Source organism: Cibotium barometz, chromosome 4, assembly GCF_041138505.1.
Source record: "Cibotium barometz isolate CiBa-2024 chromosome 4, ASM4113850v1, whole genome shotgun sequence".
In the NCBI taxonomy this organism is placed as follows: Eukaryota; Viridiplantae; Streptophyta; class Polypodiopsida; order Cyatheales; family Cibotiaceae; genus Cibotium; species Cibotium barometz.
In genome coordinates this window covers 68,255,177-68,327,265 of record NC_141049.1, presented here as the reverse complement: position 1 = coordinate 68,327,265, position 72,089 = coordinate 68,255,177, and the positions used below count along the sequence as shown (strand labels likewise).

At 40.7% G+C, this 72,089-nt stretch overlaps 2 protein-coding genes across 2 annotated transcripts; both read right to left on the bottom strand.

The window, feature by feature from the left end:
- Positions 1-41,380: 41,380 nt before the first annotated feature.
- On the bottom strand, positions 41,381-42,279 carry LOC147639551 (putative pentatricopeptide repeat-containing protein At3g13770, mitochondrial). Its single transcript, XM_086794496.1, has 2 exons — positions 41,799-42,279; positions 41,381-41,634 (listed from the first exon to the last, which is right to left on the bottom strand). Exons 1-2 carry the CDS (start codon positions 42,277-42,279, stop codon positions 41,381-41,383), a joined length of 735 nt encoding a protein of 244 aa, XP_086650622.1.
- A 13-nt stretch (positions 42,280-42,292) lies between these two features.
- On the bottom strand, positions 42,293-43,702 carry LOC147639550 (pentatricopeptide repeat-containing protein At4g18520, chloroplastic-like). The gene has a single exon (XM_086794484.1). The coding sequence runs from the start codon at positions 43,700-43,702 to the stop codon at positions 42,293-42,295; it is 1,410 nt and encodes a 469-aa protein (XP_086650610.1).
- Positions 43,703-72,089: the final 28,387 nt, after the last annotated feature.

Below are 72,089 nucleotides of genomic sequence, written 5' to 3'. Positions count from 1 at the left end.
GAACTTGGACTAGGGCGTGTGATAGCTCGAAACGAGCGTATCGTTTAAAGGATCCTAGCGTGCTTTACAGCACCGTGTTTGCCTATCCAGAGCTCCTGTGGTCCTCAAAACAGTCCGTTTCTCTTGGGGGAAAAGGGCAAAAGCCTATTTACTTGTGGAGGAAAGGGTGAGGGCTTAATCCCACATGCTCACTTTACTCCTTGGGGAGTGGGCTACATATAGGGCACGACTTCCCATAAGCTCTCACTTGAAAGAAAGCTATGGAGGCTCACTCTCCTATATATATATATCAAAAGACCGAGACCGAGACCGGGGCCGGGGCCGGGGTCGGGGTCGTGGGTCGATTGGGGTTCTTTCTTTTCAAAATTTTTTTCTCCAATTAGAAAATCTTTCCTCTCCACATGTTTGGTTCTTTCTTTGAAAATAAAATTTAATTTTTTCTTTTTTCTTTTTATAATTTTTTTATTTTTTATTTTCTGTTTTTTTTTGTGAGATAAGTTTTCTAGGGTTTCCTTAGGGTTCAGCCTTGGCCGCGGTGCAGTTCGCACACACAGCGCAGATTTGGGGATTCAGAAATCCCTCACACGCAGAAACCAGATAACAGAACGCACGCCCACACGCGGAGCGAAAATATAACAAAAGAAACAGAAATGCAACACAGAAACACCTTAACAACAAACACACAGTCGCTTTCCTACAGTGTAGATTAAACTTCACGCAGCAGCCGAGCTGCAAACTGGAGCTTGGTGCAGGGCAACTCCCCGGCAGCGGCGCCAAAAATGTGCGCTTTTGTCGCACAGGTCGTAGCTGGGGACTTGCCAGACACCGTATGCGAGCCACGAATGGCTGCAAGCATACAACCAGGAAAGGAAGCTCAAACAGAATGCCAAAGGGTGTGTCACTCACCGCTCAACCGCCGCCTTGAAGGATTCCCGCGTCGCAGCCGTGAAGGAGGAGCCGCCGTCGCCGCTCTACCGCCTCTCCGCCCGCCGCGCCGTGCCGCTACACAGTGCTCGATCGCTCTCTCACTCTCTCTCTCTCTCTCTCACACACACACACACGCAGGAGAAGGAAACCAAGAGGATAAGGCAAGAGCACTCTTGTATTCACAACACATGAGAATGAGGATTTTAGGGTTACATTTGACTCATATAGGTGACTTGGCCGTTCACACTTGGGCGCCCATACATGGCCGGCCGATCCTAACCCTAACCCTACTGATATCCAAGGTGCGCCTCTCATCGGCGATCACCCAATCCCTTTATCCTTAACATATGGTGCCGACAAGCCCGGCCCATGACTCAGAATATTTAAATTAATGACGTAAAACATAGTGCGTCCGCCATGGGTTAACAGATAAGTTCGAGTATTTCCGTACTAGATTGGGAGTCCTAGAGATGGACATGTCGAGCTTGAGGGGGAGTGTTGAAATGTCAAGCTCGTATACAGCTGGAGGATAGCACATGGGTGCTGACAGAGTGACAGTATGGTAGATAGATATCGTGTGGTGTGTTTATGACCGCGTCCAGCTGGTCATGTGTGGTGTGGACATTACATTAGGTTTACTTTGTAGTGTGGATACAACACTATGTTGTGTTCTCCTTTGTGTGTGTGAGAGTGATGGTGACTATGGCTTCTCTCCTTCTTTATGATTGATGGTTATGGATTAGGGTTTGCTTCTCTTGTGTGTGCTGTCTCCTGCTTCTGTTTTTTATCAGGTTTTTTATCTTTAGCGATCCAGGCAATGGGCCATACCATGGACTAGGTTTCCACCCACCATGGCCCCCTCATCCCCTGAGATGTGTGTAGAAAAAAGCTAATGATAGGAGAACCACTTACGTGACTAGTATCTGCTTCCATGGGGACTCTCCTTTGTAGTTTTCTATTAATCTTATAGAAAAATATGTAAATAGAGTAAACACAAGGGAAAATATTTTGAGATGGGTACAAGTCCTTAAAAAATGTGTAAATGTGTAAACACATGGGAAAGTATTCTTAGATGGGTACAAGTACTTGAAATTTTAATATTTAGGTGGGAACATTGATTTTTACCCTAAATGCTAAGATTCACATGCCCTAAGAAATTATAAATGGAATGGGGAGCACTTGTGCCATTTAGGCCACCTTTGGGAGTGTGGCTATTTATGCCATTAACCATTCATGCCACCTTTGAGAGTGTGTGGGTACTGAAATCAAGGCTAGGAGGTGTCTAACATTAGGGGAATTTTGGACTCAACTTTGGGCCCTCTAAGAAGTGCCAACTAAGCTTAGAGAGAGAGAATCCAAAAAGCCTAAAAAACAAGGTGAAATTGATTTTGGCTCTTGGCATTTTTTTGAGATATAGAAGATATATTTCTATTCTTAAATGTACATAAAAATGATAGAATATTGCCAATTCTCGAAGTCTTCAATCTGTTCATGTACTATATGTACTATGTGAACAATGAATTGGACAATTCTCCAAGTTTAATGGATTATATCTCAAAATTTCTACGTACAAGCCGAAATAGAATATTTCTTGAAATTTGAACCAAGGATCATCCAAAAATAGTTCGAGTTCCCTCCTTGCAAGAAATTTCACCTCAAATTTTGAAGGCTTTTGACTTCCCTCCCTACAAGAAACTTTATCTCAAATTTAGAAGCTATTACATATCAAAGTTTGCAAGTATTGGTACCTTTAAAATCAAGGTTTTTCTTTCAAATTAGTTGGACTCTTTACTTCTTTTTACTGTTTTGGCACCTTTCTCTTTCCATTCAAAATTTTCTACTATTCAAGAGCAAGGAGGAACACATAGAGAATCAAGAGGATGGCAGAGGGATCAAGAGCAAGGCGGAATACAGAGAAAAGAGACATTTACAACCTGTACATCGAGCTTGAACATGAATATGAACCTCTAAGTAAGAGAAATAAATCTAATACTTTGTGTAATGCTTTTAAAGAAATGTTGAGGATGCAAGGGAAGAAAAACATAGATTTATGGATTGATGGGAGGTTATATCCAAAAGATCCTTTTAGAAACTCCACCCCCCCATTTAGGAATACGACATCTCTGCTTAACTTTGTTGGAGATGGCCATAATGGGCTCCTAGGATATACACATCATTTGGAAGCAACAAGCAATGTTCTTAAATTAGAAAGAGATTTGTTTGAGAAGGAGAACATTCATTTGAAGAAAACCATGGAGCATTGTGTGCAGAAGTTATTAAGCAATAAGGAAACCATTTCACGGCTTGAAAAACAAATGTCTGAATTAAGACATAAGCAGACCTCGTTAGGTCTCCGTAAACAACAAAAAAAACTAAGGGATATTGAGCAAATGAAGCTAGGAGGTGGTGGCATCAAGAAGAGAATACATGCAATCAAGTAAGCTCCTTTCTATTAATTGGTTACAAAACTGGGCACCCTAATCCTGCAACCACCCATATCTCTCCCTTCTATAATCATCTCTCTCCCTCCCTTTTGGCTTCCTTCCACAATCCAATATCTCTCTTGCTTCCTCCCACAATCCAATTTCTCTCCCTCCCTTCCAAGTTCCTTCCCATATATATTTATGTTCGTCTCTTCTTCCTATCTTCCACAATCCAATCTCCCTTCCTCCCTCCTCCTTTCCATATATATTTCTCTCCCTCTCTTCCACCTTTCTTTCATAATCTAATCTAATCTAATCTATATGTTTCCCTCTCTTCCACAATCCAATCCCTCTCCCCCTCCCTTCCACCTTCCTTTCCACAATCCAATATATATATCTGTCCAATCTCTCTCCCACCTCCCTCCCACAATATAAATATATATATATATATATATATATATATATATATATATATATATATATATATATATATATATATCCCGATTCCCTCACAATTCAATCTCTCTCAGCACTTCCCTCCCACAATACAATATCACATACCCTCTTCCCCTTCTACACCTTTCTTCCATAGTCCAATCCCTCTCTCCCTCCCTTTCACCTTCCTTTCCACAATCCAATCTATATCTCTCCCTCACAAGCCAATCTCTCTCCCTCCCACGATACAATAACACACACACACACACATCCCCCTGACAATCTAATCTCTCCACCACCTCCCTCCAACAATATAATAACGCATATAATCTCTTCCTTCTACTCCAATATATAAATAGCCCCCTCCCCCTCCCCCTCCCCCCCCTCCCCCTCTCCCAAATATATATCTCTACCTCTCCCAAGCTAATCTCTCCCTTAGTCCAGTACTCTCCGTTCGCAAGTAGACCATCTTGGCATCACCGCAATCTAAAGGACTTGATCATGTTGGTTGACGTGTGGGACTTGCTAGCCTTCTTTTTGTCATACCATTGTGTATATAAATGCATGTTGAGAATATAATTCAACCCATATGTATCAAGCAAACACAACTTGACAATTAATCGAATCAATGTGCGTACAATTCCTCCAATATGCAGGAATTTTCATTAATGTAACTACACAATATTTAAGCAGAAAGGACAAAGTTGATGTTCTACGTGCCATCAATTTTGATTGTCGCAATACAAGCTCATTGTGTATATAAATTTTGAGAATGTAAGTCAATCCACATGTATCAAGCATAAACACATTTAACCTCCATTGCCATTTACTTGGATTGAGATGCAAAAATGTATCCCAAGAGCTACCTGTGCATCCTAGTTCCTTTTTTGAGAACTTGGTTGGCACTAGACCTATTGTCAAGGTTTGGTCAAAGCATTGGGGTATGTTAGAAAAACAGTCTCCCTGTTGGGTTGCTCTACTGAGGCCTTGATAGAGGCTTGCTTATTGCTGGGGTATCATATTTAGTTAGGGAGCAGTTTTGTTTCTTGTGTGAGAAGAGGAAAGATGAGAAATTCTATATGTAAAATCTTGATTTAGGTTAAAAAAGAGTACAGAGTAGAGTCTGGGGAGGTGATGTATGCTTGGTTTTGAACAGTTAATATAAATAAATATTAATGGTCTTAAAAAAATTTGAAATATTGAGACAATTAGCTCAAGGGATAACCACCACGCACTAGTAGCTAATGAGTTCTAACCCATTTTATGTTGATGTGGGAAGGGTATCGGATTGTAGGGTTTGCGATAACCTATTAAAATGGCTTGAATCGGAGCCCGATTCTGTTCGTTGTAGAGTCGGTGATGAGGTTTGTGGCTCTGGCGAGTTGCGTTGTGGTTGTGGGGTCTCTGGATTTAACAGGAAGAATCTACCTTGCGTTGTCGCCGCATCTCTGTGAGCATAATGTTTCTCTCTGAGGCTCCCATTTTCTTACTTAGACAATTAGGACATGGTCGGTTTCACACATTGCACGTTTCGTGTGCTAATTTCATAACAGTACTTGGTCTAATCGGTTTTTCAATGGTTGCTAGCTTCCCTGCTCTTCTTAGGCTTGGAAGTGTGGCTTAAGGATGATTCAGAAATGTGACGGGTTTTCCCGCTTCATTTTATACTCTTATGGCTGCGTACATAAAAGAGTAGTATAAAAGAGGGCAAAATGAAGGAGCATTCTGAAGTTCGGTGTGCCTTTCAAGACGACACTTTTCTTGATTTCTTTTTGAAATTTTAAGCATCCCCCAGTCGGGGTTGCAAATCCTATCATCCATTGTCAATGATCTTCGAGCACAGAAAGTTGAGTAAGCAGGAGCCTCCACCAGCTAAGGCAAATGTAAAGAGAGGGATGGAGCCTCTAACAGCAAAGTGAAATGTGAGTGAGAAAGGGAGAGGTTGGATTGAGGGAGGGGGGATCGAGATATGTGTTGGATTGTGGGAAGATGTTGAGGGGGAGATTGGATTGTGCCCTATGAAATGGCATGAGTACTGAGGACAAAAAGGCAATGGACAGAGAGATAATGTTGGCATCCTCCCAAGATGCCAACGAGAGTGAGGGTTGGTGTGGTGGAGATTGGAAGGGTGTAGGAGGGGAGATTTTATAATACGAGGGAGGAGGGTGATCTATAAGCAAAATATTGATATAACACGGAGCCTCTAGTAGCGAAGTGAAACGTAAAGAGAAATTTGTTGAGAGAGAGAGATTGGATTGTTGGAGGGGGGGGGGAGGGAAGAAGATAGATATGTATGAGGTGGGGAGGGAACAAAAAGAGTGATTTCATGGAGTCTCTAGTAACAAATTGAAATGCAAAGAGAGATTTGGTTGAGGGGTGAGGAAAAGATGCGTATTTGTATCCTCTCTTGCAAGCTAATCTCGACTTTAAACACATTCCTCCTACAATTAGAACCTCTATACATATATATATATATATATATATATATATATATATATATATATGTATATATCCTCTCGCACAAGCTAATCTTTCTCCATTTAAACACTTTTCTCCTACAATCAGGTGTCTCTCTCCCTCTATCTAATAGTCCAATCTCTCCCTTTCTTGTCAATCAAATCTATCTTTACATATCAATTTGTTGTTGGAGACTCCATGTTATCACCTATTTGGTTGAGGATATATATATGTATATATATATATATATATATATATATATATATATATATATATGTCTTCCACAAGCTAATCTTTCTCCCTTTAAACACTTTTCTCCTACTATCAAGTGTTCTATATATGTATATATATATGGAGAGAGAGAGAGAGAGAGAGAGAGAGAGAGAGAGAGGGGAAGGAATAAGACAAATACTTATTGAAACGTGGGAGGGAGGACGTGTTTCACTCAAAAGTGATTACAAATTGATCTTGAAATGTAAAGAGAGGTATTTGATTGAGGGGTGAGGGAGAGAGATATTTGATTGTAGGAGAAAAGTGTTTAAAGGGAGAGGGATTAGCTTGTCAAATATATATATATATATTTATAGGCAAGGAGGAAGGAAGTGAGGAAAGGAAGAAGATAGATATTTATTGAAATGTGGGAGAGGAGGTATACTTTATGTAAAAAAGTGATTACATGTAGTCTCTAGCAACAAATTGACTTTTGTTCAAGACACTAGAGAAACAGTTAGCATTGCAAATCTTTGGGCAAGGTCTCTCTTACTAGTCTTAAGCAAGTATATACACGGAGTCCTTAGACTTCTTTTAATTGACATTAAGCACAAGGTAAGGTCACTTTATGTGTTCCAATGTTGTCTTGTAAAAATATGAGTGTGTTTGAGCATGTAATATGGCAAAGCATCTTATAGTATGTTGTGAGAGTGAAACCATGTTAGTCTATGAAGTGGTTAACATAACCTCCTCCTTAAGGTGTGAAGTTCTTCTTGTAAGGTCTCTTTTTGTTTTGAAAATAGTGAGGATGAAAAGAATAGGTGATGTAGAAGTTCTTCATGTGAGGTCTCCTCTTGTTTTGAAAATAGTGGGGATCCTTCAAAATTATGTAGTTAGTAGAAACAGCCCGTGCACCTTGTGATTGGACAAATAAATGCCATGTTCACATGTAATGATTTGCATAGAGAGATGATAGTTTCTAGTTCATCTTAGTGTAATATGAGAGGATGTCTTAATCTCACTGTGTGATGCTTAGATATTAGGGGTTTCATGGGCAGATATGTTGGCTAGGTTGAGGTTTTGTTGATGTGTTGAAGTGTAGTCAAGGGTACTCAAGGTGATGGGTTGTACCAAAGGCTAGGCTTACATCCACCATGGCTCCCTATCCATAGATGTACGTGCGATCAAAAGCGAGGTTACATGATGGTCCCACTAAATATTGAGGAGGACCAAGGGTGATGGGTCATGCCATGGACCAAGCTTGCACACTTGCCATGGTTTCCCTGTCTAGAAATATACTTAGACGACTGTTGACGATGAGGCTTAATGCAAGTTCTTGAAAGAGTGGTACTCATATGTATTAAATGCAGAGGCTGTGTATATATTGCAAGTGTCATGCATGGGCATGGGACTAAAGGCGTGTTGTATAGAAGCTCCTTCCAACAAAAACACTAATACATTTCTCTCTTCGACACTTTTACTCACTTTCTTTGACTCTTTTTACATGTAACTTGTGTATGGCACTCTTTTACAAGGATTTTGTATTGAATGTGGAAACATTAAGAATTTACAAAGTAGGGTATGGCATGGGGAGAGACTTACTAATCAAAAGATATCATCAATCTCATAGACAGATGTGATAAAGGGCTTGCAAGAAAGCTATCGACTAGATTGATGCATAAGTCGTTATTTGGCATGTCTTTGAAAGTGATCAATGTGGGGTTGTGGAAGTATTTGACCATGTCATTAAGTTCTATCTGCCAGCAAAAGTTGGGACCTTCATCGAGATCGAAGAACATCCGCTCTTTGCTTGTTCATTGGTTCTTGGTGGGCACCTTCTCAAGGATGAGGATGATGAGCTAGAAGAACCGGCAAGTGGCGACTATAGTAGTGGGGTCGAGGACCTTGGTGTAGTAGAGAATATTAAAGTTATTCATTCAGAGTCACATCTCCATGGTGGTGAGGGGTGTGGGACCATCGATATAAGAAACCTTATAGGTAAGAACTTTTTCTTTCATGCACAGAACTTGTCCTAAGATTACTTTATTTTAATTGGCGTGTACTTAGGAGATCAATGCGGACTTCTTTGGTGCGGTCATGTTTTCTGGCCACATTTTTTCTTTCATGCACAAGTACTTCTCCTAAGATCACTTTCTTTTAATTTTCGTATCCTAAGACTACTTTATTTTAATTTGCGTGTACTTAGGGTCAACGTGGACTTCTTTGGTGCAACCATGTATTTTGGCCACATTTGGTGATTATTGAGGAAATATGGGATGTGCCACCTCTGGTGTTCCATGGGTGGTCGGTCTTCCATTGGTGGGGGCAAATAGGTGATCCATGTGTTTGTTCACCACGTGAATTTGGGTCATGTCAAAAAGTGTAATGAAAGGTACCTTGGAATGTGAGATTTTGCATGGCTGGCAAGTATGTATGTTGTTGTTTATGAACATGCAATGATATCCTTTGGTCCTTTCCATCTTCACTAGCTTCTTTTTGAGTAGTTGGTGGTGGTACCTCATTGAGATTTGGCCCCTCTTGGAATGATTCAAGGATGAAGGGCTCATGGATGCATTTAATGAGGTGGTAGGGTTGGGGGAGAAGGTCTAGGCTTTAGGATTGAACGGTACATGAGGTAGGTATTCCCATGGAGGATGGTGCATTCCATATGGATGATGACAAGCAACATTGACCGTATGCGAAACCTCCACCAACTTATACTTTTCATTACCTATCAGTGATAGGGTTTGTACTAGATGGATCTGTTTATCCTTCTTTCCCCTGTCAAAGGCTTTATTTTTAGTTTTTTCTTTTCCATAGATTGATTGAGAGGGTTATGAGTGGGGGGTTGAGTTGGACTGATTGGGATGGTGAGTGGGTTGGCTCCTAGGGGGATTTACTGTGTTGCTCAAACAAAGGGGGGGCTTGATTGGCTAATGGGATGTCTTCTCTGGAAGACTGGTGTTTGTCCTAGTTGTCTAATTCTAATAATTCATCAAGGTTGTCCTCTTCATCATTAGGCTTATGGCTTTGGAAAAAAGCAAAGGCCTTTTTTCAGTCATCCACGGAGATGTTCTATGGGCAAGCCAGATGGATGATATTAATGGTGGCTTTGGTAAGTGTAGACAATATGATATAGTCAGAGGAGGATACTTCAAGGGTTGTATTGGTTATTGGGCATGTTACAAAGTTGACAAAAAGTAGACTTAACTACACAGAACAAGGGTATTCATGGCTATCATGGTCAAGTGAAGTGAATCGGCATGGATGGGGATGTTGAGGCCAGTATCGTGAGGTCGGGGAAATGATCTTCCTTGGTAAAGAGTGTAGAGTTCACAAACAAGTGGCACCAATTGGCAAGATTGGACATTGGTAGATGGGATCCAATGGAGTATAAGAGTGTGGTGTCCAACACTGAGATGGCTTAGTAGAATAGAAAAGGGTGGTAAGGGTGGGTTGCCACACTATATTGATGGGGGCTAAGATGGTGTGAAAGGTAGGGGTTGAAATGGGGTCCTATAAAAAGATATTGAATTAAGGTAAGTAAAGGGCCATGGTTCGATTGGTGAAGGTAAGGTTATCAACAAGAGATCAGTTCATGGTGGGAAAGGTGTCGAGGTCGATAGCCCAAGAGAGATGCATGTCTAGCTTCCTTTAGTTACGTCCTTCCAATGGGTTATCATCCACCAAGGTAAGGGTTTCCATCTTATAAATTTTTCCATGTGTCTAGGTGACGAGGGATTCTTTATGGCGGAGGAGGCCTTGGTAGGCTACTTCTCGAGTAATTACTTTGCTCATTGCATGATTGCACTACTTACTGAATTCATTGATGGAATTCAATGAAGGTGGTGTCACCCTTCTTTGCAAATTGATTAGCTACATCAGCGGCGTGCTCCTTTGCAAATAGATTAGCTGCATCATCATCATGCCCTTTTGCAAATAGATTAGCCGCATCAACATCATGATCCTTTGCAAATAGATTACCCGCATTAGCATCACACTCCTTTGCAAATCGAGTAGTTACATCAGTTGTTGTGGATGAGGGCAGCGTCACGCTCCTTTGTAAATTGATTAGCCACATCAATTGTGGGTGCGAGATTTGGTTGCCTCATCAGTTATGGTGAGGGCATCATTACACTCCTTTAAAAATTGATTTTTTTCACATATTGCTTGGTCTTCTTCGACTTTAGCTTGCTTGAGCTCATCTAGGAGTTGGTATCTTTAGGCTTCATGTGCCTAGGATGCCACAATCTTGGTGATCTCTAGGGCTTGGTATAGAAGTCGAAGGGCATCCATATCCTACTTGTGAGTGTGGGGTAGCTCCTCCTAGTAGGTAGCTTTGACTGCTAATTAACGAGCTCATTCTAAAGCCAATGGATTTCATGTGTTGCTTTCTTGAGCTTGGCTTCAAGCTTAGCATTATTCTCGTGGGTCGTTTGAAGTAATTTTTGGGAATGGCTAAGCCTTTGACATTTTTCTCGGATATATGCATCTTGGATCTTGAGCTCTTGTTGTTGTGAGAGGATATGGTGATTAGAAGTGTTACTACAGGGTTGATTAGTTCAACTCACTGGCGGGTGTGGATTTCTAAAGTATTGGGGAGAGTTGCAAAGTCATGGGTCGGTTCTGGTGGAATGAGATGGTCCATAAGAGACCAAGCTATGGCATCCTTAAGTGTGTCACACAGGTGGGTATGGGATGGTCCCAAGGACAAAATGCGGATCGACGAGGATGTGGTAGAGCTTGGGATGAAGTAGGAGCTGGTGACTGATTTGGGGAGGGTTTTTCATGGGTCACTTGGTGACTCTCCTAATGGGCATCTTCTTTTTCTTAGGCTCCACGCACCTCTCAGACATGAGTCAGGGGTGGGAAGAATTCCCGAGCCTCAAATGTATCACTTATGGAGTTGAGCGGAGCTTCCTGTTGAGTGGACCGAGGAATGGGGGTGGTGGCAGCAGGTAGGGGATGGGAGGTTGAGGTTGTGGTTGAGCTAGAGCCACACTAGCATTTAATGGTTCCTCCATGGATGGCCTTGGAGAAGAAACATATAGGTTGTGAGATGTCTCCCCTTTTTTTTGGTAGACGTAAGGGCTTGGGGTTATTGGTGAGATGCTATGAGAGACACATGGGGTGGAAGCTCTTTGCTATTGGCATGCTATAAGATCTTTGTGAGCATATAGTTTAAGTATATAATACCAACATTACATAGGTCGTAAGCTCAAATTTGACTATCTTTGAGCATTACACAAATTGTAATCGCAGAGATTTCCCATAATCAATTATATGAAGTGCTTTGTGTGTTGGTACAAAAAGTATGGCTCAAAAAGTGTTGTCACGTGTTTGGAGTAATGTTAGCCAATGTGGTTAAAATATTACCTCCCTATTCACAGTTTCGTCCTTGGAATCCACAGTGCGAGTGAGTGATGGTAGAAGCCACTGTAGTTCTAGTAGAAGCCATTACATAGTTCTTGTAGAAGTCAAAGTGGGACTTCGGGTACTGGGCGGTGCAGTGGAAGGCTTTGTAGGAGGTCCAGAAGGCTATCTCATATATATCTTCGAAGATGAGCAGCCACCAATCCTACATCCATTGTACTCGTTTTGGTAGTAGCCAAGTACCTATCAAAGTGTTGGGCCTTTGGTGATGTCAAAGGTGAGGCCTTGAGGACTTTCATAAAAAGTTTCCTAGTCAAGAAATTCCACCAAAAGGGTGATGAATGAGATGGAAGAAGTGAATGGCGATTATGGTGTCAGGCACTTGTTCATAATCTTGGATAAATTTCCACATGGTGCAAAGCATCCATGCCTCATTGATAAGGGTGGGTGTGCAAGATGGAGGTATTGAATTATAACTTTGGGTTCTTCTCTAGCTCTTCCCACACCCACAATTGTTGATGGTGGGGAAGAAAATGGGACTCACTCGGAGGTCCCGAGGAGCATAATAGTATTTCTTCCAAAATTTGGGCTTGAGAATGTATGGTCGACCATTACTAGATAGATTTCTCCCCCATGAGATCATGCATAATTGGATCAACTTTTTAGACGATGGCCTTCTTTATCCACCAATGGTCCCTTTTGTGATGTGCCCTTGACCCCATTGGTTAAATTTTTCCTCTAGATAACCCTCGATTAGGCGAGGTCTAGATGATCGATGATCTTGCTAAGATCTAGGTTGGGGTTCTACTTGTGCTCCAAGATCAAAATTTCTTGGTCAATGTCGAGGGTGTGTCCAGCAGGTCCTGCCAATTAAAAGCACTATTGGGATGGAACATCTGTTCACACTCCCCAATTGGGGGTGCTGGGATCTTGCCCTCTTCTAATCCTTTGAAGGATGAGGCTGCTCCTTGTGGGGTAAGAGGGTGATATTCAACTTATGAGGTGGAGGCCTTTGTGATGAGTCCATTTAGGAATTCCCCTAATAAGGCAATAGGTGGGGGTTATTGGGGAGACAAAGGTGGGGACGATGATGTTAGAGAGATAGGGGGTGTAACCATTGGCAAAGTGGAAGTTGGTGAGAGAAATTAATAGAGTATTGAAGGGGTCTATGAAGGTGTGGGTGATTTCTAGTAAAAAATGGCAAGAGTTTGGTTATTAGGAGAGTGAATAGTGAATAAATAAGAGGAGCCCAACTATATAATTTTTGAGTGGGAATGTACGTATGTAGGTCAGAACGTACATGCAAAGGCCATTCTTGGGAATGTGCCTATGTAAAGTGGTGCACATGCGTACGTAACTTTGAATGTGCATGCGCACATTTTGATGGACCTATGAATGTGTGTGCACACATTTTGATGGACCTATGAACGTGTGTGTGTGTGTGTGTGTATGTGGATATGTGCACATCTAGGAGCATGTGCATGCACAGCTTCACGTTAACATGGGAATATACGTGTAGCTAGGAACATGCATACACAAATTAGAACATGCATATGCAGCTTTAAATAGACATGGGAACGTGTATGCACAACCTAAGCATACAACTTTTTAAGATTTTTATGCACTCGGACATGGTGATTTAGGTGCCAGTGGGGCGATCAAGGTTGTGTGCTTGATCTTTTCATGTAAAAAGGACCTGATTGAATATGCAGGTGCGGTGTTGGGCCGCGCCTAGGAATGTGTTTAAGAGGTGTTTAATTCATGGGTTTTTTATCTTTAGCAATCCAAGCAATGGGTTGTACTATGGACTAGGTTTTCACCCACCATGGCCCCCTCATCCTGAGATGTATGTAGGAAAAAGCTAATGATTGGAGAACCACTTATGTGACTAGTATCTGCTTCCATGGGGACTCTCCTTCATAGTTCTCTATTACTCTTATGGAAAAATGTGTAAATAGAGTATACACAAGGGAAAATATGTAGAGCGGTTCTCTCTACCGTGCAATATAGTGCTCATAGAGTACTACCGATCAACAAATGTGTTAAGAAACACAATGTCAATCCGAGGACTCCACTCGATTAGTGCATGAAGGCTTATCCCTTGAGGGAGAGCTCACATACACGAACCACCACTTGACGATTCAACTATTCAACACCTCAATCAATCTCTCAATCCCTTAAATCCACTACACTAATCAAGAGAACAAGCAATGCATGGTAATCTCTTAATCCCATTCAAACATTGATTAAATCTTAGCTTTTCTTAATGTGCCAGCAAACCCATAAGAGTGTATCTACTAACCCACAAGCTTAAGCAAGCATAGAATGTAACATTCACAAACCCACAAGCTCATAGAGAGAGTCTATCCATGAATAACTCATTGCCACAATGAAGTGGGTAAGAGCTTGCATCAATGGAGACTACACACACACACACACTACAAGCATGCATACACAAGAGAAATAAAGAAGCATTCAACTAATCATAGATTAATCTACTTCAATGATGCTAAAACAGATTAAGAGAAAGAAGTGGAGCTATACTCATTGGAGCTTGATGCTCATTAGAGTACAATAGAGAGAGAGTTAGAGAGTTGCCATAGCTTGAGAGCTCAAGAGCTTCACTCAATAGCTTATGAATGAGAATGGCCAAAAACGTCCTCTTTCTTTAGCTAACATCTCTTTTATAGAGATGTCACTAATCCTAACCCTAGGCCTCTTTCACACATGGGCGGAAAACTCCATAAGTGAGCCTTGCTTAATACACTTAGAACTCTCATTTAGAACCCACATTGGCCTAAAACGATTTACATTGCACTTCGGCACAAAAATATGAAAAAATTATGTGAGTCTTTATGTTCCCATGGCTACAATCTTGCTCTCTTGCATTAATTGCTTCCGGCCTCCTTCCATAATCCGTGTTTCCGTGAGTGTTCTCGTGGAACATTCCCCCCTTCCTAAATCGCGCACGTCCTCGGGCGCGGTAGAAATAAAAGCTACAAAAAACAATGGAAGACAAGTAAAGTCTTTTATTGAAAAAAAAACCAGCAATGACAATCTCACACGTGAGGATGCAAGTGAAAGGCCGATTAGAGTTTTAAAGAGTGCTAAAAGAAGCGAGTAAAGACTAGTCAAAGTGAGACTAAGTGGTAGATAGTGATATGCAAAGACAAGTGTGTTTGTACACCGCAGGCTATGACCGCAGTCTCAATGTCCTATAAGTATTTAAGTTATTCCTAAGTGGCAACTCTACTCCTAAATATAAGCCATGGAGATTGGACCTTTCTTGCTTTTTTTTAAAATTAAATTTATTATGTAAAGAGAATTATTATTTTTAGCTTGATAAAGAGGAAGGTTCCATCCCAATGAGACCCAAGCAATGGCCAAGAGACCCCCGCTAAGAGAATCTAAAGGCCGCTAAGTATCTCAAGGGCGACAGATCCTTTTCTTTCTTTTTGACATAAGGAGTACCCCATGAAGATGAGGGCATCGGTCTCGAGGGTCCATAATGTACCCAAGAGTCCTACCAGTATCTATCAAGGCGATAGAGTCCTTGTAGGTCTTCTTCTTAATCTTTTAGATGTCAGTGTTCACCCCATGGAAACCAAGGCATCGACCCCAAGGTGCTAAAACAACCCAAGGTCCTACCAAGCATTCCACATGGCCGTAGACACGTCATGTCTCAAGTCACTTCTTCTATATATTTTTTAGGGCATGTGTTTCGTAAATTTTTGTTTATTATAGCACCTAGCCCATACCTAAGAGGTAGCTACGACTAGGGATAACTAATATACTTCTAGAGCATAAGAACTTGGCATACTCCATTGGTATATGTCTTACACCGTCTTCAAATAAAAATACCTTCTACTAAGTCCTCTAAGATTCTAGAAATCACTCGCCACATAGTAACAACTAATTTAAAACTTAAACCAGCCAACTGTGTGTGAACATGCAAACAATATATGCAAAAGTGAAAAGCACATAAAGAACAAAAGATTATGATTTGAATACATCTGTTGTAGTGCTCGTTGATTGTGGCGCGTTTGTCTTGATGCATTGCTGATGTGCAGATTGCTTCTCTTTGCTCTTTGTGACATTGCATGTCTCCCCCCTTCCTAATTTGTGTGCACGGTAGGTGGACTATTGGAGCGTGTTTCTGTAAAATGTCTTATTAACAAACAAGAAAAGAAAAGAATAAAATTTGTTATTGGTGCCAATCACCGAATATAGCTGAGGGAAAAAACCCAGTGGGAGAAAAGTGCCCTGGCTTGTTGATCTTATTGTGGAGTTGATGAGCTTATCCTTACACTGGCGGGTGGATCCGTGTCCACTTCTGTTGGAAAGATTGTATCAATCACTTCAGGATGCAAGGACAACCCTGTACAAAAGCCGGCCTCTGGAGAAGGTGGTAGAGGAAGGAGTGCTTCCTCGCTAAAATATGGCATTGGTTCTATGGGAAGGTTAAGCAGACAATGCCGATTTTGGAATTGCTCAATATAGGTGCTCATAGTGATCCAAAATTGACATGTTGAGGCTGGGGGAAGAAGGGCTTGCAAGATAGGTGGTTGCAAGTCATTTATGCATATATCCCTCCATTGTTGTGCTTGAACCTCCTCAGGTAATCTACGTTGATTTGGTCCTCGGTCTGGTACTCTCATATCAAGAAGGTTATGGTGTTGGGGTGTAATTCCCACAATTTGTTTCATTAAGCCCGTGCCATATCGTCAAAAGTAAGAGCAGCATAGCCAACAAATGTGTGAAGCTTCCCCTCTAATACGAGTCGTGCACACTCTTGACAATGTGGAAATGGATGATGCTGTTGATAGAATAAAGTGACAAAGTGATGTCCACAGTAAATTTCACCTAAGGAAGCATAAAAGTACCTAGAATGAGTTTGAAAAGGAGGAGCACTATAACCCTCGCGATGTTCAGGTTGAGTACTATCAGGGTCAATGCATGGTGGATATGTATCTCGCCAAGTATCCATTAGGAGGTATCTAGGCGTAGAACAATGAAGGTGATTCAATACATGTTTTGGGAAGGTCAACACAAGGAGATTTGTAGGTGCTATCACAACCACCTATCCTATCTTGAAGAGGTTGTGTTGATTTCCTTTGCACCCACTGATATGAAAAACCAAGAGTGGCTTTTGGAATCTTATTGATACACTCTTCTGGCTCTAGCAAACCATGGCATTTGGGAAGCCAAAGTGCTGTTGCACCCTCATAATAGCCTTGTGCTTTAAGAACATGCTTTGGGACCCAATGAGTAACAATCTGAGGCTTAGGCTTGGAAAAGATATACTTTTTAGGAGGTTTAGCAACTAGGCTAGATGGTACAAGTTTGTACGCATCTTTGGGTAGCCAAATTGTCGATTCCTTCTTGCCTGGCCTTCTTTGAGCAGTGACTAGAGTAGTTGAAACATGCCAGCCATGGCCCTCACTTGAGGACTCATCGATTATCCACATCATTTGTCTTGGAGCTTGAAGAGCAGATGTTGAAAGTGGGTTGTGTAAAGTAAAACTACCACCCTTTTGTTTTTTTGACATGATAAAACTCGTGGAGCAGCAGATCCCAAGATGCAATCAGAATCAATTTACAATTTGTATTGTCTATTCTTCCAATCTAATGAACAATTGATAGCACTTAATCATGATCGACCAAGAACAACCTCTACCATTGCCTTGGACTTACTAGCCACATAAAAGGGAACTGACATCTGGTGATCCTGAATGGATATCATAATGACACATTTTCCCTCTATAGGGTTATCTTTACCTGAGAAGCTTCGTAAGTCAATAGGAATGTGCACAAGTGTTGGTTGTCCCAAGGCTACCCATGTGTCAAATGAGAGAACATTATAATCTGCACCAGAGTCAATTAAGGCAGAGACAAAGTAGGTAGTCTCATGAAGATGAAGACACACGTGAATATTGAAAGGATCGACATATTGTTCATCATCAGTAGCCAATTGCTGTAAGGTCAACACAGAAGCCTTGCGACGCTCCTTGGCTTTTGCAACTCGAGCTTTAGCTTCTTCTTGAGCCTGACGTTTAAGTAGGTCATGTGCTTCTTTTCTTGTGTGGGCAGCATGCATTTGTTGAAGCATGGCTTCAGTTAATGGTTCATTGTATTTCTTGAGACGACTTCCATTAATGAAGTTAGGCATTTGCTCACCTTCTAGTGGCACTGTACCACTTGGATAAGCTCATTAATCACAAACGGTCCTAGGCCACGTTTATTAAGCTTTCGCTTATGATTCTTAAGTGTGTACATCCCCTTTTTTGAATCGGCCAGTTGTTACATTTCGATCATACCATTGCTTTTGTCTCCTCTTCTCGGTATACATCCCCATTACCGTCAATAAGCGGGTCTCATCAAGCTTTTCCAATTCATCAACGCATTGAGAAAGCTCATGACCAGTCCAGTCCAATTGTTTAGCAACTCGTAGAGTAGGTACAAGAAATTCAATGGGAAGAATTGCATCTAGCCCAAAAGCAAGCTCAAATGGGGTTTTGCCCACAGATGTTTTATAGGCTGTTCTATATGCCCAAAGAACTAAGTGCAACTTTTGCTCCCAATTAGTCCTATGTCCCTCAACAATCTTTGTGAGTGCTATGCAGAGAATCTTGTTAGTACTCTCAGCTTAACCATTGGTCTGGGGATGATAGGGTGCAGAACGCTTGTGAATTACCATAAATTCTTGAAGTAAAAACTCTATGACCTCATTCACAAAGTGCACACCTTGATCACTAACGATTTCAATAGGTAAGCCATAGCGTGTAAACACGTACTCATACAAGAACTTGGCTGTGGTTCTAGCATCATTTTTGACTGTAGCCTTTGCCTCTATCCATTTGGTCAAATAGTCAGTTTGCGACTATAATATATTCGGTATGCGTGTGAGGAGCTGGAGGTTTAATGGGACCGACAAAATCAATATCCCATTTCGCAAAAGCATGTGTGCTTAACATAGGCCACAATGGCATATTGTCCTTTGTGATGGGAGGTTTGGTCCTTTGACAATCATCACAACGTTTTACATATTCTTCGGCATCCATTTGTAAGGTTGGCCACCAAAGCCCAGACCACCTAATCAACTTAGTTGTGGTATTGCCCGAAAAGTGTCCACGCCCAACACCTGCATGTGCATGAGTCAAGATTTTCAAGTAGTCAGCTTCACATACACACATGCGCAAGTTACCATCCTTGCCCCTCTTGTAGAGTTGGCCCTCTATCAGCATATAGTTGGCCGCTTCAACTTCAATAGCATGCTTTCGAATGATGTAGATTAATGGGATGGATGTATAGATGATGTGGTTTGATGTGTGAATGATATGGGTTGAAGGAAATGGATGTATAGATGTAGATGTGGATGTGGATGTATAGATGTGGATGTGGATGTGGATGTGGATGTGGATATATGGATGTGGATGTATGGATGTAGATGTGGATGTGGATGTATGAATGTGGATGTGAAAATAGATGTGTGGATGTATGAACGTAGATGTGGATGTAGATGTATAAATGTGAATGTGGATGTGGATGTATGAATGTGGATGTGAAAATGGATGTATGGATGTGGATGTGGATGTGGATGTATGAATGTGGATGTGGATGTATGGATATGGATATGGATGTGTATGTATGAATTAATGTAACATTATGAATTGGTTGTTGAATTTGACATGAAGCACAATTACGAACAAATTTTTTAGCATCCGCATGCATGGTAGGCCACCATTGCCCATCCTGAGTTATACGTCGCACACAAGTAGGCTGATGCATGGATTCCACCAATACCCTCATGTGCCCATTCCAAGATCTCCTCATATTGGTCAGGGTTAGGTATAAGAAGCCGCAACACTCCATCATTACCCTGACGATATAATCTTCCTGAGATTAACTTGAATGGTCGCCATAGGTCCACATTAGGACCCGCTAGTTGTATCTGTCCACTTGTCAAAATTTCTAAGATGGGTTCAGACCATTTAGGAGCTGTCTCTACAAGGAAAAGTGTTGAATCTAACATATCATCATCCACACCCACATGAGCTTCTCCAGAGGTGATTCGAGACAAATGATCTGCCCTAAGATGAGTTGTTCCTTTTCGGACTGCCACTTCAAAATCAAACTCAAGAAGGATGACAAACCACCTCACAATCCTTCCAGCTGCACAAGGCATATTCACCAAATATAGCAGTGCTTGATGGTCCATAAAAAATATAAATTTGTTTGGCAAAAGGTAATGTCGAAACTTTTTCACTGCATATATCATGGACAAACCTTCTCTTTCTGTTGTGGTATAATTCTTCTCAGCATTGTTCAACTGTCGACTAGCATATGAGATTGGGAAATCCTTATTATGTTCTCTCGATTGAGCCAAAATACATCCAATTGCAAAGTTTGTAGCATCAATATGGACATGAAAGATTTGGTTCCAATCTGGTGCCCGTAAGATGGGTGCAGACACTAATGCTTGCTTCAACTTTTCAAAGGATTCCTCACACTCGTCAGTCCAATTAAACTTTACAAGAAGAGCATATAATGGTCTGGCTAGGACAGCGTACATGTAGATGAATCGACGATAATAGCCACAATGTCCCATGAATATTTGTACCCCTTTAGGGGGGTTGATAGGCCGAGGTAATGAGACAATGACATCAATTTTATCCATATCTATTGAAATACCATTGCGAGAAACAATATGGCCCAAAATCTTCCCTTGTCTTACCATGAATTTGCACTTGTCAGGATTCAAGCATATACGATAAACTTGACACTTTTGAAAGACAAGTCTCAGGTGTTTTATATGATCATCATGCTCTTGTGAGTGAACACATAAATCATCCATGATCTCAAGAAATAGCCTAAGGTACTCCTTGAATACATGAATACATGACTCATTAACCGCTGAAAGGTTGCAGGTGCATTTGTTAGACCAAATGGCATAACACGATAGGCAAAGATGCCATCTTCAGTAGCAAAGGCTGTCTTGTGTTGATCCTTCGGATCAATTGACACTTGATTGTAACCAGAGAATCCATCCAAGAAACTATATGCCTTTTTCCTTGCAACATGTTCCAAAACATGATCCGTGATTGGAAGTGGGTAATGATCACGTATAGTAGCTGCATTTACCTTCTTGAGGTTTACACATACTCGAAGTTTTCCATTTTTCTTGGGCACCACTACAATAGGGGAGACCCATTCAGTGTGTTCAATCTCATAGATAAATTTTGCCTCTAAGAGCTTATCTATTTCTTCTTTTATCTTTCGTATAAAATTCTCATTGTTGTAAGTATAAGGACGTTGCTTGGAAGGCTTCGCATCCTCTCGCAATGGAATTTTATGTTGACATATGCTTGGATCAACTCCTTTGAGGTCTTTATAACTCCAAGCAAAAACATCGCGATACTCCTTTATTGTTTGAATTAATAACTTCTTCTCTTCTAAGGACAGGTCTGTGGCAATCCACACATAGCGAGGCTCTTCTCCTGGCTTAGCGATATCAATTTTTTTTGCATCTTCTGGACCATCATATGAAACCCCTGGCATGCTTGGCTTTTGTCGCATGGGCTGTTGAAGAACAATCTTCCGATCTTGAAGAGTGTACTGTGTGAAGTTGGGGGGAACATTGAGACCTTGTTCTTGTCCACTTGAGTCATCACTAATTGAAGACCATGCGGTTTTGAGCTCTCTTTTGCAATCTTGCATCAGAGTTTTTCGTTCAACCTTTATCTTTGCACTTCCGACACTCTCTTTTGAATCTGTTTGAGACTTGAGTTTTTGTTTTGGTCTCTTTGTTTTTCTGCGATTTTTGCTAACAGTTTTTAGCTTTTCTCCTAGTTGGAATGCATCTGATCGTTTTACTTAGTCTTTGATACTATCTTGTGCTTGGACATAGTATAGATATCCATTCTTTCCTGAGAAGTGAGGTGGTGGTCGAGAGTGTTTTGTAGCAATACCTGCTCTGTCAAACATGTGGCAATATCATTCCACAACTCTGGTCGAAGCTTTATCAAATCAAGCAAAGGTAAGGTACAAGCCACTGGTGCTGCAAAATAGCTTGCACGATACTTATATCCATCTCCTTTGTCAACCTTCTATGCATGGAGGGTATCCTCAAGGGTTTGAGAACAGTTCTCATATTCTCCCAAATAAGATGGTAAGGTTTTGATTGTATGCTTACTTCTAGGAGAAACAATTGTTTAAACTTCCTCCTGGCGTCTAAAGTTGTTTTCTGTGCCCCTGGTAAAATCCACTTTAGAGAATGGAGGCGAAATAATAGAGGACATATTCTCATTAACTTTCTCATGAACTGCTGCCCACATCTCATTTGCCATGTCCTCGTTAGCATCAATAACTTCATCATTGCATGGGAAGGCAATGAGTAGGTGGTGGTAGAATGCCTTCTTTCAATGGGGTGTCAATTGGTGCAGACTTCTCGCTATGAGCTTGTGAGATCAACTCACTTTTCATTTCCCAACTTGATGACACTTCTGGTATAGTTTTAATGTTGGCTTAAGAGAGGTGGTGCCCCAAGAGGGATAGGTGGAGGTGGGCCCTCAAGTATTGATTGAGCTTCCCTAATGAGTTGCTGATGTACAGCTAGATTAATCTTCTCCTCAAGGGTTTGGGTATTCTTGAAGCTTCTTGGGTAGCTCAGATAAAGCTGCAATGCGACTTCTATGAGCATCAATGATGGCATCTAGAGTCTCGTTCACCTTATCCACAAACACAGAAACCCCCCCTGAACTATCCTTGGTTGTACTAGCCTCATCTTATTTAGCACTAGGCCCAGGTTGAGGTTGATGCTCCTCATGCACTTCTTGGGATGTAAAAGCATCCTTCATGTTTTGTTTAGAGACTTCTTGAGAACTAGTGGATGCACTCTTAGTTTGCTTGTTGCGGTTCTTTTTCCTCCTAGTGGTCCTTTTTCTATTGGAATGTAGGGTCTTGTCCACTAGATTTGCCTTTGCATCCCTAGTTCGAGGTGTCTCATCAATCTGCATTTCGGCATTTCGTGTCTGTGATCCAGTCTCATGACTCTAAGTGGCACGACATCCTCATTCTCTGATGAAGGTGGCGATGGAACTGCCCCTACAAAGTTGAGTGAGACCTTTGGTTGAGAGGTGCCTTCCTCATGTGGTTTCAGCAAAACAATCCTTTGGAAAGTGTTCTACACAACACCCTAGACACTATCTTTCAATTGGTGGAACTGTGGTACTGTTGTATTGGATCGAGCTGCTTGCCTTGGGCGATGTGGACAATCACGAGCCCAATGGGGTTCTCCAAACTCACATATAATAGGGGCCCATTAGTTTGGCTTCTACTTTCCTTTGCTGCCATTGACCTAAGGGGACTGGAGTCCTAGGTTGGTAGCCGCCTAGCAACATCAAAGAATTTTGTTCCCCCGGTTGAGGCTCCCAGTGCTTGGCTTGGATATGCGGGGCTTTCAAAGAGATTTTCCTTGGATGAATATGATGCATATTCCTCCTCCACATAGCTTGGGTTTACCGTCTCTACACATATTTGAATTGTCGTAGTCAACAAACCTCACAGGAGCAGTCCTAGGAGCAGGAGGGTGAGCTCCAAGTACAGGTCATGCTTGCTCTTGTGCCATCGGTGGCTTACGTTCAAAATTAGTATACTGTTGATGCATTTGTGGAGCCACTGCACCCCTTTGCTGCTCACGCTCTTGTCTCATTCTTGTAATGCGAGTACATTCCTGTGTGGTGTGGGTATAATTCCAAGCACAGGCCTGGCATCACTTCTTTGTGGGTTGGTTTGTGACTAGAGGAGAAAAGGAATTACATTCTTTGGTTTTATGGTTACCGCCACATGCTCCACAAAGATGAGGACCTGTAGGTAGTACACTCCTCATTCGCTAGCTGCTCTTGTTGTGGCTGCATGGGTGGGCGATAGGTTTGTCCCAATCTCCTTAGTACTAGGTTAGCTATCTGGTGTGGATTTACTAGTGTGCTAGACCCTGAACTTTGGTCATTGCCCCACTAATCTCTAGGTTGCACCTCAGGGCCAGTACCATCTTGGAATTTGAAGTTATCTGTGAAATCCATAGCATCATGGCAACACTCATTGAAATTTGTATGCTTCTTTGCATAGAGATGTGTGTGCAGTATTGAATTTTTGAGTCCTTTTAAGAAGAGAGAAGTTAATCAACTCTGGGTGGGCTTCTCATCTTCTGGGCAATGATTAATGTATTGCTTCATCCTATTTACACAGTCTCTAACACTCTCAGTTTCGCCTTACTTGAAAGAGTAGATGTTTGCTACTGTGTCATGTTGAATCCCCATCAAGGAAAAAGCAGCAATGAATCGCTCTTCCAAAACTCGTATAAAGAAGATTTGTCTGAAGCCTCTAGTGCCTGAAACCAAGCAAGGGCCTTTTCCTCAAGAGTGAGCCCAAATCCTTCAATTTGCGTATGCTTGTCAGTCACTTGCTCAGCTCGAACTGCTTGCCTAAATGCTGCTACATGGTCATATGGATCTCCCGACCCTTCATACTTCTTTACCAGTTTCTGAAGAGTTGATGGCCTTACTCGTCTCTTGAATACTCATCATCAGGCCTATGGCCTCTCACTCTTAGTGGTTTCTCTCTTTGGTAAGGTGGTCCATATGCATCCCGAATTGGTGTGGGTCCCCTATTACCTGCCTCACCAACCCTCCCCAAAGATCCTGTTACCCGCATTTCAGGAGGTGCATTTATGGGAGGCCGAGTTGGCTCCCCTACCCTCCGATTGTCATAGTGAGAGAAACGTTGTTGTGGTGTGATCTGTGGTCGCACTTTTGGTGTCGGATAATATCTTGGTGCTAGAGTTGGGCTACTTGCAGTGGTCCACTTTGATGTTGAGGGTCCCTCTCTAGTGAACTCTCGTAGGGGAGGAGCAACAGTTTCTCCAAGAAAGGCTGTCTCTCCTGGTTTAGCTGTATTAGTTTTGAGAACACTTCCATGAATAATGGTTGTCCTCTCCACGTGAGCTCACGAATCTCCTTCCAATCTAAGGTTCGGTATTCATTGGCCCATTTATCAATGATTCAGTTCTTGTATGCAAGCTTCTCGACTTCCACCACAAGTGCTAGAGGAAGATCTAGCTCTGGCAATCTAGTTGTGGCATAATATCCTTCTAAAGAGTCCTTATAGACCTCTTGAAGTGGGTCATCATGAAAGACCTTTGTCAGTGGAATTTGTCGTACAAACTCCCATTGGTTCTCAGCCCCCTGATCCATTTTGCTCTTGCCTTTCCTGTCCCTTTCCAAATTTAGATCTACAAAAAGTAAATCATCTATGGATGGCTTTGAGGACTGGGATTGGATGGTCCAGGCATGTCCGGCTCAATGAGCCAGTCATCTCTAGATTCCCTTGCTCCGGAAGGCTTTGATAAATCTAGGAACTCACTCTTAGAGAGCTCTCCTAATTTGTCTACATTCTCTGGATGATAGGTGACTTCGTAGAGTGAACACCATCTCCGCCCATGTACATGTTACCCTGGTCATTGACTAGAGGTGCTCTATCAAGCTCTGAGAAAAAGTCTGCAATCTTAACGAGATACCATTGTTGTGGATCCCTAAAGATCTCAGCTCCTTGAGCATTCGTGTAGACATATTGAAGTCTCACATTGAGTGGTAACCCCATGATGTCGGCTTCAAATGGATTAAAAGATCTTGTGGGTGTCCTATTTGGGGCTAAGGGATAACTATTTGACGGCCCTAGATTGTCCATAGACAATGAGCTAGTTGTCCTGGAAAGGGTATCAGATTGGGATTCGAAAAAGGTTTCAACAATATCTGCCAAATTTTCTACCGATTGGGTCCCACTTTCCTGCGTAGGTACTCTAGAAGGTGCCCTAGACCCTACGGCAGTGTCTATATGACGTCCCGACTGCAAGTGCATAAGGTCAAATTTTAAGGATTTTTTTTTTCAAAAAAATCCAAAAATTTTCAAGTTGGCTCAAACTTTGCCAGAACAACCAGACCTGAAGTCACATAGTCAGATCAAGAAGATCCAAACAACGTGACTGTGAATTCATAATGCCCATAGCGAGTATTGAATATTGTCTTTGCGATGTTCTGCTCCTTGATTCTCATCTGGTAGAACCCAGATTTGAGATCTATCTTTATGAACATTTGGGTCGTCCCACTTAATCGATCCAGAAGTTCATCAATCCTGGGAATATGATACTTATTCTTAATTGTTAATTGATTCAGTCATTTGTAGTCAATACAGAGTCTTAACGTTCCATCTTTCTTCTTTTGAAAGAGAACGTGCGCACCCCAAGGTGAGACACTGGGTCTGACGAATCCCTGTTCTAACAGTTGTCTTAACTGTTCCTTAAGTTCTATGGCTTCAGGGACTGGCATTTTGTATGCACGCTGGGCTACTGGGTTGAGCTTCGGGGGTTAATTCGATCTCATGATCTACTTCACGACGAGATGGAGGCATCTCAGTCAGCTCTTCAGGAAACACATCTACATACTCACTTAACCACTCTGGTACTTTAGCCTTGAATTTTATGTCTACTGGATTCATTTTAACGACGTACACAGCTTGCTTCTTTCTGAACCCTTTTAATATATGCATGCAAATATTGATACCCTATGGTTTTTCCCATATGCGTAAACACTCCAAGGCCACATGTTATGCATTCTGAGGAGTAGAAGTGTACACATGAAATGAATTAAAATGTTTCACGGCATAAAAAGCATACCCCTTTACTTGGTACCTAGTTGCTTGGAGTTGGGTACTCCTCATCATCCTCCTTCCTTTTATTGCCACCACGGGAACCAATGTGGTAATTTTGAGCCTGAGGGTATGTGTTGTTGCATCCGCTTTAGTTCTAAGTTAGAACTTTTGATTTTTCTTCCATCCAGTGGAAGAGTACATCCACCGAATCCTGATGAGCCTATTTTGCGTCCTGTGCATGTGAGTGCATGTCTTCTTTACCTTGGTCCACGGCTTGGTTCATCTTTTCCTCATTGGAAGATGACATTGGCGATGTCACACTCCCTTGTTTACTTGGTTGAACTTTTTTCTTTCTCTAGACCAACTTTGGTGCTTCCTTATTAGCACTTGATTTAGCTGGGACTTGGTTGTGTCCGTGCTTATGGCTCTCTTTTGTTCTTCTGTAGGTACATGCAGAATTGGCTTTTGGATTGGGTTTTGGTACCTGTACCGTTTCATTTCCTTGATAAAAGCCCTATGCCACCACGAGTAAGTCTTCTCGGACGACCCACCATTGTTGAATGTTGAGTTATGTGCGGGCTTGCTTGGAATACAGCTTCTTGTCTTTGGTTGGATTTCCTTGTCTCTTGCTTGTAGCATGGCTTTTTTGCCCTGAGATGGAGTATGAAAGAGAGAGAGAGAGAGAGAGAGAGAGAGAGAGAGAGAGAGAGAGAGAGAGTTGCGGTGTCCATTAGTGCGTCCACCTTCCGCTCTAATGTACTAGAGGAGGGAGCCGAAGGAGTGGATGGAGGCTGGGCTGGTTGGGCCTCAGCATCGCCGAGCTGCTCCTGCAAATGTACGGATGGTAGACTCAGTGAGTGCTCGTCGATGCTTTGCAAAGTCCAATCATGTGCGGGCAAGAGCATCCTCCGTAGCCTGTGCCCGATTCTTTGCATCCTTGTGCAGGCCTTCAATGACTCTGAGCACATGATGTGCTCTTTCAGCCACCCTGTATGGGATTGGGTGCTTGTTCCTAGAGCTCGATGATGTGTGCAATGGCAGTGGTCAACTGCTCTGTTTGCTGATCAAACTTCTTTTGCAGGCAGGTCCATAAACTGAAGATTTGTCTAGTATAAGTCCTCAGACACAGCATGCTCCTAGGTCTTAGCTAACAGCATCTCATGCTGGGACATATGTGCCACCTCTTGCTGTTTGTAAATGCAGTTGATCATCTCGGTGATGAGCTCACGTGGCATATGCAAAAAGCCAAGGGAGAAATTTGGAACATCACCATGGGCCGCATGTATACTTTCGGCATTACCTGGCTAGAACTAAAATTGCCCAAGCATGCCCATCGGAGAGTATTGACAGTGTTTTGAGCAGCGCTGGGGGAGGAAGGATTGGCCTATGCATATGATGGCATCTCACTAAAGCGTTTTAGAGTGTCTCAAACAGGCTCCTATTGAAAAAATCATATTTCCTCTTCTCTTCCTCTTTCTCTGTGACCTTCTTACTGGCTTTTGTAACTATTGCAAGTTCTTCTTGTGTTGGTCCTATGTTGGGGTGTGAGGTCCCTGCCCCCTCCGCGGTGCCCTGTCGTGCGGCGGAAGTGGCATCGGCCTCCCGTGTGGGGCGGGATCCACACTTGGGGCCTCGCCCGCGGATGTCCGAGACGAGAGGCTAGCCCGGGTGGTCCCTCCGAGACCGCGGGCCCAACCCTCCGAGATGAGAGGCTAGCCCGAGTGGTCCCTCCAAGACCGCGGGCCCAACCCTCCCCTTGCCTAGAAGGCACGGGCGATTCCGCCATGGAAAAAATCTTCTAACGGCCTGGGGAATTACTCTAACGAGTGAAAGTCTTAACAAGTTAAACTGATTTGACCAAACCTGAAGTCACATAGTCAGATCAAGAAGATCCAAACAGCGTGACTGTGAATTCATAATGCCCATAGCGAGTATTGAATATTGTCTTTGGGATGTCTTTCTCGTGCGGCCAGCTTAATAAGCTAACGCAGCTTATCTTTGTTCAAAGGTCAATCTTGTTGGAACCCATGAGCTAGATAGTTGGATATTTCCTCACTCCACTCAAGCACCATGTCAAGTTTGAACAGACAAGCATCTAGGAGGTCATTGTCAATGCTGGTTGTTGCAGGTTCTCCATTTGGAATTCTAGACATATGGTCCACCAAAACATGTTGTGTTCCTTTTCTCACTGTGACCGTAAAGTCGAATTCCAGGAGCAACCAGCGTGTGATTCTTCACGTGGTGCAAGGCTTGCTCATCACTAGATATAATAGGGCCTAATGGTCCACATAGAATACAAATTTATTGGCTAGCAAGTAATGTTGGTATTTCTTTACAGCATAAACCATGGCCAACCCTTCATGCTCAGTGGTGGTGTAGTTTGTCTCTGCATCACTCAGTGATGATGACTGGCAAAGAAAACTGGGTAATCCAACTTGAAGTCCCCAGGTTGCACCAATATGCATCCTATAACGAAGTTTAATGCATCGATGTGTACATGGAATACAAGATCCTAGTTGGGTGGTGTCAGAATTGGTGCACTAGCCAGTGCATTCTTTAGCTTATCATATGCCTCTTGGCATTCCTTAGTCCATTCAAAGACAATGAGTAGTCTATACAATGGCTTGGAAATTTCAACATAGAATATAATGAAGCATTGATAATACCCAACATGTCCCATAAACCAATGTACACCTTTCTAGTTTGTTGGTGGAGGTAATTCCAAAATCAATTTTACTTTGCTCTGATCAGTGGAAATACCATTCTTAGACACAATGTGCCCTAAGATTACACCATGCTTAACCTAGAATTGACAGTTTAAAGGGTTTAAAGATATACGATATAATCGACATCTCTCAAACACCTTCCTCAAGCAAGCCAAGTAATCGGTCCAGCATGAGTGTGCACACAAATCATCAATGAATACCTCTAGCCACTTTTGCAAGTAGCCGTGCACATTAGTCATTGGAAAGTCGCTAGGGCATTAGTGAGGCCAAAAGGCATAACCTTATAAGCATATGTCCCCCACATCATATTGAAGGCCATCTTGTGCTGGTCTTCTAGTGCTATGGACACCTAATTATAGCCTGAAAACCCATCTAAGAAGCTATAAGCTTCTTCACCTACTACCCATTCTAATACAAGTTCTGTATATGACAATGGGGGTAGTGGTCTTTCCTGGTGGCTGCATTTACCTTTTTGAGATCAAGACAAATTCTCAATTTTCCATTCTTCTTTGGCACAATCACGATTGGTGAAATCCAATTTGTGTGCACAATAAGTTTATCAATTTCCTCCTTTACAATCGCTGCACATTTTGGATTCATCTAGTATGGTTTTTGCCTGAGGATGATCTCGATCCTTCCATGATTGCAATAGTGTGTTGAACCACCTTGGGTGGTACACCCTTCATTTTCGTGTATTTCCAAGCAAAAAAGTCTTTGAATTCTTTTTAAAAGAGAAATGATCTCTTCTTCTTCAACCGCAATTAAGTTTTTAGCAATGTAGACAGGTTTAGTATCCTCCCTTGGCCCTACAATGCCTACCTCCTTAACTTTCGCTGGTTTGTCGTCGTCGTAAGACATGGATTGGCCATTTTCCTTCTCTTTTGGCTATCAATTGGACCACCTTTCATTCATCAATGGTGTATGTTTTGAAATGGTCTGGCACTGAGAGTATGTCTGGCTTGTCATCCTCCTCATCTTTTGTCCGAGAGCCATCGCCTTATTTGCCTCATGCTTGGCTTTATCTAGATCCTTATTTCGTTTTCTACGTCTTGCCTTAGTGAATTTAGGCATATCTCTCTCTTGTGGCATAGACTTCTCCTCTCTCTTTCCTTCCAGGTTTATCTTACTCAACTCCTCACCCCAGTTCTTAGAAATCTCCTTGTGCACCTTAGTGACCTCGAGATATCTTAGCCATTGGGCATCCATGGGTTTACTTCGTAATAGGGAGTTTTATCGAGCAATATACCTCTTTTATTTATGCCATCTCTTGAGGAATTGGATGCTATTGCGGCCTTGCGATCCAGAACCTTATGTGCTAGAGGCTTCATCCTATGTTTCCTCTTCTCTGGGTTGCACATCTACCATGCACACTAAGGTGGTAGGACCCCAATTCAATGTACTCGGTTCCTCTGGGAGGTAACACATCTGTAGTAGTGGCAAGCACGTGCATCCAATTTTCACTAAAATCCAAAGGTGGAAGCAATGCATACATTGTGGCCTCTTCCTCTTCCCATGATTTCTCAACTGGTTGGCAAACTTGTAAGGATGTGGTTCGCTCTGTGTCGTGACCGAATCATTTCCAAACAATTGTCCTTCCATGGGGGGTGTGCTTTCCACGTAGATAGATTGATTTTTATAATCTGCAAATCCTTTCAAACATACACTTGATCTAATGCCCAATCATGCACCAATTTGGCTTCCCTCATGAAGGATCTGCCCAAGATAATGTCATATGAATCCGACTAGAGCAGAAAGTCCATTACAACAAATGTATGATAGTAGCAAAACAAAAAGACCTTAAGCCTAACATTTTCCAACAGCCCCATTAGTCTTGAGGATGTTCCATCTACCATCTTGATGATTGGATCTACTCTTTCCATCTCTAGGTTTCCCCAGTTGTCCCAACATTGTTTGGTAATAATGCTCACACCCGCACCACCATCCAGAATAGCCAGTGCTTGATACCTGTTATGGTGGATTAGAATTGTGGCATTCGTATCATCACTATCATAATACCAGCCCAATTTGTTGACAAATATTTTGACAAATCTGGGTGTTCTTTCTTCCTCACGCACTAGGTTTTGCTCTGTCAGAGGTGACTGGCTCTCCTCCTAGTGGACGTTGGGTTCAATCTTCCTTCTACCCACACATGCTGGGGGCAAGGATAAGGTGGTTGGCTCAATAACTATGGACAACCCGTTTACGCCACACATATGCAGCGACACGGGCAAGTGAAGCTGAATCTATAATGGGCAACGATGCGGTCGATCAGTTAGCAGAGGACGCATGTGAGCCGGAGAGAAGAAGAAGCCCGAAGTCAGCGAAGCCTACCCCAAAGTAGCAATTGTTAACCCCAAAGCCCCTAGGTGGCGATGGACTTGATGTCCCTCTTATCAACTATCTAAAGAAAAAAAAGCCCTCTGCAAAGAAGAAGTTGTATTCTAATGACATGTCAGATGAGGCTCCTTAGCCATTTGACATCCATTCATTTGTCTTCTTGTAGCCCAAAGGCATTGCCATAATTTGAATGAGTTTGTTTGATTTGGTATTCCATTTTTTGGCGCAAGTGTATATTCCTTTGATGTTTTTTTCTCCTCCTTGCAACTTGCAATTTAAGTATTTGAGTAGAATGCAGTGATGCGTGTGTGTATGCTTACCTCCTGTGCATGTTGTAGGTGTTCCCCCTATTCCTAAATATCCACTAAGATCCCGTTTCAAGTGGCTCCAATGTCGTGGCTACTCCTGTAAAAGCCACCGACAAGAAGGCTACTTTGAAAGATGCCCCCAAGAAGGCCATACCTATAGGTCCTAAGGTTCCAAGTAGTAAAGTTAATGTTCCCATGCAGGCAAACGCATCCAAGGAGGCTATACTAGCTGATGACAGAGGTGACAGTGTAGGATGTCAAAATGCACAAAATGCAGGCAGCAAATCTATTGATGACATCAAGTTTGATGCATATGTGTGTGATGGTGTTGATATGGCAGCAAATGTATTTGATGATGACATCAAGTTTGATGCTTTTTTGTATGTTGATGCACTTGTGGATGCTCTTATAGGTAAAATAACTGATGCACAATCCGATGCATGTATGAATGGTTCTATGGATGCGATTGTGGCCAAGGATATCATTGATATGAATGTGGATGCTCGTATTGGCAAGGATGTCATCGATATGAATGTGGATGCTGGTATTGGCAAGGATGTCATCAGATGCTAGCACATGCTACGACTTCCCCGGGCCCATGTCATTGGAGAGGCTACTGTGCAGGATGATATCTCAAAGGTTTTGACCAGTTCGATGAGCAAGAGCATGTTAGTGACCAGGTGGATGAGCAAGAGCATGTAGAGGCTACTGTGATATCTATTATAGTGTCTCGTCTACATACAAAGACCCGCTTGTTAGTGTTGGATCTAAATGGCCTTTTGTTGAAAAGCTATAGGGTCACATATCATTGAAGTGTTGCTAGGGGAGGGGTACCTATTCATGCCATCAACCAAATCTACGATGTCATTGAGACGCTGAGGGTTGCCAACAGGGCACACTTCCATTATGTGGCCAGACCGGATTTGGCCACTTTTTTAAGTAGTTGTAGTTGCCAGTTTAATCTTATTTTATGGAGTAGCTGCTCAAAAGAGAATATAGAAGCAATGCTATCTGCTTGTTTTCCACATATGCCATCAGATATATTTATTAGCAGGATCACGCGCAGGACAGGTGCAAGAGGGCTGACATCAACTTGAAGGACATCCCAGGTGTGCCTTGGTCTCCTGATAGAGAGAAACCGGTGTTCTTCAAGGACCTGCATGATCTGTGGCACTATTACGGAGAATGGAATGAAGACAATACACTCCTCATTGACGATACACGATACAAAAGTTTACTAAATCCAAAAAATTATTTTATTTGTCCGCCGACCTTTGAGCCAAAGGACACGGATGATAACCCCTTCTACCTCACCATGACCCTTTTCCCGGCTGCTCTGCTGCTGAGATGGAGGCAAAGTGGGAGCCCATGGGAGTATACACGTACTCACATGATTACTAATCCAAAGGACACCCTGTCTCCCTTCGTGATTAAGCACTTTAGTCGACAATAAGTAGATGATCTTTTTGTACAATGGTACTCCTGTACCTTTTTGTAATAGGATACCCTTATACGATATTGTGTACTTTGAAACCCTTTGTAATACAATTATCCGAATACTACAGTGATTTAAGTTTAATGCCTTGTTGCTTTTTTGTGAAGATCAGTGTAATATGTGCCATGTAGCACTATCTAGGTTTTGTTGGCTCTATTGTTTCTATGTAGTGGTACCCGATTGTCCCTTAACTGGCTGTCTATGTCACGTACAAACACACAAGCTGTCACAAATGTGTGCTATATTGCAGTCATGTCTGACAACCATGTCAAACATCTAAGTGGTGACCACACCTATGTTGGCACTTGTTGTGACAAAGACATGTGTGCCATAAATCACATGTATGTGACAGACATCACCACCTGGATGTCCACTAACTCATCTGTGCTATATAGCACAGATGTGTGCTATATTGCAGTCATGTCTGACAACATGGGTTTTATTCCATCAATATTTTAAGATGTTACATGCATTTTATATATCACATTGGATTTCCAGGTACAGAGAAGGAAAAATTTGGGTTTGCACATGAAGTGACTGGGGAAGGGACATAGCACCTCTCCACTCAAGTCACGGTAAGCTCATTGACATCTTTAGATGAAGTGTACTTTCCTTCCAATTAGTGACTAATTACAACTGAACATGTTGACCTGTAGAGCAATTCTCACACATGCTGGGGGCAAGGATAAGGTGGTTGGCTCGATAACTATGGACGACCCGTTTACGCCACACATATGCAGTGACGGGCAAGTGAAGCTGAATCTGCAATGGGCAACGATGCGGTCGATCAGTTGGCAGAGGACGCATGTGAGCCAGAGAGAAGAAGCCCGAAGCCAACGAAGCCTACCCCAAAGCGGCAATGGTTAACCCCAAAGCCCCTAGGTGGTGATGGACTTGATGTCCCTCTTATCAACTATCTAAAGAAAAAAAAGCCCCTAGGTGGTGATGAACTTGATGTCCCTCTTATCAACTATCTAAAGAAAAAAAAGCCCTCTGCAAAGAAGAAGTTGTATTCTAACGACATGTCAGATGAGGCTCCCTAGCCATTTGACATCCATTCATTTGTCTTCTTGTAGCCCAAAGGCATTGCCATAATTTGAATGAGTTTGTTTGATTTGGTATTCCATTTTTTGGCGCAAGTGTATATTCCTTTGATGTTTTTTTCTCCTCCTTGCAACTTGCAATTTAAGTATTTGAGTAGAATGCAGTGATGTGTGTGTGTATGCTTACCTCCTGTGCATGTTGTAGGTGTTCCCCCTATTCCTAAATATCCACTAAGATCCTGTTTCAAGTGGCTCCGATGTCGTGGCTACTCCTGTAAAAGCCACCGACAAGAAGGCTACTTTGAAAGATGCCCCCAAGAAGGCCACACCTACAGGTCCTAAGGTTCCAAGTAGTAAAGTTAATGTTCCCATGCAGGCAAACACCTCCAAGGAGGCTATACTAGCTGATGACACAGATGACAGTGTAGGATGTCAAAATGCACAGAATGCAAGCAACAAATCTATTGATGACATCAAGTTTGATGCATATGTGTGTGATGGTGTTGATATGGCAGCAAATGTATTTGATGACATCAAGTTTGATGCTTTTTTGTATGTTGATGCACTTGTGGATGCTCTTATAGGTAAAATAACTGATGCACAGTCCAATGCATGTATGAATGGTTCTATGGATGCGATTGTGGCCAAGGATGTCATCGATATGAATGTGGATGCTGGTATTGGCAAGGATGTCATCGATATGAATATGGATGTTGGTATTGGCAAAGATGTCATCAGCTGCTAGCACATGCTACGACTTCCTCGAGCCCATGTCATTGGAGAGGCTACTGTGCAGGATGATATCTCAAAGGTTAGTGACCAGTTCGATGAGCAAGAGCATGTTAGTGACCAGGTGGATGAACAAGAGCATGTAGAGGCTACTGTGATATCTATTATAGTGCCTCCTCTACATACAAAGACCCGCTTGTTAGTGTTGGATCTAAATGGCCTTTTGTTGAAAAGCTATAGGGTCACATATCACTGAGGTGTTGCTAGGGGAGGGGTACCTATTCATGCCATCAACCAAATCTACGATGTCATTGAGACGCTGAGGGTTGCCAACAGGGCACACTTCCATTATGTGGCCAAACCGGATTTGGCCACTTTTTTAAGTAGTTGTAGTTGCCAGTTTAATCTTATTTTATGGAGCAGCTGCTCAAAAGAGAATATAGAAGCAATGCTATCTGCTTGTTTTCCACATATGCCATCAGACATATTTATTAGTAGGATCGCGCGTAGGACAGGTGCAAGACGGCTGACTTCAGCTTGAAGGACATCCCAGGTGTGCCTTGGTCTCCTGATAGAGAGAAACCGGTGTTCTTCAAGGACCTACATGATCTGTGGTACTATTACGGAGAATGGAATGAAGACAATACACTCCTCATTGACGATACACGATACAAAAGTTTACTAAATCCAAAAAATTGTTTTATTTGTCCGCTCCCGCCGACCTTTGAGCCAAAGGACACGGATGATAACCCCTTCTACCTCACCATGACCCTTTTCCCGTGGTTGCTGAGATGGAGGCAAAGTGGGAGCCCATGGGAGTATACACGTACTCACATGATTACTAATCCAAAGGACACCCTGTCTCCCTTCGTGATTAAGCACTTTAGTCGACAATAAGTAGACGATCTTTTTGTACAATGGTACTCCTGTACCTTTTTGTAATAGGATACCCTTATACGATATTGTGTACTTTGAAACCCTTTGTAATACAATTATCCGAATACTATAGTGATTTAAGTTTAATGCCTTGTTGCTTTTTTGAAGATCAATGTAATATGTGCTATGATAGGTAGTGCTATGTAGCACTATCCAGGTTTTGTTGGCTCTATTGTTTCTATGTAGTGGTACCCGATTTTTCCTTAACTGGCTGCCTATGTCACGTACAAGCACACAAGCTGTCACAAATGTGTGCTATATAGCACAAATGTGTGCTATATTGCAGTCATGTCTGACAACCATGTCAAACATCTAAGTGGTGACTACACCTATGTTGGCACTTGTGACAAAGACATGTGTGCCATAAATCACATGTATGTGACAGACATCACCACCTGCATGTAGGAGTTTGCCACCTCTATCTACACTGACAGTCAGAGCGCATTGGCAGTTGCGAGAAACCCAGTTTTTCATGCTCGCACAAAGCACATTGAGGTGCATTATCACTATGTCAGGGAGAGACTCTCAGCAGGAGAGATCAGCTTGGCATATGTGCCAACACAGGACAACCTCACCGATCTTTTTACAAAGGCGCTTCCTCGTGAGAAGTTTGAAGCTTTCCACAAAGCTTTGGGCTTGCTCCCCTTTGTAGACTGATCTACTTTGGGCATGGCACTTCCCTATACTACATAAGTGCCAGCTCTCGTTCACACCATCACTCCCAGGGGGGATTTGTTGCCATATATATAGGCAGTGATGTGTGTGAACACACTTAGGATTACTGGGGTACTTTTTTCCTCTTTAGGAGGTTTTTTCCCCCGGCTTGTATATACGCCTATCATTCTAGGGCTAACTTATCTTTGTACATTGACACAATCTAATACACTGTGTGTTGTGTGCATTCTTGCTTCTTCTTCTCCAAGCTTTGTGTGCTTTTCTGCAACCCTAATTCCAACAATACCATCAACCTTAAACTTTGGCAAACCCGCAACAATATTTTGAGCCTACATAGTACATTGACATGACCAATACGCTTGTGCCATATGTCAATATCTGCAATGACACCTGTTCCATCCGTAAACATGGCTACCTTTATCTTAGGCATGTTCACATCCAAAGTAAACATCCTGCCATTTATGTTACCCTTTGCAACCAAGCAACACTTATTTTTGAAGTCTTCCACAAAACATCCTTAAGGATTAAACCTTACTTGCTAGACCCTGCTCAACCATTTGTTCAATAGAAACCAGATTCTTTGTAATATTTGGAACATGAAGTATATCAACCAATACTTCATTTTGCCATCCTGCATAGACAATGGCACTTTACCAACATACACAATGGGATGCGCAGTATCATCACCTGTTTATACATAACCTGGTTTTTCTATTTTCTACATATCTCTAAACCACTCAGCATGACTGATCATGTGGTTAGAGGCGCCAGAATCCACATACCATATATCTTGAGATCCTGACACATCCCCTGTCATGGAACTAAGCATGTGCTGTATCACAAACAGTTGCTTTTCTGTCATCACCTCCATGTTTGCTAGATAATGCATAGTTGCCTTACTGTAACTCTCCACTTTTAATGTCATTCTACTTTTTGTAGCAGTCCTTTGCCATGTGTCCTGGTTTGCCACACTAGTAGCACTCTATGCTATTTGCATTTTGATTTCTTTGCCAACCACCTCGGCCTCTTTGGCTCCCACTGCCTCTAGATTGGCTTCTTCCACTTGTATATGATTGTTGCTGTGAATCATTGGACTGCTGTTGTCCAAAATTCTGATTTCCTTATCGGCCACCACCTCGACCATGGCCTCTACCTCTGCCTCTACCTGAATTAGAGTAGAAGGCCTGTTCTGATGTGTTCTTGCTTTGTGAAGAATCCTCACCTAAAGCTTTTTCTTCTATAATCAGCATAGATATCAAGTCCTGAAAGTTGGGAATATTCTCCCTAACTGCAATGGAGGTCTTGAATGGCTTGTACTCTTTGCCAATTCAGACAGACACTCACCAAATCATCATCCTCCACTGATACATTGATAGACCCAAGGGATTCAACAATGCCCTTGATCTTTAAAGCATATTCATTGATGGACATGCTTTTCTTTTCCACAGTATGCAACTCTTGCTTTAATTGTAACTTCTTTACTTTTGTGTTAGTCTGGAACATCTAAACCAAATTCTGCCATGCAACTGCTGGAGTGTTTGCATCCTGTATGTGTCCTATCATAGTGTCTGTGACACTAATTGAAAGCCAGTACATAACTTTTCTTGTACCCTGATTCCAATCCTTGAATGCCTTTATATCTGCAGGAGTGGCATTCTCCTCAGATAACTCTAGAGGCTCCTCATTATCTCCTTCTACATCATCCCAAAATCCTTTACCCATTAGGAAGTTGGTCATTCTGAACTTCCAAGCATGGAAGTTATTCTTATCCAGCTTCTCACTAACAATCTGATTCCATCAGACATGTTTTCCTGCAACAATCAAATAACCGGCAAATAGAAAACTTATGTATGCAACCTTTAATATAGCAGTATCTCCTGTGCTGTTGTAGCAGCGGTACTTCAGCACAGCCTGTGTGTCACCAAATGTAACCAGAGTACATGTACATACACCCAGTATCAACAATACATGTACGAACCTTATCTGCACTTCCAAAATGCACTGCTGCACTGCAATAACAGATTTTGAGCAAAAATAGTTATGTACCAGAACTTCCAAAAACTGTCGAAAATATCCTGCAATGACAAAATAGGACCCATAACGTGCCCAGAACGTGAATCTGGCTGTAAAAATTATGTCCAATAAGTCCAATAGGACAATATACCTGCCCTGTAACTTCGCTCCCGCGAAGACGTCTCCTCAATCGGAGATGTGTAGCTCCCAGAGCTATTGAGAGGGTGTTGTACCTAAACCAAGAAGGGAAAGGAGATGATGGTGCTCTTACCCGTGTAGTACCACTTCCTTCCTTGCTTGTTTTTGCCTCTTGCTTGCCTGCTTAACTCTCACACGAACCAGGATCTAATACCATAAAGAGAATGTGGGAGAGAGGGAGAGCTTCAAACCCTAGCAAAAGCAAACACACACACAAGAGAGAACAAGACACAAGAGAGATCACACGAACCAGGCTCTGATACCATAAAGAGAATGTGGGGGAGAGGGAGAGCTTCAAACCCTAGCAAGCAAACACACACACACAAGAGAGCAAGACACAAGAGAGAGATGGATGGCTGAATTTTCTTCTATCTTCTTCTTCTCTACTCAACCAAAAAACATAACATAAAGATAAAAGTACACACTATATGGGTTAGTACTCAACTACTACAACTTATACAAAGGTCAGTCCATCATGTGAACCCGACTTCAGTCAATCCATAATGTGAACCCGACTAAATGAGTTGGGGCTATAACTATGCTAGTCTCTAGTAATCCAAAATGGCTGTCACATAGCCTATCATCCTAGTGGTCGCATATCACTCATAATCTCACTAACCATGCTAGTGGTGTAGATGCGGAAGCTATCACCCAGGCGGGTCATCAATGTCCACCGTAGCACTAGTTGAGCTCGATATCTCAACATACGAAACCTATTTATGTGTAGATGACCATGAATTGCAGATGCTTGGAGGAGCTTCTCATGTATATTATGCGTATCGACCTTGGGTGACACACAAGTGAGTGGACTTCTGACTTGCTGTGTTTCATTAGTGGACTTCTTGGTGTTTCATCACTGCTCCGACTTCACAAAACTTGAGCTTCTTGCTGGGAAAATTCATTGGTGTTCAAGGTCTTAAGGTTTCATAAACTGCGCCCCCTTTCGGAATCCATTGAAGATCATCAAGGTCGCAACTCGAAGACCAAGAAATAGTGGCCATTGGATCTCTCATTACTTTCTCGAGATGATTGCATGTCACATCATGGGGAACAGCATTATCTCTGCAACGAGCTGATTGGTCAGTATGCCATGCCTTACTTGCAATGAAAGAGCTGATCCGTCAGTATGCACGCTCCACTTGCGATGAGCAAGCTGATTGGTTGGTATGTCCTTCCCCTCCTCATCATTCACTGGCAAGTCAATTGGTCTCGTCACCAGAGGGCTTTACACTATTCTTACCCGGTAACTGCTTCTAAATATAAAAATACTAAGTGCTCTCACTCACATCTTGGCTGTTCTCGATCTAGGGAATAATAACTTGTCAGGGATGCTGACACCTGAGCTGGAAAAACTCAGCACTGCATGTACTCGTTCTTTCAAACAACCTTTTAAGTGAATCTATATTGCAATCAGTGTTCAATTTCTTGGAGAATCTCCAAGTCACTCACAAATAATATTAATATGCTCTGCTTTTAATGTCACTGTTAACCATCTCTCACGAAAGATTCCACGCAGAGATCAATTTTATACCTTCATAAATGCTTCCCATCTCATCAACCCTGGCATGTGTGGATCTCCATTTGCAGCTTGCAGCAATTCAAGAAACAGGAATGGTGATACATCTAAGACTTCTAGCAAAAATGGCAAGGGGACATTAAGAAGAAAATTGAGTGTCATGATAGCCACCTCCTTTGCATTCATGGCATTTGACACTAGCAGCTACTGAAGTTTAATCTGAGGCTCTCCTGCTTATTGGGGTTTAGGCTTACCCGCTTTGCACAATGAGCACTTGCATTTAAAGGCTTTGCATAATTCGGCTGCAGAAACTGACATAATAGAGATGCTTGCAGAATGGCCTTCCTGCAATGCTAATAAGGAGTCAGTGCTTGTGGGGCCGTGGCGTGTGGAATAGCCACATCTGCAAATTTACTCCTGTGGTAATGCTCTAAAGAAACATCTAGGAAAGTACTCTGTAATGATGTCAAATACGTCTAGCAACTTACTTCCTAATGTGTCTTGTGTAATTTTTGAGCCGGATGAACCAGCTGATGCATCTATGTGTATGATATGAAACCTTACTGCTGAACAAACCATGTGACGGGATGTGATATGAGGCCCCATTGGCTCTCAACAATCTGTCACTAGCTGCCCTCATCTTGTTTGGATACTCCATATAGAAGCCATATCCATGGAATGTAGATACTTATGGCATCATTTACCATGTTGAATATTTACGGTAAGAGAGCACTTCGACATTTTTGACTCCATCGCTACCTACACCGCTCTTGCCTGCATCAGTATTCAGTAAGGTCAATCAAAGTATGTTTGTGGCTGCTATTGGCTAAAGTGATCCTAGCATCAGGGGACTTTATCATCCACATTGATTTCAGTCTATATTTCAACTTCCTCGAGCATGTTCCCAAAGTTCACTACATCAACAAGCCTGCCAGATGCCGCATAAAGATTTGACAGCGCCACATATGGTATGGCATTCTCTGGTGCCAACTCAAAAGCATGGCTTGCAGCACGCTCTCCTCGATCCACATCAGAATGCGAGCTGCAGGCACCGAGTAAGGTTGCCCAAAGTGTACCAGAGGGTTGGTATGGCATTTTACTGGTCAGATCCTCCCCTTCACTCAACTGCCCTGCACGTGCAAGAAGTCAACCATTCGGATACAGTAATCCACCAGTGGCTTGATGCTATATTTTGAAGTAATTGAAGCAAAGTAGTGATATGCCTCATTGACTAGACCAGCATGACTACATGCACAAAGAATGACGGCCAAGGTGACCTCATCTGGCAACACACCTTGTGGCTGCATATGTTGAAAAAGCCAAAGTGCTCTCTCACCATCCCCATGCTGGGCATATGCTGTAATCATAGCATTCCATGAAAAGATGTCTCGAGTGGGCAAGCTATCAAAAAGCCTTCTTGCTTCTTCCACATTACCACACTTGCTATAAAAGTCAACCAGGCCAGTCCCTACAATTACGTCTTCCTCTGAATCACAAGCAACAACCTGGACATGCATAAGCTTGCCTTCTTTTTGATCAGCTTGATTGCCACAAGCCAAGATAACACTCACAAAGGTCACCTTGTTTGGCATCATGGCCTCCATTTGCAATTGCTGGAACAATTGAAGCGCTACCCTATTCTGCTCATTGTGAACACATGCTGCTATCATTGCAGTCCATGTGATCAAATCTCGTTCTTGCATGTTCTCAAAGACATTGCATGCAGTGTCAAAGCTGCCGCACTTGCCATACATCTCAATGAGAGCAGTCCCCATTACAGCATCTAGCTCAAATCCCTTGTTCATTATATGGTGATGCACCCACGTCCTCGGCAAGGCCTTCCTGTCTAGTACATCCTTCAAGCAAGCTGATGAAGGTAACTTTGTCAGGGTTTAGGCCTTCTTGACGCATCAATTGGAACAAACGGAAAGACTCCCGCACCTGCCCACGCTGCCCATATGCTGCAATTATGGCATTCCATGAAATTAAGTCTCGCTTGAACATGCTGTCAAACAGCCTCCGTGCATTACTTAAGCTGCCGGACTTGCCATAAAGATGCAAAATTGCATTATGCACAGCTACATCTAGCATAAAATCAGAGCCCAGAGCACAACTGTGCATCCGTTTGCCTTCGATAAGGGCATCTAACTTGGCACATGCAACAAGAACATTGACAAAGGTCACACTATCAGGAATCACACATTCTAGAAGCATTTGCTGGAAGAACTGAAGAGCCTCCTTAGCAAGACCACGTTGTGTATAGGCCGAAATTATAGTCGTCCAAGACACCACAGTCCGTTCTGACATGTCTTGAAATGTTCTCCATGCATTATGGAAGTTGCCGAACTTGGCATACATGTTGACAAGAGCATTTTTTACAATAACATCTGAATCATACCCTGTAACTGCAGTGTAGGCATGCATGTGAGTGACTTCAGTCATGCTAGTGCAACCATCAAAGATGCTGACGAATAAAATTTTGTCTGGGATTATACCTTCAAGCAACATTTGTTGAAAAAGCTGTATAGCCTGCTTACCCCTATCTTGCTGGACGTATGCAGCAACCATGGCAGTCCAGGCAACCACATTACGGCTGTGATTACACATGTTGTCAAACACGCCTTGTGTACACACCAATGCTTCACATTTTCTGCACATGTTCATAAGAGAGGTTCCCAAGAAAGCATCCAACTGAAGCTCACTACCCAAAATCAAGGCATGAATATGCTTCACATCAGAGAGGGCAGGCTGGCTGCCACAGACAGGAAATACGCTGAGGAAAGTGAACCTGTTAGGAATGACACATTCAAGAGGCATTCGTTGAAACAGTTGGAAAGCTGTCTTGGCCTGGCCGTGCTGTGCGTATGCCTCGATCATGGCACTCCATGAAAACACATCACGCTCTTCCATCTTGCTGAACAATGCCCTGGCATCATCCAAAGCTCCACATTTGCCATACATTCGCAAAAGGAGGTTGTTTAGATAGCCATTCGGCCGATGCTCTCTTTCGATAATGTTGCCATGGACAAGCTTGCCTTCTGACAGGGTCTTTGTATTGGCACATTCCCATAACAGAGAAGGAAAGGAGGCACCATCTCCCTGATTGAGGTTTTTTGGCCGGCCGTTTGAGGTGTCCGTACATGGTTTTTGTCTCAACTTTTCCACTTTCCTTTGTTGCCCTTCAAGATGTCTATGCATGATCCCATATCCGGCCCTCTGTTAGTGAGGGCGAAGCCATCGGGAACATCCCCACTTATACAAATGCCAGACGATGGATACCGAAGCATCCACACACATAAATCAACCGGATGCTCTCTCTCTCTCTCTCTCTCTCTCTCTTACACACACACATGTACTAATGCAAACACACCCTACACACTCGACTTCCATGTCTTTGTCTCTCTCTGTGTTTCTCTCTCTCTCTCTCTCTCTCTCTCTATAATGGAGTTGTTATTCAACAAGTCTTGTGTTCGAATCTCACTCCTGTCAGATAGATCTTTTTAGGTCTCTTGTGATTGTTCCTACGACATAAAAACAGCGTTCTCTCTCTCTCACACACACACAAATACATTCATGCACACACACAAACACACTTCTTTCTCATGCACACGTGCACACGTGCACACACACACACACTCTCTCTCTCTCTCCCACATGTAAATATATATTATCTATAATATTATGTTTTATTATATTTAGAGACGTATACCTATATATACATGTGCATTTATAAAATAAATAAACACATATACACATATATTTTTAATTAATATTAAATTTTAACAAGTGGGGATGCATGATGGGGTGTGTTCACTCTTAAATAAGTGTATCTTATATACAATGTCTTTTGTCTTCTCTTTTGCATACATATGTATGTGATTGTGTGTGCACATACACACGTATGTATATGATTGTGTGTGCACATACACACGTATGTGTGATTGTGTAATGTCTTCACGCGTGCATGTATTGTGCAAGTGTCTTGATTGTGTGTATGTGCTAGTGTGTATTTGTTGTGTGTGTGTGTGTGTGTACATGGTGTGTATGTTTTTATATATGTGTATCCATAGCGAGTGTCTGCATGTACGTGTGTGTGAGCATGTGAATATACTCGTGTGTACATCTATGTGTGTGCACATGCAGGTGCATATGTGTGTGTGTGAGTGTGTGCATGTCCATGTGTGTACACATGTACTTGTGTATGTGAGTGCATTTATGTGCTTGTGTACACATGTGTGTATGTGAGTGTATTTATGTGCTTGTGTGCATGTATACACATGTGTGTATGTGCAAGCTTGAGTATGTGTGCAAGTGTGTATATCTCTATATGTTGCATGTGTGTCCATGTGTGCGAGTGTGTGTATGTGTATTTGTATGCGTGTGTGCACGTATCATGTGCTTGTGTCTGTGTGTTATGTGTGTGTGTGTGCATGAACATACATGTGTGTGCGTCGATATACATATAAATCTATTTATATATACATGCTTACATACCTATAGATACACATACATGTGTGTGCGTCGATATACATATAAATCTATTTATATATACATGCTTACATACCTATAGATACACATACATACATAATACATATACGTGTGTGTGTGTGTATGTATATTCTCTCTCTTACACATGCACATAATATATATGTTTGTGTGTGTATGTGTAAGCTTGAGTATGTGTGCAAGTGTGCATATCTCTATATGTTGCACGTGTATCCATGCATGTGCGAGTGTGTGTATGTGTGTTTGTATGCGTGTATGCACGTATCATGTGCTGGTGTCTGTGTGTTGTGTGTGTGTGTGTGTGTGCATGAACATACACGTGTGTGCGTCGACATACATATAAATCTATTTATATATACATGCTTACATACCTATAGATACACATACATACATAATATATATAAGTGTGTGTATCTATAGGTATGTAAGCATGTATACAAAGATTTCATTGAAAGATGTGAGATGAGATCTTCTTAGATTGAAATTCAAAATTGCATTGGAAGATGTGAGATTTGGCTCCTCCTCACGCTTACAGGAGGAGTGGTTATTTTGAATTAGCCCCACCTCCTTTGGCCACGTGGAGGGAGGTGGGGTTGTGGTTAATCTTGTATAGATGAAGATTTTAATGTCTTTTTTTGCATTTTTTCTTTTTTCTTTACCTTGGGTAGCCTAAATCCGTGGAGGAAAGCAAGCATCAAGAGCAACCTACCTAGCACGCTAAAAACAACCTCCTTAAGTCTTGTTGTTCCATCGTTGTGGAACACAGTCTCCGGATCGAATCCAAGACCTCCAACATCGTCAATATCCTGGTACTCTCTTCCGTCGACGTAAATGGGCATAAGTAGCAGGATTGTGCTCAGCAACAACGACAAGCTTGCCTCCTCGATGTGCACCTCCATCGGCCTCGTTTGCAAACTAGCAACTCCATCATCTCTTCCGGCATGCTCACATTTCCCAGCTTGCTCTTCCAATACTTCATTACCTCCTCATTCCCCATAGCAAGTGATAGCAGTTTGCCTATCGGTTGAAACCACCTTGATCCGTCGCCTCTGCTAATCACCTGCACTAAGATGGACGTGTTAATTAATATCTCGCCTTCTCTTCTTATATGTTACTATTACCCAGTTTAGACTAAAGTTTCCAACACCCCTTCTGACATCGTTCGACTGAAACGAAAAGCTAATGATGCATACAAGAAGCTAGACTCCAAGGTGTTAGTTGGTGAAAATATTTATCTTGGGTAGCCTAAGATGCTTGCAGGATAGTAAGCATCGAGAGAAACCCATGTGGCACGCTAAAAACAACCTCTCGAAAGCCCATAACAAAAAAAGCCAACCTTAATAAAGCAAAGCACACAACACTCGTGGTAAAAAACATGTGGCAAGGTAGGCAACAAGCTGAATGAAGTTAAAATTGGTATCACAATGTCTATGGAGGCGGAAACGCTGGTGTATCGTCTGTGGAGGCAGAAATGTTGGTGTATCATCTATGGAGGAGGAGCCATTGTGTATCATCTCTGTGGAGGCGGAAACGCTGTTGATGGAGATTATCATGGGGAGGATGAGCTTCCTGTCCTAGTCTCATGACCTTTCACTCTTGCTGTAGGGCACAAGTACAAAGTCTGGTTGTTGATGATGATGCAGCCACACTGCAGAGAGGAGTACGATGTTTCGTAGTTGGCCTCTCAATGGATCCCAACCTTAACTACTACGCTCCTCTCATTGTAGATGCTCTATTGAAGGATCTAACGACGGGCAAATATTGCATCCTCTGTGGTTCACGGCGGCAAAGCATGAAGAGCACCTATGCTATGGCTGCCATAAATAGGCTATGGAAGGAGTCACAGCAGCACTCTGTGTACTTAGCTTTTGGTGTGAATGATGCTGATGAAAGCTAGGATAAGCAGAGGCTTTGGGCTTGCTTGTGTGACCACCTTCACCTCGCAAGCCTGTAATGTGCATATCATCTCCCTCTTCTTGAAGGAGATTGCTTATCCCCATTACGATCATCATTGATGAAGCGGATTCTCTGATTGATTTGCCTCACACAAGCTGTCTTGGTGCATAAACGCAAGCAAGTACTCTCTCTCTCTCTCTCTCTCTCTCTCTCTCTCTCTCTCTCTGACACACACACACACACACACACACACACACACGCACACACACATGCACATCATCAAAACCAACTACACTCCATGCTGCTCTAAAGCTTGCGAAACAAGATTTTTTTTAATTCTTGCAGCGTTTTTGTGTGAGTGCTTGGGTAGCATACTTCGTGTAGTGTAGAGCATATTTGAAATCCTCGAATGAAAATGAATTTAAAAGCATACTTGGAAGCAATGCTAGACTAACATTCACAATCAATGAGCTTAAAGCCTGTTCTTATGTTCGATGGGGATTCAAAAGTACCTCGCAAATTAGAAAATTACAAATTCATTTACCACATTTGAAAATGAGTTTTGTATCATGAATCAATACGTAGAACTAATGGCCGCCTTCAACACTGAAGGTGTTTTGGTCCACTTTCGATATCAAAAGTGCTATTTGGGAAATGGGGGAAGGGCACGTTCTCCTATGTTTATAAAAAATTCAGGGAGGACTGTGCCAACTCCCTGCCATACTTTATGTATGGTTTTTTTTTATAACTTCACTCACACAAACAAGCACAAAAATCCTATGACTTGATGAATGACGTATAACTTAGATTCAAATGTGGTAATGAATTTGGAATTATCTACCTTGCGATGTACTCTAAGATCTATGTTGATGTCCATCGATTCCTCACGTCGAATATAATCATAGGCTTGATGTTCATGCTCGTTCACACACACACACACACACATACACACATCATCCATCATCAAAACCCGGTGCACTCCATGCTCTAAAGCTTGCAAAATAAGATTATTATTTTTATTTCTTTTACCATTTTTTGTGTGTGTGCTTGGGTAGCATACTTCGTGTAGTGTGTAGAGCATATATTGAAATGCTTTAATGAAGATGAACTTAAAAGCATCCTTGGAAGCAATGCTAGATTAGTATCTACAATGGATGAGCTTGCGATAAAATTTTGGAATTATCTACCTTGCGATATACCCCAAGATCTCTGTCGATGTCCATCGATTCCTCATAGGCTTGATGTTCATGCTCATTCGAGCTCTATAAGTTGTTCATATAAACTTGAGAAAGACACACATATGAAGAGGACGTGTTGTAGAAATGGTATGGGTTGTAGTGTCCATCTTCATTCAAGCACTTCAAGATGTTTATACATGAATGGAAGGACACGCGTTCTTTCAAAGTACGTTGACAACACATAGGTGCAAGCAATCATCAAGAGGATAATGCTACCCAAGCATTCTAGTTTTTTATTAAAAAAAAAGCTTGAAATGTATTAAAATGAAAGGAAGCTAAACCGCTAGCATTTACAATAAGCTTTTTATATACGAAGAAGCTTAACTTCAACAACCAAAACTAGAATCAACAAGACATTTCTTAGACCCCAATCCGAGTTTGAATTCTAAAATATAGTTAATTAGCTCTATGTCTCTCGAAGTGACAACCAGATCCTCTCTCTTCTTAGTTTCTAGATTCTTTGAAACTTTTAGTTAATCGTGTTGTGGGTTGATCTGGTCTGATTCTTTCTTTGTCTTAAGGATCGAGTCAAGTCCAACAATGTTAGAGGCCAACTTCTTTCTAGAGACCTGTAATGCATTCTTGAGCTACATATCCAGAAACTATGGATCAAATCATTTTTTTATTTTGAAATACAATACCTATTCCTATGTAACCATATAGCCCATAGATAAACAGTTGTCAACACATGAAATGAACAAATGGGGGATAGACTCCATGTGCCTTTTGCATCTCGGATAGATCCCATCCCCAAATGCTAGTTTTAAGGCTCTTTCATTAGTCCATAGTGCCTTATGTAGGATCAACCCACAGAAGGCTAGAAACTTTGGGGGGTATTATCCTGAACCAAGCATGTTCAAACCTAAACCTCTATTGCCTTCTGTCCCAATCCAAGTTCCACCTGTGATTTAGTTTCACATGGAGGGAGGGATTCACTTCTTTGAAGTGAGGGATTGGGAGAATCTTGTTAGAACCTTTCCACACAATAGCCCTAAAATTTATTGGCCCTTTGCTATGAATATATTTAGCCATGTTGTTATAACAAATGGCCAGCCTTCTACTTCAAAAATTCATCTTTGACTCTGAGGTTTCTGGTAAAGACCAAATTAATTTCACATATGTTCCAAACCTTCCAACTTCCTTTAACCAGCTCATTGTCTTTGGGTTTAATCTCAGTTTTAATAAAGAGTAAGGTTATCAAAGGTAACTTCTTCCATCTAGCATCCCTTGAGTGAATGGAGAAGGAGGGAACATCCCTATGTAGTAGTAAGGCCCACTCTTCATCAAGCTCCTTATCATCCATTTGGCCACATCAATTTTACTGAAGAGTAAGGTTATCAAAAGAAACTTCTTCCATCTAGTCATCCCTTAAATGGAGAAGGAGGGAACATCCCTATGTAGTAGTAAGGCCCACTCTTCATCAAGCTCCTTATCATCCATTTGGCCACATCAATTTTACTGAAGAGTAAGGTTATCAAAAGAAACTTCTTCCATCTAGGCATCCCTTAAATGGAGGAGGAGGGAACATCCCTATGTGTAGTAGTAAGGCCCACTCTTTATTAAGCTCCTTATCATCTTTTGGCCACATCAATCTATTAACTAACTCTTACAAATATCTAGCAAACCCAGACCACCTTCTGATTTTGGAAGGGTGCAGTGATTCCATGCTACTTTGGGCATTTTTAAAGAATATGAGTTGCCACTCCTTAAGAAGTTCCTATAGAGGGTGTATCTAAGATTTTGATGATGGTCTCCCTAATAGGAGAGAAAGTAGATCATGGAAGGGATGAGAATATGTTTAAGCACCATGATTCTTCGTACCATACTTTGCTAAAGATTCTTCCACTTGTCAAATTTCATTTTGACTTTGTTCGTAACCCATTGCTATCTCTGATGAAGGCTGATACCAAAACCCCTCAGGACACCCAATAGCCTAAAGATTTTACCTTTCGAGATCTTCTTACACCCTTGATGAAGCATCCATTGGGGGGGATCTTGGAGCAATGTCTTGATCCCCATTTTCTTATGGTTAATTTGAGATCCGGATGCCAAGCAAAAGATATGTAAAACACTTTTGGAAGGATCATTATGCACCATACTATTGGTGTCATTTTGAGAGGGGTTGGGGGTATTGTGCATGCAAGGATGCATGTGTGCAAGTGCACAATTTGTGTACATGAAATGCAAGGGTGAATGCACACACATGCGCATGTGTAAATACATGGATGGTGTACACATGCACGTGTGGTGCATATGGGGGTGTGGTGCACGTGCGCATGTGTAAAGGTGTAAATGTGTGCATGCATGGGGGTGTACATTGGGACCGTTGTGAAGGTGTGTGTACATGCAGGATGTGTGCGTACAAAGTGGGTGCATCAGGATGGAATGGGAGGGGGTGTACATGGGCGATGTGCAAGGTGCAAGTTGAAAATAGGTGTGGGGTGCACGTGCAAGTGTAATGTGGGTGCACGCATAAGAGCGAGGTGTGTGCACCTACACGAAGTGCAAATGCGATGCGTATGCATGAGCATTGTGCATGTGTAGGTGTGTAGGTACACGCACGTGCAGTGTAAATGGTTAAAAGTGTGTGCTCATGCATGTGTGAATATGTGTGCAGATGCATGTGGGAATGTAATGTGCAAAGGTGGGGTGCCATTATGCGGATGTGAATGAATAAATGTACACATGCAGGGGGTGAGGTGTGTGCACTTGCACGTGCTAATATGTGAATGGTTGCACGATAGTATGCATGTAAATGTGTGCATACATGTGCAAAAGTGTAAGAGTGTGTACATGAGCATGAAGGTGTGAATGTGTGTGTGCATGTATAGATGCGTGAAAAAAAATGGGAGTGCATGAGGTGCACGTGCATGTGCACCTTAGTGTGTGAGGTACACACACACACAAATATAAGTGAATGTGCATGTGTGTGAATAGGTGCAAGTGCATGTGTAAGGACATGAATATGTATACACACGTGCATGCGAATGATATGATGTGTGCATGTGCAAGAGCAGTGTAAATGGAAGAGCATGTGCATGAGCAAGTGGGTGCACATGAAAATGTGTAAGAGTGTGCACGTGTGTAGGTGCATGTGCATGAAGGAGGGTGTGCATGTGTAAGTGTATGAGATGTGTGTGCAAAGGTGCACACATGTGCATAACATTGGTGTGCACATGCATGTTTTTGGTTTCGTCATGCTGCATGTTTTTGGTTTCTTTTAATGATGCTCATTATTTTTTTGGGTTTTTTGTGCTCCATATCATTCTCTATGAAGGTCATAACTATACACTTGAGAAGGAGGGCTATGTTGCATATAACCCCTCCAACGTAGCAATCCTATGGAATTCATGCTTCTCCATGTCATAGAACCCATTTTTGGCTTTTTCACTCAATATTATTAGGAAACATGCTTTCCACTCATTAGGGTGCATATATCCAGTTATCATACATTGAAGAATGAAATCTCTAACATGAGTGTCTGCTTCCTCATTCCTAACCCCATCATAAGGCTTTATATCAACCCTTATAGGTTTAAGAGGAGTCTTGATTACATCATTTTCTCCCTTACACTCTTTTTTGCCTTTAGTCACAAGAATCTCTTCGGCCTCTAAAGCTTGGTCATCAACAAGGTTATCAAGAAACTCATCCCATATTCGTAGGAAACTAGGCTCATTGTGCTCTAAGAAATTTTTATGTTCTTTATCAACTTTATCAACAGTTTGGGTTGCAAAATCTCTGGACCTCTTATGCTTTTGTGTGCTAGTAGTCCAACTATACAACAAGTCCAAAAGAAAAGTTAGCAACCTACAATAAAAATAGGAATGTAATATGAGCTCTATGTATAAAAAAAAATTTGTAGGTTCGCGTCACTGGACCACAGAGAAAAAGCTTGAGTCCCACTAGGCATGCCACTGTCAAGAAATATTCTAGAGCCTAAGCTTTGGAGCTAAACCCAAGCCCAAGAACACCTAGCAAAAGAAAGCTTCTTAAAATTGACAACTCTCCTCAACTCCCAAAGTGAAACCCAACAAGAAAAGGACCTATGGCTGGAGTGTGCATCTATGTTCACTGTCTCAATCTCAATCCCCACACCTTTCCACAAATGCTATATGATTAATATTCGTGTAATGTTTATAATGTAACATGCAATCACTAAAAACAAACCAAGTTTGAGTATAAATATTACGCACTGAATTCACAATGATGATGTTGATAAGTGTGCAAAGGTATGAGTCACAAGAGTTCAACAAAATATTTAATATGTGTGATGATGGAATTTTCAATATTGTTTTTTTATCAATGTTCACAAATGAGGAGGGAAAAGAAAAAAAAAAGAGCTTATCTCCTTTTGCTGAGTGTTTCTTTTGCGCTAAATTCCGTCTATGTTGTTGTCGATGTTGTTGCCGTTCTCGAGTGTGTGAAAATCCTCTCAATTCTTAAGATACAAAATCAATGAAATTATACAATTTCTTAGTAGGGATTTTGTGTGTGAAATCACAAGTGAATGTGTGTTGTCTTCTTCTTTTTGTTAGGGAGGGGGATTCTCACAAACTTCCACATTGCAGAGATTAATTCCACCGAGTGTTGGAAAGCTTTGCATGTTAGGGTATATATACAACTTTGAACATAATATATATCCATCAAGTAATCGAGAGAGAGAGAGAGAGAGAGAGAGAGAGAGAGAGAGAGAGAGAGAGAGAGAGATTTATCTCTCCATGCCGACATGAACTTGTGGCCGTTTGCTGCGTTTGTCATGGCGATGTGCTGCCACTTCCCACTATAGTGGCGGGGCTTTGTGGTGCATGGCAGTAATGTGGTTGCTCTATGGTGTGAGATCCCTGTTCCCACTGAGCAACGGATTCAGGATACTGGCAGCGGAAGTAACACATCATGCGGCGCGGGTAGGGGTCTCACACTCGCGGGGCCTCGCCCACGGATATCCGGACAAGAGACTAATCCGTCGGTTTGTCCAAAACCGAAACCGAAAAAACTTCCTTTACCCGGAAAGCATGGGCGATTCCACCAGGATAACTCTTTACTCTAACGTAGTCAAGATCATTACGGATCAACTGATCTGACTGCACCTTTAATGGTACTTGGTCAAATCAAGGAAGAAACTTGCACTTGGATCATTGGGATCAACGCTTTTTTCCCCATCAAGAGGCACAGCCGTTGATTCCTATCCATAGAACAATTTCTATCCGGGATTTACTTCATCTATCGTAATAATAGAAATTAAATCTCGATTTACGGATCCATCAGTCCAGCCTAACCCCATCCGATCCCATGGGTTAGCCAACCGCCCAACCACTGTAGAGATGGGATCCAATTTGGAATTTGGTTAGGTTTTGTCCCGGGTACCAAGGAAAAGGGTTCCAAGGCCCCCTAGCCGGAAGTTCATGCAAACATAAAACTAGCCACACCACTTACACACCCAATATGAAATTGCCTTTTTCTTAGCATCAGCTAACTTTAAAACAATCCTTTAATGAAACCATAGTACCATTGATCATAATCTTCCAATTTATCCGGTTGATTCATAATTTCCAATCATTCCTTCATCAGAGTATCTATGGCATCATTGGCAACTAGAACGCTCACCACCTGTCCACACAGGGGCCTTTTCAATAGTTCCTAGCCCATAATACTTGGCAATATAATCACTTATAAAAATCAAGATGGACTCTCGTTGAAGATCAGCAAGATCAACCAACAGATCCATATAAAGAGCCATGGACTCATCCATTGAAGACCAGCAAGGTCAATCAACCAGATCCATGCCCGGTTTCACAAAACAACTCTTACTCCTTGTTCCAATATCTTCCTCGACGCACGCGTGGGTATCCTGGGTGACCCAGAGCCCGAGCACCGTATGGTCAGCACCCTCTAGGATCCTTCGCAGGTGACCTAGCGCTTCACTCATAGGCCGCTTCCTTGGTCCCTCATCCACTGTACCGGAAGCTCACCATTTAAATCGAACCGAGGCTGGTCAAGACCTCGGTCGACCTTGCTACGCGAGATGTCCTCCATTGACTCTCCGTCAGCAGTTGCAACTTTAACAGTTAGGTCTTCATGACCTTAATCACAAGATGGTCAAAATGCTTCCCCAGCATTCTTGACATAAAACAGTCATTTACAAACAGTCACAAAATACAGTTTCTAAATCGAACTCTCGTCTTTCCACATTATCCCTCCTTAGTCCACATTACTTATTCCACATTCCATTCAATGTGTACTCATTCTCATCCATTTCCTCATATCGACGACACATTAATTCACATACACATTCACATTCACATCCATACATCCACATTTACATGCATACATCCATTTTCACATCCTCATTTATACATCCACATCCCATATCCACATTCATACATACACATCCATATCCACATCCATACATCCACATCCATATCCACATTCACATCCATACATCCACATTCACATCCATACATCCATATCTACATGTATACCTCCATTTTCACATCCTCATTTATACATCCATATCCCATATCTACATTCATACATACACATCCATATCGACATCCATACATCCACATCCACATCCACATTCATATTCACATCCATATATCCACATTTACATGCATACATCCATTATCACGTCCTCATTCATACAACCCCATATGCCTTCACATCTAATCTTTTACATCACATCCATTCTCGCCCTATCACAACCCTTATCCTATCACATACACTTCTTACCTCATCCCATACACATCTTAATTCATCTTATCACCTCCTAACTTATTTCATAAGCATCTTATCACCTCTTATCACATCTTATACACTTCTTATCACATCCTATCACCTCTTATTTCTATTTATAGAATACAAGAGAATTCTTATATTTGATATAAGATTTCTTTACACATATTTATTTATGCATAAATACCATTTAAGGAGATTAATACTTTCGAAGTAAAAATCAATCTTTTATGCATCTTCCTATGCATAAATTCATTTTAAATGAAAATGACACTTTTGAATTAAAATTCAATCTTTCATGCATCTTCCTATGCGCATGAATTCAATTTAGATGAGAATGACACTTTTGAATCAATCTTTTATGCATCTTCCTATGCATAAATTCAATTTGGTAGGAATTACACTTTTAGAATAAAAGAATTTCTCTTATGCATCTAAGTTATGCATAAAATCCCTTTATGATGAAAATCACACTTTTAGTATAAAAAGAATATCTTTTATGCATACTTCTATGCATGAAATCCAAATATGATAAAAGTAACACTTTTATAATAAAATAATCAACTCTTATGCATACTTCTATGCATGAATTTCAATTGTGATATAAGTAACACTTTTATAATAAAATAATCAACTTTTATGCATACCTCTATGCATGAAATCCAATATAATAAAAGTAACACTTTTGATATAAAAAATTTTCCTTTATGCATACTTCTATGCATGAAAATTAAAAATGATAAAAGTAACACTTTTGATATAAAAAATTTTCCTTTATGCATACTTCTATGCATGAAAATTAAAAATGATAAAAGTAACACTTTTAATATAAAAAAATTATCCTTTATGCATACTTCTATGCATGAAAATTAAAATTTAATAAAAGTAACACTTTTATGTTAAAATAATAATCTTTTATGCATACCTCTATGCATGAAATCCAATTATGATAAAAGTAACACTTTTATGTTAAAATAATAATCTTTTATGCATAGCTCTATACATGAAAATCAATGATGCATAATATAAAAATCAATTTCTCTATGATTACAATGAATATCTTTCAATTAATCTAGGATGATAAATCCTAGAATATGGTAGGAAGTCCTCTTTTTATGCTTTGAATGAAATTATTTTATGCATAATTTTTATAAAAATTTTGCCATAGCTCCGCTGCTATGACTGATAAATCTCAATTTTTCTAAGGGATAAAGCTTATCATTAAGGAAATAATTAAAATGATCTCTAATTGGATCATTAATCCATAATGGATTGAATCATCAATATACATAAACTAAAAGCATAGAAAAAAGCCATTAATTTGGCCTCAAGCATAGCTTAATCTTGGGTTAAGGAAAAGCTTTATGAAAAGCTTGATTTGGATTGAGAATGGTCATGAGTATGACCATTTCTTGAGTGAGAGAGAGAAATTACATAAAAACCATTAGAATTTAAACATAAATGGAAATTAACTTCAATAGCATTTATTAAATTATGTAACTCTTCACTACTATTCACCAATTAACTTCAATAGCATTTAAAAAACCATACCAATTAAGCTTCTCAAGCTTGAGAGGGGTTGAGAAAAGAGAAACATTGAGAAATTATAGAAAAGATCAATATTCACTAATTACCTTATAAATTGCTTGATTCTTTGTTCACGGTAGAGGCCCCCAACCAATCAATTGGTTAAGTATGTTGATGGAGCCACTAATTGGGATTGAAGAAAGAGGGAAGCTCCAAAAACTAGTGAATTATTAAATGAATTCACAGTTCTTGGCTTAGGTGGAGTAGAGTAACGATGCATAAACACTATCTATTTTTCAACAAGGGGGAGGCTTCTATTTATAGGAAAAATTGAGCTCCTAACCAAACAAACTGATTCTAGAATTTTCTAAATCAGTTTGGTCAATATTTGACCATTTTTAGGTCAGTTAAGCTAACTTTTTGGAACTAGACTTGAATGAGGAGAGAGGAGAGATGAAATATCTCAATTTTTATGAGTTTAAAACTCATTCAAGCATGTGAAATATGCACTTCCTTTAAAGAACTCCCCTTCCTTACATATGTGTCATAATGGAATCATTTTAATATTGCTCATAGTTTTTTACTAATAAACCTTGTACATTTTTAACTCTTCATCTTATGTGAAATATGCACCTCCTTTAAAGAACTCCCCTTCCTTACATATGTGTCATAATGGAATCATTTTAATATTGCTCATAGTTTTTTACTAATAAACCTTGTACATTTTCAACTCTTCATCTTATGTGAGCATTTACTCATTTTTGGATACCCAAAATATCTCATATTTTTAATATTGCTCATAGTTTTTTACTAATAAACCTTGTACATTTTCAACCCTTCATCTTATGTGAGCATTTACTCATTTTTGGGTATCTTCTTTTACAAATTGGATTTATCTCCTCCCTACACATGGATTGATGCTATTGGCCCATAGGAACCTTAATTGGACCATAATCCAAAAATTTCTGAAAATCTAGACCCTTAGACTAAGGTTCTTTATACCTATTTCCAATTAATTCCAATTGCACATTGGAAAATTCTTTTTGAATTTCTATTTCAGGGGAACTCATCTGAATTATAAGAGATATTTTTCTATCCAAAAATATTCAAAATCTGAATATTCTCTCTCTAGAATAATTTTTCTCTCTCTAGGCTAAAATAGTTAGCAACAAGGTCTTTATATTTCTGAAGAGGGTTGATTACAGGGGAAGATACTAGACATCAAAAAGGGGTTGGGGGAGGAATCTTACATATGGCACATGACGGTGTTGATCGTCGACTTTGTCATTAGGGCCAAAAAGGCTTTTTAAAAAAGGCCCTTTCTTATTTTTTTTCATTAAGGAACTGACAAATAAGAAGTTGCCACATGCACAAAAATATGACATTCTTATCTCCTCTATCTTGGAGGTTTTGAGCTTATTTTCAAATTCAAAATGGCATCTTTCTCTAATTTAGCCAAAATACACTGAAAACAAGGTGAAGTAGTCAGTTTTAAGGGTGGAATAAATCTCTTTTTGCATGAGGTCCAAAAAAGCAAGGTGCATTAACTATCCCTTTTTGGCAATTTGAATTCCTCTCACATTACAATACCCACCATTCCTCTCAAACACTATTTTTGCTATTTTTTTTTTTGCTCTTCAAGCTTTAATGCCTTTTTCTCGACGCCCTACTCATAATATTACTTCTTGTATATTTCATAACATAAAAGAAGATGCGGTTTGGAAGCCATTGACTTTGAATGTCGATGATTGGGTAACAATGCTTCCATCTTGTAAGGGCTCTCATAGAGTGAAGAGAACTAAACAAGAGGAAATTAAAAACCATTGGAAAGGCCACATCACTGCATTCAAGGTGATAGTACAGGGATGGTTTGCAAAAGTTCAACATGTTTACATGGCCAAGGATATATTCTTGAACCCTGCAATGCAACCATCTATGCATTCACACTGTAAGTTTTGTGATGCAAACTAATATTTTAATATGTATTGTTATTACCTATAGCAAATAATAAACATGTAGCTATTTGATTTCTAGAAGTGTTTCCATCAACATGTGTTGAATGGCAGCCCTGTGGAGAGCTTAAGTGGCACATTTCAAGCCATTTATAAGGAAATTATGCATATTCTATATCCTGAACAAACATCATCTTTTTTTAGCAACAAGAATGGTTTGTTTGTCTACTTTGCACCATATAAAGTTCCATCTGGAGCAGGTCCATATGGAGAGCTTAAAGATCTGCCCATTCCTCTTTTGAATTCACTCAATTGGGAGATCCCAAATACATCAACAATTTTAAGCTTTAAAACCAAAATTTCACAAGACATCCAGAAGAAGGCAATAACACTAGGAAGGATCTCAAGGAGAATAAGTCTCTCATGGTTTGTTCCTCTTCATGTGTTTGTTGCTTGTTTCAGGTCCTTTGTGTTGCAAAGAACAAAGACTATGTGGCTGAATAGAAGGTTGGCAGAACAAGATTTGGACTTTGTTCTTGGAGACATGTGGAAATCAAGGGAAAGATTTCATCTAGGTGACACTATAAGGTGCAAGGCAAGTCCCAATTCATTGGCCCTCTCCTACCAAATAACCCGTCAATCCTTGGTTTTAGGGTATGATTACAGGAGGTGGAGGCAAAGTCTTGACTCTAAAGAAATTTGTTTAGAGTTTGAAATAGAGATCAAGGTTTACCCTTTTCAAGAACCTAGACAGCTTGTTGTTAATGTTAACTGGACCTTAAAAGATATTAGAGATTCACTTGAGTTTCTTGATTGTACAAACTCTTATTATAGGTTCAAGATCAATGATAATGCCATTGGAAAGAGGGTTGAAAAGTCAACCTCTTGTATCAGATGTATGCCCCCAAATATTGTAGCCTTCGAGCAATTATCAAATGAGAAGATATGAAGAGAATTGATGAATACATATATGTTTTTTTCTCAACTTTAAACATGTATTTGTGTGTCTTAAAATTATGTTATCTGATAGAAAATGGTAGAGTGACAAGGCAGCATCACAAAAATCTACTTTTCATTATAAAAAGATTTTTTCTATTCTTATAACAAAATGTTACATTGGGATAAACTCAAATAAGCTCCATAAAATGGAAATACTTTACATTGGGATAAACTAAAAAAGGCTCCATAGGGAGCATGTGTAATGGGCTCCTCAAATAGACAAAAATCATTGGGCCTCCTCAATTTTTTGGGCTACAATTGTAGAATTTTGGGCCTCTTCAGATGAAGGCTCTATAAATGGGGCATTTGTAGGCTCTTCAACTTGTGTATCTACAGTTTTGGATGTTTTGAGCCCTCCCTCCACCTATCCATCATCTGCAGTGGCTCCAAAATTCACTTGCCTTCTGGCACTTGGAGCTTCCCTAGCCTCTGATATATTCTTCTTTATTCTCTTAGAGTAAGTCTTTTTTGAATCAAAGAACTTCAGAGGTACACCTTGTCCTTTGGAGTGTGCTTGGAGGAGGGATTCTTGGTGGGTAATTTTTGGCTCTAGGAATGACCATGCTTTGGGGGAGAATACATGGAAATCCCTTCTTGCTGCCTTTCTTCTTTAGCTTCTTTTCTTTATGTGTCTTCTCTTTTTGTTCTGGAAGTGGGGAATCTAGGTCATGGGGAGTAATTGCTTTCTCAAGAATGCAAGAAATGCATTTCTCCCTGACCCACCAAACCCATGATTTAGGATAGTCATGTATCTAGAAAGTGCAAAAAACATTTAATTAGAAATTGAAATTAAAACCAAAATGAAGAGCACAAAGATACTATAAACTTATAGTCCATGTAGTCATTCTGTATTTCATTTCAATAAATCTCCTAGCATTGGCAATAACTCTCCATCCACAAGATGTGGAGTCTGGTTGAATAGGTGCCTATCAAACAAACATTTCTTGAATAATAGAACCATAATGAAACAAAGGAAAGGGGAATACTCCCACTTGCTGACTTAAATACTTGAAAGGATTCTCACTTAGGAGATCTTCATATTTCTTTTCCAAATATGCAATGATAGCTTTGCATGAGCTGAAATTTGTAAAAAAAAGACATTATTTGACAAAACATGGTAAAATTTCAATAAAGCAATGACAAAATTGATAATATGGCTCATAGTTGGTTTGCCCATGACTTCCCCTTGGAGAATTCATGAATATGGCTTGTCTTCCGAGAAGCAATCCAAATAAGACTCCAATGACAAGAAAAAAATACATTCATTAAAATCTTGGTAAAGGAAAATGAGTAAACCTTTCATTATAAGGCAGTATAATTATATTGCATAATAGCACATCTAAACCTACTGAAGAAATGCTCCAATTTACTATCAGACTCCTTCAACAAATTGAAACTGACCAAAGGATCTAATACAAACAGGTTATCTGACATTTCCTTTGGCAAACTTGTAATAATGGCTCTGAAACAAAAGAATCATAATCAAGAAACCAAGCTTAAAATCTACCAAAAACATAACCTTGTGAGCAAAAAATTTACCTGAGCCCACAAAGGAGAATAGAGTCAATGATTTCAAGACTTTTATCTTTAAGCATGATTTTGTATTCAGGAGTGATGGTGAGATATTCCTCCTCTCCATGTGCTGACACATTGACAATCATATGGCCATGAACTCTTCACATTGCTTGGTGATTCAAGGCCCCAAGCCTTGCTATTTCCTCTTTCAAGATCTCATCTTCTGAAAGCATTGTGCTTTCATGTGCCTCCTGCCTCTCATGCTCTTTCTCAGGCTTTACATCTTTAGCTTTTCTTGTCTCATATAAATGAGTGACATTCTCAACTTGGACATGCTTCTCCTTGACAAGCCTTGTAAGTGGGATGTTGAGGATATCAAAGGCCTTCTCATCAGAAGTTGGGATGGGCTGCAAAAATGTGTCAAATCTATGCCTGATCCTGCTGACCACACTAAAATCTTTATTCATCAAAGTCACTAGGCTACAACAGTTATACATGTGGCAAGCTCCCATTCGTTGCATGGATGGGCTTCAATGATCGTGACACGTGGGCACTCGACGTTTCAATGGTCATGACACATGGCAGTGTCATATAAAAGAAAATGCGCTCTTTTTTCACATTTTTCAAATAAAATTAAACTCTTACTTCAACCAAATGCCGTGATTTAAGAAATTTCGCCATGGATAGCATAATTTTGTGCCGTTTGGTTAACCCTCCTACTTCAACTAAATGCCGCGAGTTTGAGCATTAAGACATTTCTGACCCCATCGTTGTGCATCATTTGTGAAGGTCCTTCTCAACACCATGGAGCAACATGAAGGTCCTTCTCAACACCGTGGAGGTCCTTCTCAACACCATGGAGCAACATGAAGGTCCTTCTCAACACCATGGAGCAACATGAAGGTACTTCCAAAATAGGTCTATGTGAAATCTTGGATGAAACACTTGGTGAAAAGCTCCTTGACTTCATGCTCAAGGGGGGATGTGAATCAAGTTTCTTTAGTGTTGAAAGAATTTTTTTTAATACAGAGTTTGATTTAGAAGCTATGCTTGATCACTCTAAGGACTTCCTTTCTAAAGAGTGGGCCAAATTTCAACTTCTGTGTGAGGGTCAAATAATCAAAGTGAATGAAGTTGAGTATGTTCATTTGTCTTTGATTGGTGAAAGCCCAACAGACAGGGGGAAGGTCACAACAAGAAAGTTTAAATTATTAAACTTTGCTTAGTTATCAGATGCCAGCACAACAGATATGCCATGAGCATAATATAGCTTGCATATTAATTCACAAGTCTCTTGCATACCTTTTTTTCTTGTACCTTTTGGTTGACATGAGGGAGACTTTGGCAGAGGTTGAGAATTCCTCATCTTAGGAGAATGCTTTGATTTTGAGTGAATTGGTGAAAGGAGAAATTGAAGAATTGGTTGAACCAGTAGAGGATGTTGAAAAGGAGCTGAGTGCATGTTTGGATGTGGCAGTGTTCAAAGTTGAAACAATAATTGAAGAGTCTCCTATCCTAGAGGAGGATGTTTCAGAGTCATCATTTACCTTGCCAAGCCTCCCCTCCTTCCATATCAATGGGAAAAAGTTAATTTTGCTTTCACATATCCAAAAACATTACAACCTTAGGAAGGACTATTGTCTGTCAGTTATAGCATAGGGTTGTGATGTTACCTTAGGCTTCATAGACATTGAGAATAAACATAAGGAGGAGTTCATTGCTTTGAATACAGATACCTCCAATGAAAGATTTATTGATGGATCAAATTCCTTGTCTTTGTGTATTAGAAGGGCATTAGAGGAACCTCCAACTCTTAAAGAAGATGAAGACTTTGAGTAGAGGCCAGAGACCCTTTTGTTGAGAGCTTTGATAGCCCAAGCTCATCTACATCTTCATCTATGGCAGTACATCATGAGCTTGAGAAAGAGGGGCTGTTGAGATTCAAGCTCGATATCAGCTTGTGCTAGTTGCACTATGTGCTGGCATGTTAGGTAGTGACATGTGTGAGACATAAATGACCGCGTCCAACTGGTCATAGTGTGTGGACATTAGCTAGGGTTAGCAGTGTGTGGACACAACACATGTAGTGTGTTGTAGATTATGGATTATGGCTTTATGCATTGTGTGTTAAGGGAGATGGATTCCCTCTATGGTTAGGGTTTGATAATACATTAGGGTTTTCTCCTGTGTGTGTGTCTCTTCTCCCTCTACCTGTTTTTCATCACCTTGGAGTTGCTAATTTTGGGAGAGAGAAGCAACAGGTTTCTGAGCCAATAGAAGAGAAGTATGGCTCCATTAATTTATGGAGAAATAAAGTGCTTTAAGAAGATGAAAATCAGAAAGTGAGTCAACTTTTTGTTGGATTAATTTATTCTTGTCCTTGTGCAGATTGAAATTGCGGGTTGTTTTTCTTTGTTAAATTGACTCTATTTGTTTATTGTGCAGATTGAAATTGCACATGAAGACAACTTCTTAGGTAGAGGAATGGGTTCAAGGGGAGCTATAGAAAATGATGCTAGCAAAAAATACTCAGCCCTTGCCCACTATTTGCCACATATGGACAAGGAGGTTTTCATTGTTTATCACATTGTCGTCTCAAATAATCCAAATGTACCAATGTTAGCCCTTAAATTTCTCAGACAAATTATTTATATGTTTCATTTACCTTGTCCTTTCTCTCAACCCAATGGGTGTGTTTTTAAGATTTTGTAATTTACCACTTAAGTACTCATTTAAATCTTCTAGAGATTTGAGTTTTCTTTCAAGCACAGTAAGATGTGTTTAAGAATTTATCAAAGTAGTATGATGCACTTGTTCATTCCTAGATTGGCATAACCTTGTACAGTATCCTAAAAGACCATTTACACCATCTCCCTACAAACCAGATAAGATCATGAACAGAATAAAAAGAAGGACACCTTCTAGTTTAGGGATCTTTTGGGTAGAGATTACCATAAACCCATAAGTTGATGTGTTTCCTCCCTTCCATCCAAAGTCGGTTTGCTTCACTTGCATCTTTCAAAGACATCTGATTTTCACTACGCGAGGTTGTGTATTCAAGATTGAGCTTAATATTCATATGAAACTTTCTTTGGGAGGGACTATTTGAATTAGACATCCCAAGCTAAACTTCCAAAAGATGTAAATGAAAGTTGTAAAAGATTAGAATACGTTGTTAACAAAACTTCCAAGTTCCTAAAAGATTAGAAAAAATTGTGCCGCTATGAAAGATTGTATTAGGGCTAGGTTATGAGCAGGAAAAGGTCGAAAAACGGCTTGGAGGGAAATCCGTAGATGTTGAAGGGAAATGCATAGATGTTAATGAGTGATTCAAAATATTCAAATTACAAGAGAGTTATGGCACGAAAAAGTGACTTTTGAGATATATTCAAAGATATTGCTTAAAGACAAAAAAATGGCCATGAATCTAGTCTAAACCATCATATTTGGAGACATTTGACCTCTAAAACCTTTACTAAATTAACATCTTACTCACTTTCTTATAGGGCCCAAATTTTTCATTTTTTGGCCCTAATGGGCTAGGCTATACACATCCCATGCCTTCTTTTGGTTGTCACCCTCCCCTTTCATTGTACACGATGATGCTTAGTAAAACAATGTACTAAAAAAAGCACCGTTTTGCCGCTCTTCTCAAGAATGCCCCTTCATTGTGCCCCTATTTCCTTGTGGCCTCGAAAGAATTAATGCCTATAAAAGTGCCTCCTCCTTTATTTGTAATTCTACCTTTGATTCTTAGAGAGAGGATCTGATGTGTGCTATCACTTGTTGGTGGGCTATCAATTGCCATGGTCAGTTGCTCCTTGGTTTCTTTGAGTTCTCTCATCTTTATGTAATTCTCCTATTATAGTCTCTGTTCACATTCTATTTTCTGACTTTCCAACACTTTCATGTGCTCTTGTTGTGTTGTGGATCCACAAACCTATCAAAATAGCTCCTCAAGGCTGACTAAGGTGTGAGATAAATATTATGCGATATGCACATAACGGTAGTAAATGGACACGTATTATATTCTCCTCCTTAATAGTAGAAAAAGAGGTGCAGGGAATGTAGGAGAAGAGGTGCCTCCTTTTATTATGATTAAAGAGAAAATGCCTTGCTTGAAACCTCAGGAAAATAACCCATAGGTTTGGGTCATTAATTCTAACACCCTCCCATGATCCAAACATGGGTAAAGATTTAAAAAAAAGGCTAAGATGACCTACACTTGAATGCCCTCCCACAATCAAAGGTAGCTAAAAAGTTTGAGATACAATGGTTATGATGACCAAGGTGAGGACCACAAACAAAAGTGGTTGTCTCACAAAGAAAGATGTCCATGTGAAAGATGCTACATCAAAGCAAAACCTTGGTTTACAATGCCATAGAAAAAGTACCTCAACTTAAACAAATAAAAAGATGTGAGAGTAGAATGGGCCAAGTGCATGACCATCAAAATGCATAATCATAATCATCACAACAAAGATTGGCCTCATGGGGAGGCGTTCGATGGAGAGTCTTCTTCTTTCTTCTCTTCGGCAAGACAGGCCTTTTTGGGCCTTCTTCTTGTCATAACAAAACTCCTCAAGATGTCCTAGTTTGCCGCAAAAGTGCACTTGAAGGTCTTCTTGTTTTTAGGAGTGGCTTTCAAGGATGAGGCTTGCCCTTTGACAAAATAAGCACCATCAACATGGTACTCACTCTTCTTTAGAATCCTCTTCTCTTCTTCCAAGAGAGAAGCTTCAATGTCAATGAGGGATGGAGTTGGAAGATTTAAAAGAGTTGTTACAAGGGTTGAATATTCATCAAGATGTGACACACTCTTAATCAATACAGCAATTTTATCATCATCTTCTTTTTCCTTCTTGTTTCCTATGAGTTGTGTTAAGGGTCTTTTAAAATTGTTGATGTGGGCAGGCATAGTAGTTGTGGGATTCTTTTGAAGCCCAAAGAATTTCACTAAGAGACGAATCTTGGAGTGTTAACGTGTAGCACCAAATAATTTGTCTAGAGTTTCCCATCCATCTTGAGCTGTATCACAAGTGTAAATGTGATGTACAAAAGTGTCATCCAAGTGTTCCCTTATAATTCCTAGTGCTTTATCATTCTTTAAATCCCATTGTGCAGTGCTCTCTCTAGTAGTTAGTCTCTCCTCTTTCCCTTGAACAATGTTCCACAACCCCTTTTTCATGACATTAAATTTCACCTTGGTTTGCCAAGTGTGAAAGTTCTCCCCTCTAAACTTTTCTCTCATCTCACTAGGAGCCATAGCAAGGTCTTACCGCTTGCAAGAGCAAGGGTAGTGTCTAATGCTTTACAAGCTCAATTTTTTACGATGAAAGAAAAAAGAAATTAATAACCCATGTCTTCTTCTATATTCCATGTCCCATATAGATGAAGATTTGATGCAAGATAAGGACCTAGTCCTATTTTAATGGCTTCTCTATTGTACCAGGGTTTCTTAATGCTTCTTCAAACAGTGGGGGTAGCTTCTTTCTCCTAGAAGTAACTTCATGTGAAGATTCGGAGGGTTGGTTGACCAAAGAGGATGATGAGCATTCACTTTCGGAAGATGAAATATGAATGATTGCTACTACACTCTTACTAGTGGACATGGTGTTGATGTAAGAGGCTTTGTGAACAAGACATTTAGTAAGATATAACTTTTAATATCAAGCTCTTACAAAAGTACCATATTTTCCCTTTAGTGCATGTGAGCAACCCTTTTAAAGGTATAGAAAACTACATATATATATATATATATATATATGAGCGGCTGACCTTTTAAAGGTATAGAAAACAATATATATATTAGGTTACTATAATAAAAGGAAGGCCACATCTACGATGTGCAGATTGACGTCAGTTTGACACGGTGGATCAGGTTGATGCGGTAGACGTGGCACTCAATGCTTCAATGTCAACGAGGGATGGAGTTGGAAGATTTAAAAAAGTTGTTACAAGGGTTGAATATTCATCAAGATGTGACACACTCTTAATCAATAGAGCAATTTTATCATCATCTTCTATTTCCTTCTTGTTTCCTCTGAGTTGTGTTAAGATGCTTTTAAAATTGGTAATGTGGGCAGGCATACTAGTTGTGGGCAGGCATACTAGTTGTGGGATTCTTTTGAAGCCCAAAGAATTTCACTAAGAGACTAATCTTGGAGTGTTTACAGTAGCACCAAATAATTTATCTAGAGTTTCCCATGCATCTTGAGCTGTATCACAAGTGTAAATGTGATGTACAAAATTGTCATCCAAGTGTTCCCCTATAATTTCTAGTGCTTTATCATTCTTTAAATCCCATTGTGCACTACTCCTCTCTAGTAGTTAGTCTTTCCTCTTTCCCTTGAACAATGTTCCACAACCCCTTTTTCATGACATTAAATTTCACCTTGGTTTGCCAAGTGTGAAAGTTCTCCCCTCTAAACTTTTCTCTCACCTCACTAGGAGCCATAGCAAGGTCTTACCGCTTGCAAGAGCAAGGGCAGTGTCTAATGCTTTACAAGCTCAATTTTTTTCGATGAAAGAAAAAAGAAATTAATAACCCATGTCTTCTTCTATATTCCATATCCCATATAGATGAAGATTTGATGCAAGATAAGGACCTAGTCCTATTTTAATGGCTTCTCTATTGTACCAGGGTTTCTTAATGCTTCTTCTAACAACAGTGGGTAGCTTTTTTCTCCTAGAAGTAACTTCATGTGAAGATTGGGAGGGTTGGTTGATCGAAGAGGATGATGAGCATTCACTTTTGCAAGATGAAATATGAATGATTTCTACTACACTCTTACTAGTGGACATGGTGTTGATGTAAGAGGCTTTGTGAACAAGACATTTAGTAACATATAACTTTCAATGTCCCTAGTGTTAGCAAGCTCTTACAAAAGTACCATATTTTCCCTTTAGTGCATGATGTGCGCAGCCCTTTTAAAGGTATAGAAAACTACATATATATATATATGAGGGACTGATCTTTATCGACGTCAGTTTGACGTGGTGGATTAGTTTGATGCGGTAGACGTGGCACTCGATGCTTCAATGTCGATGAGGGATGGAGTTGGAAGATTTAAAAGAGTTGTTACAAGGGTTGAATATTCATCAAGATGTGACACACTCTTAATCAATACAACAATTTTATCATCATCTTCTATTTCCTTCTTGTTTCCTATGAGTTCCGTTAAGATGCTTTTAAAATTGGTAATGTGGGGAGGCATAGTAGTTGTGGGATTCTTTTGAAGCCCAAACATTTCACTAAGAGACTAATCTTGGAGTGTTTACATGTAGCACCAAATAATTTATCTAGAGTTTCCCATGCATCTTGAGCTGTATCATAAGTGTAAATGTGATGTACAAAAGTGTCATCCAAGTGTTCCCCTATAATTCCTAGTGCTTTATCCAAGTGTTCCCCTATAATTCCTAGTGCTTTATCATTCTTTAAAACCCATTGTGCACTACTCCTCTCTACTAGTTATTCTTTCCTCCTTCCCTTGAACAATGGTCCACAACCCCTTTTTCATGACATTAAATTTCACCTTGGTTTGCCAAGTGTGAAAGTTCTCCCCTCTAAACTTTTCTCTCACCTCACTAGGAGCCATAGCAAGGTCTTACCGCTTGCAACAGCAAGGGCAATGTCTAATGCTTTACAAGCTTAATTTTTTATGATAAAAGATAAAAGAAATTAATAACCCATGTCTTCTTCTATATTCCATGTCCCATATAGTTGAAGATTTGATGCAAGATAAGGACCTAGTCCTATTTTAATGGCTTCTCTATTGTACCAGGGTTTCTTAATGCTTCTTCTAATAGTGGTTAGCTTCTTTCTCCTAGAAGTTACTTCATGTGAAGATTGGGAGGGTTGGTTGACCAAAGAGGATGATGAGCATTCACTTTCAGAAGATGAAATATCTATGATTTCTACTACACTCTTACTAGTGGACATGGTGTTAATGTAAGAGGCTTTGTGAACAAGACATTCAGTAACATATAACTTTCAATGTCCCTAGTGTGAGCAAGCTCTTACAAAAGTACCATATTTTCCCTTTAGTGCATGTGAGCAGCCCTTTTAAAGGTATAGAAAAGTACATATATATATATGAGCAGCTAACCTTTTAAAGGTATAGAAAACAATATATATATAAGGTTACTATAATAAAAGGAAGGCCACATCTACGATGTGCAGATCGACGTCAGTTTGATGCGGTGGATCAGTTTGATGCGATAGACGTGGCACTCGTAGTAACGCTATAGACTCGTTGACCACCACCGACAGAGCGACGGCTGGCTTGAGCACACTAAGGTACCCATCTGGCTGGCTGGCATGGCTATAAATTGACACTCGGTGATGACAATAGGCTCTGAATTGGCAAACTGCCTCTCTGAAGTGGCATCGATTGGTGTTACGCACATAGTTCTGCTGGTGGGCAGAGGCAGCAAGAGCAACCTCGCTTTGATACAAATTGAAGAAAAATGTGAAAGAGAAGACTGCAGGTAGAGACCATAATGAAAATCACATGCAGCTTGCTTTGCATTAGATTGAGCCATTTTACAGAGGTACAAGCTATTATACATCACCAATGAGGTCATCAGACTCCGTATTCTCCTCCTTAAGAGTAGAAAAGGAGGTGGAGGGAATGTAGGAGAAGAGGCGCCTCCTTTTATTATGATTAAAGAGAAAATGCCTTGCTTTGAAACCTTAGGAAAATAACCCATATGTTTGAGTCATTAATGATGAGCATTCACTTTCGAAAAACGAAATATCTATAATTTCTACTACACTTACTAGTGGACATGGTGTTGATGTAAGAGGCTTTGTGAACAAGACATTCAGTAACATATAACTTTCAATGTCCCTAGTATGAGCAAGCTCTTACAAAAGTACCATATTTTCCCTTTAGTGCATGTGAGCAGCCCTTTTAAAGGTATAGAAAACTACATATATATATATGAGCAGCTCACCTTTTAAAGGTATAGAAAATAATATATATATATAAGGTTACTATAATAAAAGGAAGGCCACATCTAGGATGTGCAGATCAATGTCGATTTGATGCGGTGAATCAGTTTGATGCGGCCGACGTGGCACTCATTTATAGTAGCGCTGCCCCGCAAACTCGTTGACCACCGACAGCGACGGTTGGCTTCAGCACACTAAGTTGCCCGTCTGACTGGCTGGCATGGTTGTAAATTGATGCTCGGTGATGACAATAGGCTCTGAATTGGCAAACTGCCTCTGTGAAGTGGTGTCAATTGGTGTTATGCACATAGTTTTGCTGGGCAGAGGCACCAAGAGTAGCCTCACTCTGATACCAATTGAAGAAAAATGTGAAAGAGAAAACTGCATGCAGAGACCATAATGAAAATCACATGCAGCTTGCTTTGCATTAGATTGAGCCATTTTACATGCAAGAGGTACAAGCTGTTATACATCACCAATGAGGTCATTAGACTCCGTATTCTCCTCCTTAAGACTAGAAAAGGAGGTGGAGGGAATGTAGGAGAAAAGGCACCTCCTTTTATTATGATTAAAGAGAAAATGCCTTTCTTTAAAACCTTAGGAAAATAACCCATAGGTTTGAGTCATGAATTCTAACACCCTCCCATGATCCAAACATGGGTAAAGACATAATAAAGGCTAAGATGTCCTAGACTTGAATGCCCTCAAAGGTAGCTACAAAGTTTGAGATACAATGGTTATGATGATCAAGGTGAGGACCACAAACAAAAGTGGTTGTCTCACAAAGCAAGATGTCCAAAACCTTGGTTTACAATGCCATAGAAAAAGTACCTCAACTTAAACAAATAAAAAGATGTGAGAGTAGAATGGGCCAAGTGCATGACCATCAAAATGCATAATCATAATCATCAAAGCAAAGATTGGCCTCATGGGGGAGGCCTTCGATGGTGGAGAGTCTTCTTCTCTCTTCTCTTCGCCAAGATAGGCCTTTTAGGCCTTCTTCTTGGCATAACAAAACTCCTCAAGATGTTTTGCCGCAAAAAGTGCACTTGAAGGTCTTCTTGTTTTTAGGAGTGGCTTCTCTATTTCCTTCTTGTTTCCTATGAGTGGTGTTAAGAGGCTTTTAAAATTTTTGATGTGGGCAGGCATAGTAATTGTGGGATTCTTTTGAAGCCCAAAGAATTTCACGTAGAGACTAATCTTGGAGTGTTTACATGTAGCACCAAATAATTTGTCTAGAGTTTCCCATGCATCTTGAGCTGTATCACAAGTGTAAATGTGATGTACAAAAGTGTCATCCAAGTGTTCCCCTATAATTCCTGGTGCTTTATGATTCTTTAAATCCCATTGTGCACTACTCCTCTCTAGTAGTTAGTCTTTCCTCTTTCCCTTGAACAATGTTCCACAACCCCTTTTTCATGACATTAAATTTCACCTTGGTTTGCCAAGTGTTAAAGTTCTCCCCTCTAAACTTTTCTCTCACGTCATTATGAGCCATAGCAAGGTCTTACCGCTTTTGCAAGAGCAAGGGCAGTGTGTCTAATGCTTTACAAGCTCACTTTTTTACGATGAAAGAAAAAAGAAATTAATAACCCATGTCCATTTCTATATTCCATGTCCCATATAGATGAAGATTTGATGCAAGATAAGGACCTAGTCCTATTTTAATGGCTTCTCTATTGTACCAGGGTTTCTTAATGCTTCTTCTAATAGTGGATAGTTTCTTTTTCCTAGAAGTAACTTCATGTGAAGATTGGGAGGGTTGGTTGACCGAAGAGGATGATAAGCATTCACTTTCGGAAGATAAAATATCTATGATTTCTACTACACTCTTACTAGTGGACATGGTGTTGATGTAAGAGGCTTTGTGAACAAGACATTCAGTAACATATAACTTTCAATGTCCCTAGTGTGAGCAAGCTCTTACAAAAGTACCATATTTTCCCTTTAGTGCATGTAAGCAGCCCTTTTAAAGGTATAGAAAACTACATATATACATATACGAGCAGTTGACCTTTTAAAGATATAGAAAACAATATATATATAAGCTTACTATAATAAAAGGAAGGCCACATCTACGATGTGCACATGGACGTCAGTTTGACGCGGTGGATCATTGATGCGGCAGATGTGGCACTCGTTTTTGCAATAGCACTGTAGAGTGGTTGACCATCGATAGCGAGACGGTTGGCATCACCACACTAAGTTGCCTGCTTGACTGGCTGGGCTGGGGCCATAGCTGTAAATTGATGCTCGATGAAAAT

Coding starts and splice junctions, on each gene's coding strand:
- LOC147639550 (XM_086794484.1), bottom strand. CDS start 43,702: ATGCATAGACATCTTGAAGGGCAACAAAGGAAAGTGGAAAAGTTGAGA.
- LOC147639551 (XM_086794496.1), bottom strand. CDS start 42,279: ATGGGGACTGCTCTCATTGAGATGTATGGCAAGTGCGGCAGCTTTGAC. Junction 41,635..41,798: donor TCAACATATGCAGCCACAAG/GTGTGTTGCCAG, acceptor TTGCACGTGCAG/GGCAGTTGAGTGAAGGGGAG.